Source organism: Canis lupus, chromosome 30 (genome assembly GCF_003254725.2).
Source record: "Canis lupus dingo isolate Sandy chromosome 30, ASM325472v2, whole genome shotgun sequence".
Taxonomy (NCBI): domain Eukaryota; kingdom Metazoa; phylum Chordata; class Mammalia; order Carnivora; family Canidae; genus Canis; species Canis lupus.
In genome coordinates, this window is record NC_064272.1 from 3,636,919 (window position 1) to 3,709,007 (window position 72,089).

Below are 72,089 nucleotides of genomic sequence, written 5' to 3' on the forward strand. Positions count from 1 at the left end.
ATGTGGGAGCCATGCAAGGGAGAGTATCAAGGGCTTGGCACTGGAGTCTGAAGGATGGGTATTAATAGAAACAGCTGGCATTTCCTGATGATCTCTTGTGTTACCAGACACACTCTGACTCCAAAGTCCACTTTCCTAACTGCTGAACAATAGGATGTGGTATGGAGGGACATAGAGGATGGATATTCTGACAGAGAAAACAGTATGAGCAAAGGCATAAAAGGGACAGGGGTCTGTCTTCTAAATCATTTGCAGATAGTAATTTAGGGCTGGTGCCCTCAGTGCATAGAGCCACTCTCTCAGAGTCCCTACAGTAAAGTCTAGTTAGTGCACTTACCGCCTGTAATGAATGCCAAGAGCAAATGTGCCCTAAAAAATAACAAGACACAGCTATGCTGCACTGTGTAATGTTTTGATTATGCATCACGTACTTATTAACAAAGGTTGCTCTCTATTCTTCGAACTGTGAAATTCTGGAATATATAATCATACAACATATAAAAATACAATAGAAATAGACTCGTAAGGAGAGTGGTCAGGACCCTTCTTAGCCTGGCCTCGAATTACCTCCCCAAACCTATATGCCTTAGCCAATAAAGTCCTACTGCACAACCCACCGCTACTGTGTGTCCTTGGGTCCCTTAGGACTGGCTCAGCCTAGAAAGACTTCTCTTGGCAGCTAGAGCTCTTAGAACCACATTGGGTTATGTGGAGGTTGAGTGGCATGCATGCTCATCTTCTAGAGGGTAAGATCTCATGTCTTTTGTGGGTGTTGACATTTCTATTACATTTATGAGATTGCTCATTGGCCCAGAACTGATTTGGGAAAATTGTGAGCTTACCACTTAACTGAGTCTCACATTCTCTCTCAGTCCCTCTCCAGGACCACCTCCTAGTTTATATTAAGGAACGAGACCTTTTATTTTACCCACGTCTGGAGCTGTTCCCGTTCTCCAGCATTCCACACCAGTTCCCCTGTCATGCTTGTTTTGCAGGGATCACCCTTCACTTTCTTGCCTTTCACTATGCAGCTCTCTTCTGTTCTGACTCTGGGAAATTCTGGGAAAGTACTTCCTCATATTGCTACTGTGTGGTCCATCATCCACTGCTTAGAAAAGCACTCTGGGCCATTCCACTCCTATGAATTTACCCAAGAGAAATGAAAACACATGTCCGGACAAATTCTTGTAGCAAATATTTATGGCAATATTATGAAGAAACTGCCAACTACTGCCTGATTAAGTAGCTTAATCATTTCCCATAATCCACCAGCCACGTAATGTGAGTTCCCTGCCAGCACTTAGCAGTGTCAGTATTTGTAATCTTAGCTCTTCTACTACGTGTGTAGTGGTATCTCATTATGACTTGAATTTACATTTCCCTAATGACTAATGATGTGGAGTATATTTTCATGTGCTTATTTATTGTCCATTTTTGGGTCAAGTTCTTTTTTTTTTTTTTTTTTTTTTTTTTGCCTAGTTTTAATTGAATTGTTTGTTTTATTATTGAGATGCTACTTTCAGCTTTTGGCAGTTATACATAAAACTGCCACAGATTTTTTTGTGTGAATGTAATTTTCAGTTTACTTGTGTAAATACCTAGAAGTACAATTGCTGGGTCATATGGTAAGTCTGTATTTAACTTTATAAGAAACTGCCAAATTGTCTTCCAAAGTGGTTGTACTATTTTGTATTTCTACTAGTAATGTAAATCAGTTCTTACCGGAATTTGAACTGAACTGCTTTGAATCTATATATTAATTTGGTAAGGACTGGCACACTAACAGTACTGAGTCTTCGAATCTATAAGAATGATATGTCCCTAGGTTTATGAATCATTGTTAATTTTTCTCAGCAATTTTTTTTTGTAGTTTTCAGGGTATATCTTCTGTAAAATTTATCCCTAAGTATTTTGCATTTTTCCTGATTTTATAAGTAGCATTTTTAAATAGAAATTTACAGTTGGTTATTGCAAGTGTAAATAAATAAAATTGATATTGACTAAGATGTTCTACATAGACCATTATGTTGTCTGCAAAGAAAGTTTTATTTCTTTCTTTCTATTCTCTTTTATTTCTTTCTTCTTTCCTTGTTGGCAAGGACCTTCAGTATAATGTGAATAAAAGTGCTGAGAGGAGGAATCCTTTCCTTGTTTTTCATTTCACAAGGTTTTTCACCAGTAAGTATGATGCTAGCTGTGGGTTTTCCAAACATGCTTTTTAACATATTGAGCAAGTCCTTGTCTATTATTCCTATTTTGCTGGATGTTCCCCCCCTACCCCAAGAATGTGTGGATCTTTGTCAAATGTTTTTCTTGCCTGTATTGAGATGATCATGTAATTTTTATTTTAGTCTGTTTGTATGATACATTCTATTTTGTTTTTCAAATGTTCAACCTACCTTGTATTACTGAATAGACTCCATGGGATCATGATGCATTATATTCTTAGATATGGCCAGATTCAATCTGCTAATATTCATGGGGAATGTTGGTATCCAGTTTTCTTTCTTATTTTTCCTTTTCTAATAGTTTTGTCTGGTTTTGGTATCATGTCAGCACTGGTCTCATAGAATGTGATGGGATATGTTCTCTTTTATTCATTGGGAGAGTTTGTTGTGTAGTTTGTACCATTTCTTTCTTAAATGTTTGGCAGATCCCATCAGTGAAGCCACCTGGGCTTGAAGTATTCTTTGTGGGGAGGTTTTTAACTATGAATTCAATTTACTTAAAGTTTATAGGATTACTCAGCTTTTTTTTTCTTTTTGAGTCAGCTTTGGAAATTCCTGTCCATCAACAAATTTGTCATTTTATCTAAGTCGTTAGCTTGTTGGTCAAAAAGAAAAAGTTGTTTTAAATATTTTCTTATTATCATTTTAGCGTCTGTAGAACTTGTAGTCATGATTCATGTAGCATTTCAGATATCAGTAATTACTTTTTCCTTTTGTTTTTTCCTGATTAGTTTTACTAGAAGTTCACCAATTTTACTGTTTTTCTTTTTCAAAGAACAGCTTATGCTTTCATTAATATTTTTTTCTTTCTGTTAATTTTATTAATGTCTGTTTGTATCCTTAATGTTTTCTTTCTTTGGCCTTCCTTGGATTTAATTTTTGCATGTCTGTGCCTAGTTTTCTAAAGTGGAAACAGATTTGATTTGACATCGTTATTTTTTTTTCTAGTATACATGTTTTATGCTATATGCTCTAATATACATAAGTTTGGCCACGTCCCACACATTTGATATTTGGTATTTTTGTTTTCATGTAGTTTAAAATAATTTATAATTTATTTTATAATTTTTTTCATTGATGTATAGGTTATACAGAAATGTACTGTACAATTTCAAAATATTTGGGGAATTTCCTGAATATCTTTCTATTATTTATTTCCTCTATAGTTACACTGAGGTCAGAGAATACACATTGACAATTTCAACCCTTTTATATTTATTGAAATGTTTTATACTTCAGAATATGGCCTATCTTGGTAAATATTCCATGTACATTTGGAAAAAAAAATGCTGTATTTTGAGTGCAGTGTTCTACAAATGTCCATAGGTCAAGTTGGCAAATAGTGTCATTCATATCTTTTCACTGATTTCCTGTCTACTTATTCTTTCAATTTTTAATAAGGGGATGTTGACATCTCCAACTATACCTGTGAGTTTGTCTATTTCTCTTTTAAGTTCTAAAAGTTTTTGCTTTCTATGTTTTGGAGTTCTGTATTTAGGGGCAGTTACTTTTAGAATCCTTATGTTTTACTGATGCATTGACCCTTTTATACTATTGTCCCTCTTTATCCTGGTAACATTCCTTACTCTGAAATCTATATTAATAAAGCTACTCCAACTCTCTTGATAGATTTAGTATGCTACATCTCTTCCAATTCTTTTACTTTGAACTCCTCTGTGGTTTCTGTTTCAAGTATGTTACTCGTAGGCGGCATTATAGTTTGGTCTTGCTTTTTTATTTTTATTCATTTAGCAGTCTGCTCTTTAACTGTAGTTTGTAGACTTTTTATATTTAATATAATCATCATTACTTTGTGGTTAAGTTTAAATGTGCTATCTTTTTTTACTTGTTTTCTCTGTCTCGCTTTTTTGGTTCCCTTTCCTCTTTTTTGCTCTGTTTTGTATTAATTGATTTTTATTATTTCATTTCTACTCCATTATTGGTTTTTAAGTTGTACCTCTTTTTTTAGTTGACTGCTTCTCATTTCACAGATTAGATAAACTATTACAATGATTAACCACTTGCCCAATATTGCATAATAGTTAAGCCAAAGCCCTTATAATTGTGTACAAGGCTTTCCATTTTCTCACCTTCATTATTTTTGACATCATCTTTATCTACCCTCTCTGTTACTCGCTTTGCCCAGCCACATTGACCTCTCTGCTGTTCCTCAGATATACAAGACATATTCCCAATACAAGGGTCGTTGGCATTGACTTTTCTCTTTGTACAAAAGTCTCTTTCCCTAGATATCTACTTGTCTGACTAACCTCTTGCAAGCCTATGCTCTAATATCACTATTCAAGGATGCCTATCCCACCTATTCTATTTTTAATTGTATCCTCCTTCCCAATCTTCACTGCCAATCCTACTTACTCTGCTTTGTTATTTTAAAAAAATAGCATATACAATTTTTAAATTTTTATTGTTTATATCTTTCCTCCAGTAGAATATAAGCTCCATGAAATCAGGAATTTTGCTTGTCTTGCTCAGTGATGTATCCCAATGCCTAGAATGGTGCCTGACACATTTGTTGAATGGATGAATGCACTGGCAAGTATAAAATGCAGTGAGTGAATTTACTGGTTACAATGAAATAGAGCTATGTAAAAATACAACAACAGTGCGCCTGACATGGAGTTATATACAAATTTTGCTCTTAAAATGCCATTCAATGTTGTTGAAGCTCTGTACAAAAATGTAATTTAAATAAAGTCAAGTTTTTTCATGTAGCAGGAGACCATATACAGAGGGAAATAATTGGGAGGCAGCGTAGGAGATTGTCTCCCTGATGTGATTCAAGGAGGGGTTTTGAACAAAAACCTATTGTAAGCATTTTTCCTTTCCTTTCTTTTCATCATCTGACAGAATCTAAAATTCCACCATTAGAGAGTTACACCTTTAAATTTTGTGGGTTTTTTGTTTTTGTTTGGGTTTTCTGGTTTTTGGGTTTTTTTGTTTTGTTTTGTTTTGTTTTGGTTTGGTTTGGTTTGGTTTGGTTTTTAGGCATTGCTATCAAAATGCAAATACTTCTGAAAGAGGAGGAATTATATTTAAATCTAGTATAAGTTTTCCCTTTGGCGAGGATTCATCGACATCATGTTTAAAGCAAGTGCATGTAAGAATGGCAACAAATACAGACTTCCCATACCTCAATTGATTGGCTTCATAATTCAGTCTGATGTAGCCATTGTATTCAGATTGTTTTGTGTGCATCCTCATGAGACGGAGATTCAGAGGGACTTATTCATGGACAGATTCTTTTATAATCTAAGCTTCACCATTTGTGTGCTTGTTTTTCTATTTACAATGCAACAAAACCTTTAAACCATGTCCCTGTTGATTTGTCTAAAGAGACACCAGAAGTGGTGCAGTCAAATATTAGCAATTGTAAAGTATCTAGAACATGTGCAAAGGTAGAGTGAAGTTTAGTGAATTCACAGGTGAGATTATGTAGATGTAGCTCATCCAAAACTCTGCTAATTTGAATGAGTCTCTTAGATTGAGTCCCTTAGATTTGTAAAATAAACTGAAAACTTTGACACTTCCCTTCCCCTCACCAGCTGCAAGGCCCTGATTTTAAATGATGATCAATTGACAATGTCTTCAATAACTCAGAATTCCTCAAAAGGATCTATCTGAAAACCAAGAAAGGGATGAATGCCGAGATGTAAGAATATTATTTTTTAATCAGATTATTCTTTCAGTGGAATATTCCATCATATTTAGTCACATCTCTCATCTCTTCCCATATTTTTCCAGAGCCTCTCTCAGCTTTAGTAGTCTTGGATCCTGCTTATATCTTAAGGATCTTTAGTTCTTTAGGAGTTCAATATTGAAATGTAAATGATTCTGAGAGAACTGTGCTTTGAGCCTTCCAAAGTGGATTGGATATCATCTTCAAAGCAATACAGGGCCTTTGGTACAAAAGACAGTATTATTCATTTTTTTTTTCTTTTTAGGGTAAGGCAGAAAAATCACTTAGTGTTTACTTTTTCTCTATCCCATATCCTGAATCTTCCTTTATTCTGTTTGACTCTTGCAGACAATGAAAGTCTGGTAATCTGGCCAATGTATGGGTTAGAATTCTTTTTAGATTCTGAGTTATTCAAGTTAATCACAGTCAATATTCTATTCATATCTCTAATGATTATCTAACTTTTCTTTGACCACAGAGATCCCTGTCAACTTATTGTTTGTCATGTGGATAATAATACTTAACATTGAGTATTTCCCATGAAGTAGGCAGACGATTCCACTGCATACTTTTCTGAAATTAAAGATTTTTAAAAATAGTTTTAGGTTACAGAAAGATTAAGAAGATAATATAGAAAGTCTTCATATACCCTGTGCCCACTTCCACCTATTACTAATTAATAATAGATGCATTATAATGATACATTTGGTACATGTACATTAATATGATATATTTGTCACAATTAATGAGCCAATATTGATACTTCATTAACTAAAATTAATCATTTTTAATTTCTTTATATTTTTACCTAAGGTTCATTTTTGGTACCAAGATCCTATCCTGGAATAACGTATTTCATTTAATTGTCATGTCTCTAGATTCTTCTTGGCTGTGAAAATTTCTTAGACTCTTATTGTTTTTAATCTTGACAGTTTTAAGGATTATGATCAGGCGTAGAGTCTTTTTCCTTTAGTATTTGATGTTTTTCTCATCCTTAGGTTGGGGTAATGGGTTTCAGGGAATAAGACAATAGAGGCGATATCATATATTAATTCAAGGATACATACTATCAAAGGGACATCACTGTCAATGTTAACCTTGACTATCTGGCTGAGGTGGTATGTGTCAGTTCTCTCCCAACTATAACGTTATAATCCCCTTTCCCTCTTCCATATTGTATTCTTTGGAGGGAAGTCACTATTTACAACCCTCATTTAAAAAATGGTGAGTTTTGTTCTGCCTCCTTGAGGATGAAATTTCTACATAAATTATTTAGAGTTTTTCTACGGGGGGGATCCCTGGGTGGCTCAGCAGTTTGGCGCCTGCCTTTGGACCAGGGCGTGATCCTGGAGTCCTGGGATCCAGTCCCGCTTGGACTCCCGGTGCATGGAGCCTGCTTCTCCCTCCTCCTGTGTCTCTGCCTCTCTCTCTCTCTATGTCTATCATAAATAAATAAATAAATCTTAAAAAAAAAAAGAAAGAATTCTTCTACGTAGGTGATTTGTCTGTTCTCTCCCAATTCATTTATTTATTCAATCACTTGTTATATTGGTATGGGTTTGTGGATATTTGCTTTATACCTTAGATTATGATCTAATGGTACTTTATTTATTTTCTTGCTTTAATTATTCCAGCTTTGGCAATTGGGAGCTTTTTTGGTTGGCTTGCATGTCCCTTTAACATGCCCTGATTATCATGGGTTTCTTTTTCTTTCTTTCTTTCTTTCTTTCTTTCTTTCTTTCTTTCTTTCTTTCTTTCTTTCTTTTTTCTGAGAACTTCCTTACTTTCTGGCCCTACAGGTGCTTCAGGCTCATCTTGTATATTTCTTGCCCCAGTTCTAGACTCAGCCACTTCTTCAGGATCCCCGTTTTTGTTGGAGAACTAGAAACCAAGATCTGGTTGCTAGGTGTGCTCATTGCTTACCTGGGTCTTGTTTTTGCCCCTCTTCAGCTGACAGAGCAAGGATATGTATGTATATACTAACTTCTGTATATATACCTATTTAAAATATTTTTACATGTTACCATCAGTATCTATATTAACCTAAAAATAAATTCATAATGGTGTTTCCAATTCTAATCCATTGCATAATGGATCATTCTAGCCTCAATCTGTAGACTATCTGTAGTGGTTGCAGAATTATTAACTCATGCCTCCATGGGAAGCAACTTAATCAACTAGCGTACAGTGCCTATATGCAGTTTCTGTTGTCTTTAGTCATGCAGACTCTACTTATTTCTATAGTTACATAGAAATAGTATAGTTATCTTCTATAGTAAAAAGTATGCATTTCCCCCCATCCCTGACTTCCTTTAGTGAGGTCATTCCATACATTTGACACATTCCATACATTTAACACAGTTAAATTGATGTTACATTCTAGATTCCGTCCTGGGACCTCCAAACTTCTAAATGATTTTTTTGTTAATTTTTATGTATTAAAGTTCATTTTTGTGCTACAAAATTCTATGAGTTTTTTACAAGTATGTCATGTCAAGTGTCTGCCATTACAATATCATTCAGAATAGTTTGACTGCCCTAAAAAAAAAAAAAATCCCATTTGTCTCACCAGCTAACCCACCTGCTCTGAAACCTTGGTGACCCTGGATTTGTTTATTATCTCCATAGTTTTGCATTTTACAGAATATCATCCAATTGAAATCATAAAGTATTTAAATTATTTAGACTGGCTTCTTTCAGTTAGCAATAGGCATTTAAATATTCCATGTCTTTTTTGTTGTTGTTTGGAAGCTCATTCTTTGTGTGTGTATGTGCAGAATAGGATTTTGTTGTATGGATAAGCCATAGTTTGTTTATCTGCTTACTTCTGAAGAACATTTTAGTTGCTTCCAGTTTGGGGTGATGATGAATAAAGCTTCTATAAGCATTTATATGCAAGTTTATTTGTGGACACAGTTAAGAAATTAGCTGGGTAGATACATAAGAGTATGATTATTGGATTATAAGGTAAGCCTAGGTTTAGCTTTTTTATTTTTTAAATTTTTTTTAATTTTAATTTTTATTTATGATAGTCACAGAGAGAGAGAGAGGCAGAAACATAGGCAGAGGGAGAAGCAGGCTCCATGCACCGGGAGCCCAATGTGGGATTCAATCCTGGGTCTCCAGGATCGCGCCCTGGGCCAAAGGCAGGCGCCAAACCGCTGTGCCACGCAGGGATCCTGTAGGTTTAGCTTTTTAGAGCCTGCCACACTGTCTTCCAGAATGTTTGTAGCTTTTGTATTCCCACTACATTGGTGATTTTCTTATTGAAAACTGGACATGCTGTACTGAGTAAACAGTTAACTGAAATAAATAGGACTTTAGCTTGAAGATTTATGTTAATCTGTTTAGTAGTTCATTGTGATTAATATTTACTATAGTCACAGGTGCCAGAGGCTTCAATTTCTCCAGTGTCCTAGTTTTTGTTTCTTGTCTTGATTTTAGGCTTCCCTAAATAATCCTCCTCAGAGTTTGCATTTTGTACCATTATATAGCAGCAGGGGTCCTGTGGATGTGGTGATTAGATATGGGAAGAGGGAAGTAGTCTATACCATGTGATTAAACTTAAGTCTTTTAGTGGGCCTGTGTCTCTAGGCTGTGTGACCTTCACAAGTATTTCTTCCTCTCCCCATTCCCTTCCCTGGCTACAGCGTTCTTTTTTTTTTTTTTTTAATAAATTTATTTTTTATTGGTGTTCAATTTGTCAACATACAGAATAACACCCAGTGCTCATCCCATCAAGTGCCCACCTCAGTGCCCACCACCCAGTCACCCCCACCCCCACCCACCTCCCCTTCCACCACCGCTAGTTCGTTTCCCAGAGTTAGGAGTCTTTCATGTTCTGTCTCCCTTTCTGATATTTCCCACTTATTTTTTCTCCTTTCCCCTTTATTTCCTTTCACTATTTTTTATATTCTCCATTCTTAATCTATTTCCTTGAAGCCTTTACCTTGTGAATGTTGTTTTTTTTTCCCCTTAAGTGACACAGGAAGCCTATTGGGAGCTGGTGTTGGAGGAATGTCCCAATCTAAGACTCTGGCAGTCTTCTTTCCTGGAGGGTAGCCCTTTGTTATGGAGAAGGCTCTGGGATCATGACACTAAGATTACTCTTCCCCAGTACCTGCTAAAGCCAGAACTATGAGCTAAGGGAAACTTCTCTGGTCTTCACCATGTGAACCTTGTGAGATTGCTGGAGGCAAAGCTCATGAGCGCGTGGGGGCCGTTCCTAAGACTACAGTCCCAGAAGTTTCTCACTCTCATGTTAACCTGCATTCATCCTTCCACAATTCATCAAAATTATCATTTAAGTCCCCTTACCAGTGTATGGCTCCAATTGCTTCTGCTGTAGACAAGCAGATTTTGACTGTTTCTCCTTAGATGTGCCCGCATTTCTAGACTGTGGGTACTGGTTTGCCTTGTGTCCTAGTTTTCTAACGGGTCTCAAAAAGTTGTTGACTCTCAGTTTGTCCAGCTTTTTCTTGTTAAAAGGACAGGAGTGACAACTTCTGGGCTCTTTTCATGTTGAAGCAGAACCTGGAAGTGTTCCATGCTGGGATCTTTACATGCATTAACGTGTTCAGTTTTCAAAAAAGCCAATTGACTAATTATTGTTATTACCTCCATTTTATATATGAGAAAAATTGATTAAACTATTGAATCTTAAATGTTGTGAATGAGGTAAAATCTAAGATCAAACACTTTGAAACGTTAAATGAAAAAAAAAAAGATAATTTCTTGAAGAAGACAGCCTGTATCTAGTTCTGCCAAAATATATTTGACCATCACTTTATAGCTAATGGCTTAAGAATCAGTGTTGAGTAATTAAAAAAATAAGGTCTTTTATTAGCAGAGAATATTTATAATACTAGGTTACTTTTCATTAATTTCTGCCTGGTATAAAACTCAGGTATGCTCTGTTTGCATTGTAGCTTCATTTTCATGCTATAATCTTTACACATGTCTTAAGATTGAATCATTGGAAAAATTAGGCTGTGATGATGTCCTTCTAGTAATCCAAAATAATAAAATACCTTGGAATAGATTCAACACGTACCCAAAATGCTGAATTCTATACTTGGTTGTATTTTAGTAATCTTCGGAATCATTCTTTATATAAGGCAATAGCAATTTTTCTATATATCAATATGTATTTTTCACTTTATCAGAGATAAAAGTACATATTCATAGAATAAAATAAAAATGGTTACATTTCTGTTCATTCTTATCTGTAAGTATACAGCAGTTGAAAGATGGATTGAATAGGTTAAGTGATGTTCTCACAGATTCACTATGATGTGTAAGATAAAAGAGAACCATTAAATTGTATATCTTATTTATGGGGAATCAGAGGTGGGCCCTATGGATTGTCAAATATTGGGTGAAATATAACGGAGTCTAGTAATGTGTTTTTGCTAATCATTCTATTGTTTGTCTGAGCCTCAGCAGTAAGGAAGTTTGCTCAGTAGTGGCTCAGTGGTTTATTTGTTTTCATGGCATTTGGGGTCCTGTTTTCATAATTAATGTTTCAATTATGCTAACGAGTGGTTCGTGCATTCTCTTTAGAGAAGGCCCTCAGTCACATGACACAGAGCCCTGGCAGCATGCCTCACTTAGGAACATTCATATGATATCAAAGTCACGGAAGCACCTGGAGGGAGACAGAAAAATACAGGTGTGCTCTTTTGCTCAAGTGAAGAAAATGAAGATACTTCAGTTTTCTGAAGTGACTTGTTGTACATTTAGATTCCTGAATAGGCGAGGATGTAGTCTTTGGATTAGGGACCCTATTTCTACAGTGGCTTTGGGCAAAGCCAGGAAGTTGTGTTCATGAGGTATATGTACAGAGAAAGTATAGTCATCAAGAAAGAGTTTCTGCTGCTGTTTAACTGCCTGTGTCCAGGGGCACTTTGAACTTCATGAAATAGGAAGCCCTATTAGAAAAAGGATAAATAGCTTCTCTAATTTAGAAACAAATAGCACTTTCAGAAGTACAAACATAGGAACCAGAACAAATAGTGTCGATTACAGTCCTGAAGAGGAGAAATGTTTAATATTCATTGTTGTAGGGATTCTTTTTTTTAAATTTTTATTTATTTATGATAGTCACACAGAGAGAGAGAGAGAGAGAGAGAGAGAGGCTGAGACATAGGCAGAGGGAGAAGCAGGCTCCATGTACCGGGAGCCCAATGTGGGATTCGATCCCAGGTCTCCAGGATCGCGCCTTGGGCCAAAGGCAAGTGCTAAGCCACTGCGCCACCCAGGGATCCCTGTTGTAGGGATTCTTAATCTGAGATTCATGCAGGGTATAGGGAAGAAAGGGAAAGTTTTCACAAACCTCAGATGTTACTGGCAAATTTGGTCATGTATGTTTATTTTGATGGGGAGAGCCCATTTTCATCAGAATCTCTAACATCTTCAGATCTATTAACCAAAAAGTATATGAAAGATTACTCAACAGTGACTTAGGTAAGTCTTCAAGTAGGCACTAAAAAATGTGTTTATATCTCTTAAATGGTAAGATGGGTGAAACATTACTTTGCAGGGATATTTGAACTACAACTTTATAGCCTCAAATAATTTTGAGTAAATTAGAGTTATTTGTAAAACAGAAACTCAGAATGATGCCTACTTCATTTATAATTATCTATTATAATTTAGTAGATGAGGAATATAATGTAATTACAAAACACTTAACAGACTGCCTGGCATATAGCAGGTGCTCAATAAATGTTATTTCCAAGGCAGGATTCAAGAGCTGTTATGATATTTATAATTTACTTTAAAATGCTTCTGCAAAAGATCAGGTGGCATGTATGATATATGTAGGTACTACTTGGTTTGAGTCACTGTCCTAATCTCAGAAATTCAATTTTCATAGATGACCAGATGATATCTTATCAGAAGAGTCACAATTTTTTATATAAATTTATTTTTTATTGGTGTTCAATTTGCCAACATATAGAATAACACCTAGTGCTCATCCTGTCAAGTGTCCCCCTCAGTGCCCCTGTCATCCCCACCCCCTGCCCTCCTCCCCTTCCACCACCCCTAGTTCATTTCCCAGAGTTAGGAGTAAGAGCCACAATTTAAAGTGTGTGTATTACAAGTGCTTCAGTTGTATTTATTTTTGACTAGCACCAGATGGTAGAATGAAAACTAAGAAATGAATTTTCATTGGTGGATTTGTGATCCATTAATTAGCATCATGTAAGTTTTCACTGGTGACATGAGTAATATTCTTGGGATGTGGAATGGATAGATTATTTTGGAGACAGTCTCCACACTTCCATAAATCTAAGAATCTAATAGGCCCTGTGTAGCCAGAGCCCTCAGGGTTGGAGCTGACAACTCTACCCTGTATCTTACTATTGGTGCTAATGTAGATTATGAGAGCCATGAAATCCTGCTTCTAGATTATTGATTCATCTAACTCTACTGAGTTTCTTGTGCAAGGGATGATAGGCACATTTAAGAGGACAGGGAGTTTGGTCTTCATTGAATTTACAGAAGAGTCTGTACAAAATGTTCTGTGTCTGCTTGCTGGTAAAAATCTATTTAGCAAATGTCAGTACATTTGGGAGACTGGTCAGAAACGTGTTTTTACTGAAGAGGCTGCAATTGTGTATGTGGCTATAATCATATACCAAAAAGGTCAAAAGAGATGTGGCCAAATTTGGCTTGGGCTAGTTTTTAATAAGTGTCATAGAGTAAAGCCTCCAGTCTGAACAAAGTAGATAAAAGTAGATAAACCCAAGTCCACGCATTAATGAAAGAGGGTAAAAACACTTCCACTGGGCAGATACGGCGAACAAGAAGGCCACAGCTAACTGAGACCAAAGGAGGTAAAAGGCAAACAGGAGTCAGGAGGACTGAGGAATTTTTTAAAAAATCCTGATTCTATATGATCCAGCAATCTCATGTCTAAACATTTATCCAAAAGACATGAAAGCATACATTCATACAAAGATTTGTATATACATGTTCACAGCAGCTTTATTCATAATAGTCCCAGAGTAGGAAAAAGTCCAGATAGCCATCTGTTGGTGAATGGGCAAACAAATCACGGAACATACACAAATGGAATACTACTCAGTAACAAAAAGAACCAACTGTGGTAACCTGATACATTATTTGCCCACATATTATCAAGTATTTGTATTTATTAACTTGTTGGCAGCATGGAGTAGGAGAATTATTGTAAGGAATGCAGACCACAAAGGAAGAGCAGGACTGGGATGAATGCAAGCCAGTGGAGAGTGAATGTCATGTTGTAAATGTCATCTCCTTTGTATTATATCAAAAGCTTCTGATTTTATTGCTAGAGATTCTTCCCTTTGGCAATCCTGTGCCTCTCCTTCCCATCCTTCAGAAAGGGAGGAATTCAGGAGGCAACACAGTTACAGTTAATTTTCACTAGGAGAACACAAGTTCAACTTACACCCAGTTCAACCAGAAATTTCACCAATTACTATCGCTAATGAACACTTCACCAATAACTTCTGCTCATTTCAACTGGGAATTAGTTGGATACATAATAATCATTTATAGACCCAAAATTAGAATTTAGTCAGAAGGTGGTTGAAACCAAAACTTTAAAAAATGCAAGCCAGTGGAGAGAATGGTTTTAATATGGGGTCCTGGCTGGCTCAGTCAGTAAAGTATGTGACTCTTGATCTCAGGGTCATGAGTTCTAGCCCCATGTTGGGTATGGAGCCTACTTAAAGAAACAAAAAAGTTTTAGTTTGGAGGCTTTTCTTAACACTCTCCAAGCAAGCCACAGAAAGAGTCTCCTCCAACAAAGAAAGGTGTCAATTTTGGACTTGTAAATGAGGTATTTCAGTTCCTCTGGATACTGCTCCCTCAAAATTTTGAAACTTAGCAATATTTATAATTTTTTCACTAGCTTCTTTCCCTTTTAAAAATAACACCTAGCTTCTTTCCCCTTTGAAAATAATTGATGCTAAGTTATTAAATGATAAAAGCTGCTGTTTCAGGTTTTAGCATAGGAATGGGATTTCCTTTGTGAACCCTAGTTTACTGTGCCTGAAGTCAGGAAAAAACAGAAGGGAAAAAGATCCTCTTTGGAGATCTGTTATGGAATCCCTAAATTTATATGAATGCTTTTTGTATATAAGAAGTCTATCGGGAGAAATTCTATACCTAAGACCAAGAGCATAGTCCCATGGCATTTGGAAGATGAAATGTATAAGCAAGCTAGTAACCAACCAGTGGAAAGGTTTTTAATTTAGAATTTAATCAGAGGGTGGTTGAAACCAAAACTTTTTAAAAAAGGAGTTTGTTTCTCTATGTACAGGTCTTTGGGTCTATAAATGATACAACAGCCCTCTGTTGACTACTGGGCAATTTTAAATCAATCTTCGTATAATGCGTTCACAGAAACTGCTAGAGTATTCAGTGTTTTGTGCTTCCACCCACCCTCCTAATGTGAGTGCCATGAGAAGAAATGGAGTAGGAGTTGGGGGAATTAACTTTAGCTGGAGTAATCCTGGGTGGCCTCCCTGAGAAGGTGTCTGAGCTCTGAATGTTGAGGAGACATTTTGGGGAAGAAAGAACAGTAAGCAGGAGAAACAGGAAGTTTAAAGTCCTCAGATGAAAACAGATTTGGAATGACTGAAAACTTCAAAAAGATAATCCATGTTACCAAGCGTAGAGAATGCAGTAGCAAATGGCAGAAAATGAAGTTGGAGCAATGGAGGCACTAGATCCTACTGATGCTTGCTTCCTTTGGTTCAGGGAAAGTTCCAGAAGGTGGAAGCCATCCCCAGATTCCTTCCAGATGACCTTCTGAATTCGGGGTATGAGTAGCAGTCATCTGGGTGGATCTTCACTTTCCATTCTGTATATTCATCTGGCACCTGCCTCAAAGCTGCAGAAGTAATGCAGTAAGAAATAGCAACTACCACCCATAAAACTGCACCATATATTTTTTTAAATTATTTATTTACTTGAGGGAGAGCAAGAGAGAGAACTAGCACAATCAGGAGAAGTGGCAGAGGGAGATGGAAGAGCAGGCTCCCCACTGAGGAGGGAGCCTGATGTGAGGCTTAATCCTGGGACCTTGGCATCATGACCTGAACCAAAGGTAGATGCTTGACTGACTGAGCCACCCAGGTGCCCCAAGACTGCACCATATTTTTCCTAATATTCCACAACTAAATATTTTGCTCAGAAACATGTAATGTTTCAAACATGATGAAAATAACCAAACGGATATCAAAATACTCATAGCCCAGATTTATTGGAAGTTAACAATCTGCAATTTTACTTCAAGCTTTCTTCATTTTTGCTTGTTTTTTAAATAAGGTATTACAGAATACAGTTAAACCTGACGTCTCATCCCTTTCCCCTGCCCTTCTCTCCTGAGGTAGTTACTCTTCTGAAATTGGTACCTTTCCAGATGTATTTTAACCATTTTCTATAAATATATTTTTACCCACAAACGATACATAGTATTTCTTCATGTATCTTTTTTATGACCCCTCTCTGAGGTATATTTTGATTCCTTTTGACAAGATGCCGCTGAATAGCTGTCAAAAAAAAAAAATCAGTCTAAAGAACTGGAGATCATGCCCTCATTTGTGGAGTTGAGTATACTCGGGAATGACACAGCCACCATGAAGTAGGTTCAGGTAAGAAGTATCTGCTTTGATAATTGGCAAGCAACGCAGGAAAGATCTTTCTAAAAAATATAGTTATAGGGTACTAGCACTGAAACATATTGACAAATAACAATGGACAGAGGTTCATTCATTTATTCATTCATTTTTCCAAGGTTTACTGAACTATGTGTCCCCCGAGAATACAAAAGTGATTGGGACAAAATCCTTGCCTACAAGGTGTGTAGGTATGGTCCTAGGTTGAACTAGAATGCTGTCCTCCTCTGGGAGTAAAGAAGTAAACATTTGAAAATATTTAAGTTTAATGAAGGCAGAGAATAAGTCCTCGGTGGTGGCTTCAATGATATATCTTGAACCGAGAATCACAATCCATTTTATGAAAATGGAGGCAAATGTTGGGAAAATCATGACATAAAATATGTTTCCCCTCACGTCCTCAATGGCATCATGGCACCGTTTTGATGTTTTCTACCTTCCTTTATATAATGCTAACTTTCAAAGATATCTGCACCATGCATTTTTAAGAATTGCATAAGTAGTATCATGCTTAATATATATTTTTGTAAGCTTGCTATTTTCCCCTCAAAGTTGTTTGAGCCATATTCTAAGTCAATTTAAGTGAATGAGATTAATGAATTTATTATTTTTTTTATTTTAAAGATTTTATTTATTTATTCATGAGAGACACAGAGAGAGAGAGGCAGAGACACAGGCAGAGGGAGAAGCAGGCTCCATGCAGGGAGCCTGACCTGGGACTCGATCCCGGGTCTCCAGGATCATGCCCTGGCCAAAGGCAGCGCTAAACCGTTGAGCCACCCGGGCTGCCCGAGATGAATGATTTTAAATCATGTATGTTGTTTCATATGAAGAATAAACCACAGTATACATATTCATTCTCATTCTGATGGGCAGTTTAAGCATTTGAAACAGTGCCACAATAAACACCCCTACACATTTTTCTGTCTAGCCATGTGAAAGAGTTTCTCTCTCAGATGTATACCTGAATATGGACTTGCTGGGTCATAAGATATGCCTGTGTTTGATTTTATTAGGTTTAGCAGAACCTTCTAGTTTCCAACCCCAAAACTCATTCTTCCTTGATTTTCAGTTGGACACATGGATGTCCATTTCCCACCTTCCCTTGTTAAGTATGACAGTTAACTAAAATCTGGCCAATAATACGTAGGTAGACATGTTTTACGGCAGCTTTCAGTATATTACTTTAAAAGATAGCTGGCATACGTCCTTTGCTCTTTCTTTTCCTTTGTACCTCTCCTCTTTACTGGCATCAGGAGTATAGATGTGATGCCTGGAGGTGTAGGAGCCATCTTGGACTATGAGCATAAGGGCTCCAGTGCGGCAATGTCAGAGCCAGAAAGAGCCTGGGGGTACCCTTCTGGAACCATTTTACTAATTTTATTCCTTGAGACTTTATTGGAAAACCCTGAATTTATGTCTTGCATAAGCCCCTGTTGTTTTAGGGTTTCTGTCACAGCTAACCAGGTATCACCCTAACTAATGCACTAATATTCTACATTAGTAGTCACTGGTTGTACCATTTAATATCCCCATAAGCCACGAATGACCTTGTATTTATAACACCTTATTTTATAATTGTTCAAGGCATCTTATAATGTAATTATAAGATTACATCATGTGAGAGAGAAAAATGAGTACGTTAGGATGTTTACTCCGCAGCAGCTCAGATGGGTAGAACCCAGCACGTTCAATGACTTAACCAAGGTCTTTGGTGAGGTGGGTATCAAGAATAAATATGATGTCTCACAGACAGATGCTGTGCTCCTGTGGGGCTGGCTTCCCGAAGGGAGAGTCCTTTGAAGGCGATCTAGTTGTGCTGACAAGCCTTATCTGTTCCACTCCCAGTTAATTCACATAACATTGTGATAAGAGTCTAGCATTAGCTGTCTTATTGCTACTCAAGAGCATATTGGGTCCCATGCTAGCATGTGCATTTGGGGCATTGGCTTGGACTGGGGAGAGTCAATCCAAATCAAGAAGCTAATTGGTTAACAGAAAAGGCAGGGGAAAGTATACATTCATCAAAGCATACTAGTCAATTCCCTGGTCTCTTGGCACCGTCTGCCAGTCAATTTTCAGACTAATATTGGCATGGAATCCAAAAAACTCACTGATCTCCCTGCACAGCTGGAGGGCATTGGGCTAAAAGAGCAGAATTTGAAAAGGAGGAAGAAACTGAGACCTACTTCTATTTTAAACATTCTTTCTTTTTTCTTTTTTTGCTAATGTGAGAATGACTTACAGAAAATGCAGTAGTGTCAGAACTATTGAGGCTGCTGGGCAGGGTGGGAGAGGCTGTGCTAGAGTTGCTCTTGGGGATAGGAGTAAGTTTCCTAGGAAATGTCCAAAAGTGCTTGTTAACTGGAACTTGAAATGGCCTGAAGATGTGTTGCTGGCTACTGTGCTCCTGGCAGGGTTTTGTAAGCACATCACATGCATTACAGAGAACTTTGGGGTTTGGTCAATGTCAAGTCTAAGGGATCGTGAGTTCCTATCTCCTGCCAAGAATTTGGCCACCATAACCTTCTTTGTCACCTCTGATGTCAGGGTGTAAGTTCAGCATATTTGTTATAGATAATATGAAAAGAAGAGGCTATGTGGAAAGATGAGAGATAGACAACTCTTGTATATTTTGGCTTCCTGCAAACTGAAACCTAAATCAGGTAATTCTAAATATATTCTCTTTAAAAATTTCCCCTCTGCCAAATGTTGTTTTCAGCTATTATGGGAAATTAAACTGCCAAATTCTAAATCCATTTCAACAGCACTGAAGATTACAGATAGAGAAGAATTACCTATACATCAAGCTCACTGCGCTATAGGATACAATCCAGTTCATATATGCCCAATAAATGCCAGTGAATTTTCTAAACCAGAAGTTAACTGCATGTGCTTGATGTGGGAAGGCAACATACATACTTAATAAAATTTAAAATACAGGCCTCAGGGCTCAACCAATTCAGTTCCTGCTACTGAATTTCTCCTTGCAAATAACATACTGCATTGGAAATGGAAAGTCTAAGGAACTGTAATTTCTACTGAAATTAGACAGAAGGCTCTTCTGCATTTAATCAACTGACATGAGACACTTGGCTCTGGTTGAAACGTAAGACTCTTTTCATCAGATTCTGCCTTCTACTGATGGGGAGGACATAGAGTGCCATGTGGACAGTGTTGTGAGCAGATCATTATGCAATGGGAAGAATATACTGGATAGGGATTCTGGACACCTAGTTTCTAGCTCCCGGATTGCCTCTGATGAGTTCTGAAATCTTGGATGATCTTATAGCCTTAGCTTCCATTATTATAAAATAGGAAAATGGAAGATACTCTTTCATATCTAGTCTAGCCTTAGTGGTCTACAGTTATCTCACAATTTACTCCACTGATTGGGATTGCTTCTGATAATAGTAAAATATAACAATGTGTGGTGAAAACTTGCAGTGCTAAACCATGGCAACCCTGCAAGCTAAGTGTTGAGATAGCAGAGCCACAATGTCGAAATGATCATATCACTGATACTTGAAGAGAGCTGCCCTCTAAAGCCGTTAAGCTTGCAAAGGATTCGGGAGAGTAAGAAATATAGAGATTCTGAGGTTTTTAATTGCCGTGTTGTCTGGTCCGTACACAACATGTCATTGTCTCAGACCCAGGTGACACACCCAGAAGGACCCATTTAAACCCATGCAAGCAAACCAATAGTTGTTCACAGGCAAGAGAACTCAGGTCCCCATCTATACCATTAAAAGTAGACACAAGGAGGAGATGTAACTGGAGATATTCACGACACACAGCAATTGCTCAACAAATGCTTGTTTTATGGAAGAATAATATGAAGTTCCCCATCCTGTGTGTTTGATAGGAAAGGGAGCTGTGGAGGAGGATGAACTCGTTGAGAGCATCTCTGTATCCTGATCACTGTAGCACATGGTAGTGCTCAAGAAGTGTTTGTTGAATTCAGATGAATTGAGTGAACACTTAGTATGGTGAAGCATATGGCTGACTTTAAAACTGACAATATAGAAATGAGTATCAGTCCCATTCCTTACTCATAGCCTCCACTTTAAAAATAGAAAAGATCTCAAACCTATACATGTGCAGGATTGTCATTCACACATTCATTCATTCAGTAAATATTTATTGAGTGCCTGCATTACTCAAAGCACTGTGTTAGGCATCGATGATCCAGGACTGAACAAGTCCTTATGAAGTTGACATTCTAGGGCATTGGGGTTGAATGAGGGCAAGAGCAGAGGGGTTGATAGACACTAATTATTAAATAACATCATGGTAAGCATCACCACGGAGAATTACAGAATGGTTTGAGAACATAGGATGGGGGTCCTAACCTGTGCCGGTAGCCATGGAAGGCATCTAGCTTTAATTCAAGTCACAGTTCCTGCTATGAGAATTCCCGAACTAAAAGACTTGCTGAATCGTTCAGCCCACATGTGGAATCTCATGACTGGAGCTCTGCTTACAGACACAGTGGTTGCCAACGTGAAAGAAGGCAGATGTTATTCCAGCATTTGCCTTGCTTTCGCTTTGCTTGAATTTCCATGCGGTAGCATTAGTCAAACACACTAAATATTGCAGGACTCTGGGAGAGGGAGAAAAGTGAGGAGGCAAATCTATCTTTCTTCATAACAACATTTGCATGTGGTTTTGACACTGTATAACCCAGAGTCCCTTCTTATGAAGGAGAGACTATTATTTCACAGATGAAGAAGCTGAGAATAGAGGGGTAGGCAACTTGCCCAAAGTTGCACAGTTAATAAATGCCAGAGGGAGAATTTGAACTCCATCAATCTGGCTATAAGTGAAGGCATTTAACCCCTACTTTACACTGTGTCGCCTCTCTCAAGACTGAATGTGATAACAGCAGAGTCCTCTTACTAGGAGATCAGGTTCTGAGGTTAGCATGTAGCTGAAAATCACTGTGAGCAAAATGAACCTGCAAGATTCTTTAAAAAGTCTCTTAATAAATCCAACGTGGAAATTTTTTTTTTTCTGCCAGCATGGAGCAGATTATTGCTCATTTGATTGAATACCTGATAAAGCATCTAATATGGTTTGGGACCCTGCTGCTAGAATAGCACACATTTTCAGACACTAATCACCTCCTACTTGGTATGATGGTCAGTTAAAGAGGCAGAGTGATGCTGAGGCTGACCAGGGGCCTGTGTCCTCTTCTGGAGAGGGCGGAAAGAATTGCTTGCACTCTGTGTAGTTTCTTTCTCCATTTACTTCATTTCCTTTTTCTAAGCCTACAGTATTGAATCCTAGCAGGCTAAGTGTACTTTGGATATAATACTACTGTACATTGATTTGTTCCATTTCTTAAGTAATAAGACTCCTTTTATAGATAATATCTATTTCTCTCTTTTACCAAAAATAGTCTAATAGAAATTTTAGGGAACTTGGGGAGTGAGAAAGGAAGATTCTTTGCAAGTCATACCCCTATGTTAATGTTTCTGAAAGGATGATTGGGTCACTGCATTTCTAAAGTAAGCTTCCAAAGTTGTTCTTATATATCCTAAAGTCTGCAAGTCATCCACGTGTCTCTCCCATCCTAATAGAGAGGATAACAGCAGGTCATCCTATCCCTTAGGTTAACAGTGGAGTCTGCCTTTCATTTTAGCATTTCCTGCAGAGCTATGCCCTGGTGCTGTATCTGTGACCTCCAGCGCTTATTTCCGGAGTGTCAGATCCAATGGATCTCAGTGGAGTAAGTAGATCACTCACCCAGTGCCAGAGAAAACTCTCCTAAGCTAAGTTCACACCCCATGTAGAGCAAAGAAATTGAGTAGCCAAATATCACTCCAAGCAAGATTCCCATCTGTTAACACTGACAGTATCAGTCAGGGTTCATGGCTGCAAGTATCAAAAGTGTCTCTGTCTATTTTGAGCCCAGAGGGAATTTTATGATTTTCTAAGAGCTCCAGGACTACCAAATCACTGGAGATCTGGAGGGCCATGCAGAAAAGCAGCAGAAATAGAGAAGCTCTGGAGAACCAGAGGCTGGTGTGTCTCGCTGTACCCCTTCACATCCACCTCCCCCAGAAGGGTGGGTGTCTGAACAGCTGAGGCTGAACCAGGTGCTACCTGAGGTGTGGGGCGTTGGCTCATACAGACAATTGGGGGCAGCTCCCAATACAACTGCACTCAAGGGAAGAGGCTGCTTGCCCAAAGGGAGGCTTCACTGGGGTTGGCGGCTGGGCAGCCCAAGGTAATAAAAGCAAATACTCACACGCCTGCTTGGGGGGCAGCCTCCTCCCTACAGGATCTCCCAGACATCTTCCTTGAATGGTGGCACCATCATCTATGCTCTTCTCATTTAAGAAATAGAAGTTTCTAGGGGAATACTGTTGTGATGAACATAGGGACCCTTTAATGCAAAATGTAATACATCCTTGAAGTTCTTTGATTTTTTCTGCCTATCAGCCAGGTGCTTTTATCTGCTATGGAAAATGATAAAGAAACCAATTAAGGAATTTGAAGCTGTCAGGTGTGTGGCATGGTTTAAAGAAAGTACATTGTTTTTTCATTTGTTTTCTCTCCTAAGGGACGGCTAGGTGCCTGATGTCACTTATCATTGGTTATTTATTTATTCATTTATTCATTTTGGTGGGGCTTGAGGTCCAGTTGTTGTTGAAGACTCCTTGCTGACTTGCAGCAGCTATTATGCAGAGTTGTACTTCCTGCTCCTTTTCCTGCTGGCTGTGCCTCAGCTCCAGGTTTCCTTGAGCATGATTAACCTGCCACTTCAGGCCGGTAACAGTCTCACTTAATTGTTAATTTGCAACTTTGGGAAAGCTATCTGGATCATTCTACTGGGAATTACTCAAACTGATGCTATCCCTTGGTGAAAAAGGGTATATTTACATTGCAGTTGTTCATTTCGTCTAAGTGTAGGAACTGAGCAGAGGGGGTAGATGGCAGGAGACAGGATGGAAATATGTCCTTACCTGTAGGTTAAGATACCGAGGGAGAAAACAATCAGAAATGTGCCAATATTTACTGAGATGTACAATAAAATATTCTTGGAATGTTGACTCAGATCCCTTCTGGAAGTAGTAGGGGTATAACATCAGAAATAAAACACCAACTAGGTATTTTAAAGGGGTTAAAAAAAAAAGACAATGAACTTACAGCGTTTGAAAGAAAAAAAAATAATACTGAAATGGCAAAGGAAACTGAGGCAGAAGGATAGTTTTTGATTTGGAGTATATGCCATTCTAGATGGCAGCTCTACTAACCCAGCTGTAGAACCAGCAAATGAAATCCATCGGGGATTCTCATGGTAGAGAACTGCAGCCATACCTGTTTATGAGGTACAACATGCCACCTTTTGAACTTTGCTACCACTTAGTCCCCAAAATTGAAGGTCTATTTGAAATGCTAAGCAACGTACCCTGTATATCAAGGATTACTGTCTTGCTCAAACTGTATGTGCCAAAAATATTGACACATGACCCACTGATGCAAACAATCCATTACTTACTTTCTGACTGACATGTAACCCTTTTGCTTAGCTAAAAATTTCCCTCCAAATCATCCTAACGATTATCCTCCTGACTACTTATGCATGAGAGGAAGAGTAGTCACAGTTCCATTTTTGTTTTTCCAAGTCAAATTCTTAGTAAATTTATTCTAGATTCAGAAAATAATTGCTATTTTCTTTCTATCTCTTCTCAAGGGGGTGGGGGTGGGGCGAAAGCTTTCAAGGGCTGCCATGCCTTCCTCTCATGGCATAGCTGGGAAATGTATAACTCAGGGCTGCTAATGCATGGAATAAATGGACAGTCTTGCTAACTCCTATTACCATCATTGTGTCTAGAGTCAATGTCAGTTCAAAACTAAAATTTCCTCCTTTGGATCCATAGCACTTTAAGTATCCCAACAGTATATGCATTTATATAATGCCCATCTGCATGATATCAAATCATCTTGACAAATGTCCCATATTTCCATCTTTTTTCTTTTCTTTTTTTTTTTTTTAAAGATTTTATTTATTCATGAGACACAGAGAGAGAGAGAGGCAGAGACACAGGCAGAGGGAGAAGCAGGCTCCATGCACGGAGCCCGATGTGGGACTCCATCCTGGGTCCCCAGGATCAGGCCCTGAGCTGAAGGTGGCACTCAACCGCTGAGCCACCTGGGCTGCCCCCATATTTCCATCGTGTGTGTGTGTGTGTGGCTGAGAAAACTGAGAGGTTACACAAGACAAACTTTTTATTGGGTTATATGCACATCCAAAACTTGCAGTCTTCACTGATAGTAAGGGTCATGTGACTTGGAGAAAACATGGGCAAAAATGAATCCATGTAGATCAGAATTATTAGTCAGCTCCATTTCCTTTTCTACGACACTATTTTACATTATTCATTTTAAATGCAAGAGACTGGAAAAAATTGACTTCTTTTTAATGAGGTTTGATTTATTCAACCTTGTGTTATTAGTGAAAATAGGATACCTTGTTAGCTGGAAAATACATCTAAAATGATGCACTGTTTTGAATAAATTATTAGGTTGATGAGTACATAATAATAATATTGATATTACTTTACATCTGCACAGAATGTTGGCAGTTTACAAAGCACATTCATATGCATCATTTTGCTCAATCCTCATAATTCTCTGGGCAGTATTGTTCATATTTTATAGATAGGATCCTAAAGCTCAGGGAGGTTCAATGACAAATAATAAGTGAAAATCTAGGGTTTCTCTTTGGGTTTCTGCCTCCAAATGTTTTTCAGATGTCACTTTTACCAAAAATAACCAAACAAAAAGATGGTCTTCATTGTCTCTTACGTGCACTTTTTTCAATGGCTTCTTATGTACTATCTCTGGAACAATTTTCCCTACTACTCTTGATCTTTCTACTCAGAAGCAAATCAAATCACGATTGCTTCCTAACAGAACTCTCTTGGAGCTCAACTTTGAGCTCATATTGTCATCCAGTGTCCTTCACAATGGGACCTAAGTATAGCATCATGGAGGTCTTCAGTTCATTGTCCCTTTCACATGGCCTATGTTCCAGCCACACCAACCTCATGATCCTGCAACATGCTATGCTATGCTGTAGCTTGTGTCTTTGTACTTGTTTTTTAATTTCTCCCTAGAATGCCTTTTCTTTATTCTTTACCTAGGAAATTTCCACCTATGACATGAGAACCAGCTGATACAGCCTTTAGTATGAAGCCTTTGCTTCCTTCTTAGGACGTACACACATTTTGTTATTGTTACTGCCAAATAAGGTTGAAATAATGTGAATGAGATTCCTAAAGGTATGGACAATGTCTTGCTGATCTTTAGTCCTCAGGACCTAGCATAGTGTCTGGCATTCAATAACTAGCTGAATTAATAAAGTATCAATTATCTCTTCAACTGCAGCAAAAATACCTGCATTTATTAGACACCAAAACTTTTTACAGCAATTTTATTTCTGGGTATATTTCCAAAATAATTGAAAACAGGTTCTCAAAGATATATTTGGACCCACCATATTCTTAGCAGTATTATTCACAATAGCCAAAATGTGGAAGCAACCCAAATAACAGCAACAGATGACTGGATAAACAAAATGTAGTATAGACCCACAAGGCAATATTCAGCCTTCAGAAGGAAGGATTTTCTGACATGCTACTACATGGATGATCCTTGAGGACAAATGTCAAATGAAATAACCCATAACAAAAAGACATATTACATGATTCCATTCACATGAAGTATCCGGAATAGTCAAATATACAGAAACAGAAATTAGAATGGTGGTTGCCAGGAACTGGGGGAAGAGAGAAATAGGGGGCTGTTTAATGGGTATAGAGTTTCAGTTTTACAAGAAAAAAAAAGTTTTGGAGATTAGCTGCACAACAGGGTAAGTATGTTTAATACAACAGAACTGTACACTTAAAAATGGTTAAGATAATGAATTTTAATTATTAAATTAATTTGTAGGTATTTACCACAATTAAATATTTTTTAATTAAAAATAACCTCTTTTGGGATGCCCGGATAGCTCAGTGGCTGAGCATCTGCCTTTGTCTCAGAGTGTGATCCTGGGGTCCTGGGATGGAGTCCCCCATCAGGCTCCATGTGGGGAGCCTGCTTCTCCCTCTGCCTATATCTCTGCCTCTCTCTGTGTTTCTCAAGGATAAATAAATAAAACCTTAAAAAAAAGGGGGGGGGGGCAGCCAGGGTGACTCAGCGGTTTAGCGCTGCCTTTGGCCCAGGGCCTGATCCTGGAGACCCAGAATCGAGTCCCACGTCGGGCTCCCTGTGTGGAGCCTGCTTCTCCCTCTGCCTGTGTCTCTGCCTCTCTCTCTCTCTCGCACTCTCTCTCTCTCTCTCTAATAAATAAATAAATTCTTAAGAAAAAACAACAAAAAACCTCTTTTAGTGACATGCCCTTCTTAGCTAAAGAAATGAACTAAAGAAATTATTTTTAATATTGCAGTATGTGTAGATTAAAAGGTAGGGTGGAACAAGGAATAAAAGACAAAATATTTCAACTCTCAAGAGCTGACTTTTTTGACAGAAAATCAGAGACAGAAATCAGACATATAAAAACAATAAATTCCCATAAAAATAGTTTAATCACTATTAGAGTTGCAAGGTTGAGTAAAGAGTTTGAACTGAAGTTGGATTAATCCCAGAGCTCTTCCTGGAGGAGGCAGATGTGTGGCTTGGTTCTGAAGAAGCAGGGGATGGGCAATATAGATATAGAAGGTGAAATGGATGAGCTATTTGTGAGGAAGATATACTTGCTTTATAGGAATTAATTTATTAAATTCTACAACAGTTATATCAAGAAAGTACTGTTTACAATCTCTCCTTTGACAATCTGAGGCACATAGAGGTGAGGTAGCTCACCTATAGAGAGTGCGTAGTAAAGGGCAGTGTAAGGTTTTAAACCCATGCCACTTGTCTCCAGCATCCATGCAATAAGCAATAAGCAATAAGCTGCATTTTGCTCTGCTTTCTGCTTGTTTCCTTTACAAAGTGGTTCTTAGTGTCTCATTTCTATACACCCTCCCTAAGGTCCTATGGTTTTTAACAGTTTCCAGAGTGCAACATGTTACCATAGGAAAGCTTGGAATCCAGCTGGATTTGAATATTCACCGAGGACTCGATGCAATAAAATAGTTTAGGAACCATATGAGAAATTCAGTTTAGAGAGACAATTTTTCTGAGATGGGTCAGTCCCTTTGACATGGGATTGAGGTTAGGGAATCTGCTCTCTGGGAGATGGTTCTACTGTCACAGTTTAGCACCTCAACTCTATACCTCCATGGACGTTCTTCACATATGATGCTCTTGTGGGGGAGCATTTCATGGAAGTGCCTATGCCTCTTGCACAGTACTTTCAAGTGTATCAGGCTGCAGATTGTCATCAGCATCATGGACTTTCAATAGAATTTACATCTTCTTCCATCCCTAGGATTGCAGCAGATGTGTTACATTATTTTCTTTTGAAAATAATAGGGATTGGGTATATATGAATGGGGTGAGAGGGGTGGTTAGGAAAAGCCAACTCTTCCATATTAGATCATATATATTAATATTTAACACTGAGAAAGACATTCTGGTTAGGATGCTGCTTACAGAAAAAGACACTGTTAACCTATAGTAAATTATCTGATGTAGAGTCAGATACTAGAAGAACAAGGTAGTTATTATTTTAATCTTTATTCTGATACAGACTGACAAATGGAGAAGTGCTTTATCATGTTCAGACTTCTTTTTTTTTCCTGTTTAACATTCAAAAAAGAATGTTTCCTGTTTAACATTCAGTAAGATTTTGTTAAGTATTTTTATTTTTTAAAAGGTTTTATTTATTTATTAGAGAGAGAGAGAGATGAGTGGGAGGGGGAGAGGGAGAAGGAGAGAGAATTTTAAGCAGACTCCACCCTAAGCACGATCCCATCATGGGGCTTGATCCAGGGATCATGACAAGCTGAAACTAAGAGTTGGATGCTTAACTGACTGTGCCAGCCAGGCACCCCAAGCTTTTATAAGAATCTTAAAATTATATTCAAATGATCAGGTCATAAATACTTGTTGATGAAGAGTGAAAAACAAGGGTACACATTTTTCCAGCTTTCGAAGTGAAAGGAATCTCTTATTATTGAGGCATTACTAGTTAGAAATCATTTAGCTATAGATGAGTATAGACATAGAAAAAAAAGAGAAAAGAAAACTATTTGAGTTTCTCAAAAGCCCTTTTGGACAGCAGACCACTGATAAAATATTTCATTTTATTAATTGTAAATGAATTAGAAATATGTGGGTTGTGTTCTCCCCCAACTCAGTAGGGGCTTAAAATGTAAGAAAAAAAAACTTCTGGCAAATCCTGTTTGGTATTTTGCTAACCCTGAACCATATTTGCTAAAGGTTCACTTTTGTGATTGAGTTTCAAATAGAATACAGAATTACAAAAAGAAAGCATTGAGTTTTTAAGCAGAACATGTTTTAAACTCAATGACAATTTAAGGCTCTTCTAGAAACAGGTGGATTCATGCCCAAAGTAATGAATAGCTTCGTTGTCTTTTGGTCTTATGTCTGAGTGTGCCAGAAAATTTCAAATTTTGCCTTGCAAAATGTAAAGACCTGCTATATGCTTCAGGAAACACACCTCTTAAATAGAATCCGAATTTCAGGGCTCTTGTGTGTCACTTGTATGTCTTCTTCACAGGATCAGCAAACAGCAAGTAGGCTGATGAGTCATGTGTGTGTGACTTGTAGACTCAGCCCTGCTCTATTAAGATTACTGTGGCTGCTCTAACTCAAATTCTCAATTCTATATTGAAACAGGAAAGTAGGAGGGAAAGAACAGGTAGGGGAGGATTGTAAGTGAGCACTGGCTATGAGCAAGCATGTTCCTTGCGTGATCTCACTTAATTACTCAAACAAGCCTGTGAGCTAGGAGTGACCTCCATTGCAAATGGCACATCAACTCAGAGAGATGAAACCTCCAAAGTCACACAGCTAGTAAGTAGAAGTATAGCGTCTGAACCTAGATCTATGAGCATAAAATAGTTTTTTTGCTTCTTCCTAAGACCTATGCTATCACTTACTTACCTTCTGCATACATATTTTAAAAAGGTTTCATTATCCCTGGCAAAATATCACTGATACTCTGCTTAGGAACAATCCTTTTTGACTTTTAGACCCTGCTAGAACATATGTCTTCGAACTGTTCTACATCAGAAATGTCTAAAAAAAACCTGTCTGTGTATGTGTGTATGTGTTTATCATTATAATGGGTTATTTTGGTTCTTCTTTCCTGATTATTGCCTAAATACAAAGAGGTGATATGAACGTGTTTGAACTTTACCGTTATGCTTTTATTATAAGTAAACACAGACTTTTGTTTTTAAAAGGAAATAATATATTCCAGAAAGGGGATTTCCCTCCCTCCCTCCCTCCCTCCCTCCCTCCCTTCCTTCCTTCCTTCCTTCCTTCCTTCCTTCCTTCCTTCCTTCCTTCCTTCTCTTTCTTTTCTTTTCTTTTCTTTTCTTTTCTTTTCTTTTCTTTTCTTTTCTTTTCTTTCTTTCTTTCTTTCTTTCTTTCTTTCTTTTCTTTTCTTTTCTTTTTCTTTCCCTTAAGCAGCATCTTTCTGGTCTACAGAGGCTTTTAAATTGGATACCAGAATGTAATGTAGAAACAGAGATAGTCAAAAAGTTGCTAAAATTACCACATGGTAAAGCAGACTTCGATTTTGTGTATATATTCCTATGGGAAACTGAGAACACATCCCAAGCCCCATTTCTTTTACTGGCACTTTTAAAATTAGGGAATTGCTTTAGAAAGCAAACCCAGGAGTCCCCACCATGCCCTCTCAAGTTCTTGCTTCAACGATCCCCTCATTCAGCCATCTCCCAGTGCTTACTCCAAAAACTCCAAGATATGACTCCTTCCAAATGTGAGAGGGGAGAAATGACACTAACCACCTTCTTAAATATTAATTATTTCTCAAGCCAATGAAACCAGGTTTTTCTCCCTCTAAGGGGCTTTGTCCACCTCTATACACAATAGAGAGTAGACACTGATTTCAGGAAATCCACAGCATGGAGCACTTCTCCTCATCCAGACTCTATAGCTTGGGCTGATGTGTCTGATGATCTTATCTGCCTGGGGAGAAGAATAGCAGGCATATGAGAATGCTACTCCCATTATGTAAAATTGTTGTTATAAAAGCACTAAGTTCCAGACAGTTTACATACATCTCTTGGTATGTTTCAAAGACAACATAGTATATGCATAATCAAATGCAGGGAAACCATTAGTAAAACATCCCCTTTATCTGATAACATTTTCTGTTGAACTACCGGCAACTCCTCTCTGTCAGGAAGACAGGAGGCTGGGAGCAAGGTATTTATGCTCTGCAGTTTCTCAAAGGATTACAAATAAAAGATGTGGTCCCCCACAGAATTCTCCTTAAATATTGAACATTCAGGGTTCAGGGGCATATGTGTGCTAAGTGAGAGGCCATAAAATTAAAGATGATATGGTGATACTGGGGGTATTATGTTGATATGTTAAATCAAGACTTTTGCCAAGACTTCTCCACCAAGGATAACCTCAACAGTATCTGACTTTCCAGAGTTTTAGATTTAGCTGTCCTCTTACATCATCTCCCGTGCTCTGCTACCTTTCATCTGCCTTTCAATAGTTCCCTCCCTCTGTCCTCTGCTGTGGCTTTTCTTAGGTGGTGGGGTATTTTATGTCAAAAGCTTCTCTGTTACTTCTATCTGAAAGTCTCTCTAGGAAAGCTCTGTCATACACAGTTAAGTGAACTACATTAGAAGAGTTTATTATGATGTGGCTTTTATATAAATTTAGACACCCTCTTGGTCTGTCATAGTTACTCACAGATCAAATGAAACAACCAATGAATCACACACTTATATTAGAGAACAAGGCTGTGTTTCAACCACATTGACTTTGTTTGGGGAATACATGAAATCAGGGACACTAGGAAGGATCTGGAATACAAGGAAAGATGGAATCGTCACCCATGTTTGGAAAAGGAGAGTCACTGGGAGAACTCAAGATTGCATCCAGATCGGTATAGTCACTACTCCAGGTAGGAGGAATTCTAACACAGGGAAATGCTGAGGAAGCCACACAGATGGAGTACAGTAACTCTTAGCAAGAACAGAAAGCCACTATTGCTCTTGAGCTGGATGGCTAAAGGGAGGAGACAGTATTATTTGATCCCAGGCTCTGGGGCCACATTCAGAAGCAGACACCACTTCAGTATTAAGCAGTGAACGTGCAGAAGCATATGTGTGCCAAGTGAGAGGCCATAACAATTAAAGATGGAGTTGGTGCATGGCAGTTAGTACCATGCTGTGTCTATGGATGGGTGTGGATGTAAGGGGTAGGGGCATATGGCTGTTAGAGAGCCAGGGACTCAGCCACAGCAAACAGCCTGGCACTAAGTATTCGAAGTATTTGTTGAACAGGCAAAAAAATTAACCACGAATGAATAGACATTTGATGGCCTTCAAGGACAGTGCCTAGTCACTCACCAAGCCTTTCATTGATAGTGGGCAGTTGTAGGTATGTACAATTTCAGGAAAGAATTTGGAATATGCCACAATTTGTTCTATCATTTTCCTTAAAATAAATGAGGGGTGGTTTTCAGAGAGGGGACCATTTTCCATGACGGGAGTGAGATGGATTGACCTTTAGGAGTTTTATCTGGGGCTTCCCAGATGTCCAACTGTCTTCCTCGTTGCTGTTTATTAAAAAACAACAACAACAACAACATGTTGGTTCTATTGTTTAAACTTGCAATTATTGTTAAATTTGCATGATACAAAAAGCTATCAAGGCTTATATCCTCCACTAAGCTCCCTTACAACCTCTGTTCTGAAGATGTCTGGCCAGTTCACATTTGCTTTCCAGCCATTGTACACTAGAGAGAACATATCTCACCGCCCACAGCTCCAGAATCCCATAGCACTTGCACAGAGCCCAGGGTATGTGTCTGCTTGTTTTTCTCATTTTTTTTTCTCAAAAGCAGAGAGTATTGAATTAGCACTGTCTTCTTTCACATGCAGTTGGGCTCAGTTATCATATATTAGTCTGGCAGAGAGATACACGTGATATAATTTAATACCAAGTTGGGGATCACACGTAGCCACTCACAGTCAAAGACTTCCTACTTAAATACTTTGAATGAGTGGAGATATTGATTTACAAATCAATATTAAAAAGTGATTATTCTGACTCCGGATAATCAACTTCCAAATCTGTGAGTAGGCCAGAGACCACTAGCCAGATTTTAGATTAAAGTGAAAAACACAAAAGAGAAAAAAAAAAAAAAAAAACAACTTGAAAGTTTGTATATTGTAGAAGATCATTAAGAAATGCCTTTCTAGGACAAATCTAACAATCAATGCCATCAATAACTTTCTATACAGTATTTAATGTCAACTATTGATTCCCAGAAAGCCTACCCTGGTCCAAATATGTTCCTTTAATTTATGAGCATTTCATTCAACATATCATTCCCCATGTCCCACAATAAGTGAGTGACCATTGAGTTCATAGTTTCCTAATTATTAAGAATGCAGAGGGCTCTCATAGATCACCCAACCCTGACTTCTTGTTTTGTAGAGGCAATGATATAAGACTTAGTTACTATGCCAAGGCTACATAGCTAATCAAGTGCTGCACCAGGAGTTGAACATTTGTCTGGGGCTCTTTCTTGTCTCCATATTACATAATGAATTTCTTTACATGCCAAAGTCACTACAACTTAGAATCATTGCCTATACTATTTTGCACCATTCCTAAAATACGATCCCCAAGCCCAGATTACTCCTGTGTTCGTGTGTTTTCTGCCTTGATTCCAGGGTGCAGAAGGCTCTTGGGAGATGTGGTAATTATATTTTTCAAAGATGGTCATATTTGTATTTCCTATTTTACGTACTCTTCTACATTATGACCTCACCATCCCCTCATTAAGAGTTTATTTCTCCAAACTCTTTGAATCTGAGTGACCCTTGAGATTGTTTTATTCAGTAGAACACAGAAGTGATGGTGTGTCAGTTCTGAGCATTACCCTTAAGTAGCCTGGCAGCATCTGCTTCCTGCTTTTTGGAGTGTTTGCTGTTGGAATGTTTACTCTCAAAACTCAGCCTCTATAACGTGAGAAACTGAAGCCATGTAACAAAGACATGTCTAGATGTTCCAGCCCAGTTAAGCTTCTGGATGACAGCTAGTATCAACAGTGCATCTCCTAGAAAGGGCAGCCCAGTTGAGTTTCAGCTCACTCCAGTCCGGGGGGACAGCAGCCTATAAGTATGCAAGAGACCCAAAGTGAAAACTGCCCCGATGAGCCCAGTCAACTCACAGACTTTAGGAAATATTAACCAATTTCTGTCTCCATTCCATTAAGTTTTAAGGTGGTTTGTTATACAGCAATAGGTAACTAAAAGAGCAGGCATAGAAGTCAGCAGTCCTGGCTGCCCACGGATTCGTGACATCAGACCTCAGGTGCACTCTCACCTCTGTCAGGCAAACCCTTTTCAAGCCTCACAGACTCCCGCACATACTGCTCACCTTGACAGATCCAGCTCTCCCACTCTTCTTGTTAGTGAAATCTGTCAGGTTTGAAACTGATGTCTTGGGTATGTGGATTTTCAATAGAAATTCTAGGAAACTTCGAAGTTTCTTAACATAGAAAAAGAATACCCTCTTTTTCCATGTGGGTATTTCCCTTAAATAACAAGGGTCAACAGAGGTCATAGAACCCACAAGTGAGTTGGATATCATGTTGACCTTTCCAGAAAGCACAGAGATAAATTTAATCCAACATAGTAACTATTTTAGCCTGGGGGGACAGTAGATTTGCTTCTTTCTTCTACAAGGTTTTGGTGTTTATATTTTTTACCTCACAGTCTCACTAAGTACATGTCTTAATTTTAAGCCACCTCTGAGTCTTTCTGAAAACGCACAGGGTCTAAATTACAAACAAAAAATACTAAGTCCCTTCCCCTGGTCTCTGATGGTTAAGCTTCCTCTAAAATCTACGATAGACGCTTAGTTTTTCTCATTTAGAATAGAGCTTCCCAAAGTACAGAACTTGTGCCAATGGCAGAACATGAGAAGTTTTAAGGTAGACCAGACATTCCTCAGTTTTTTATTTTAAGTTATGTCTTTATTTTAATACATATTAGAAAAGATCAAACTAGTATATTACCACATTAGAACAAGGCTAAGTGGAAAAGTGAACCGATTTCAATAAAAATGTTAATTTAAAAATATTTTGTTGATATGGCAAAACCGGTAAAGGTGGTAAATAAATGATTGGGAAACACTAATTCAGAATTTCTGAAAAACCTTTAGGGTTCTAGGCTTCCCTTCTTTTACCAATGATTTGTCATGGGGCAGTTATACCTTTCTGGCTTATTGATTTCTTGTCTCTTCTTTGAGTCAGCGAGCTATTGCTTGCCATGGTTAGAACTCACATATCCAACGTTTTCTCTATATTTCATTCTATCAGCAAGCTTAATTCATATTTTTTTTCTCCCATTTACTGGGAGCTCACCAAGGCCAGCTCAACAACATCCCCAGGATCTGAAGAGCTGCTTTCTAGAGGTGCTCTTGCCTTTGAGAAGTTTCCCAAAGCTAGATAGCTCAGGGTTGGATTTTCAGATCATGCTGAGCCCCATACCTGAGACAAAGACATCACTGGCTTGTCCCATCCTCCTGCCTCCACTGCTATAGCCTCATCCACAGATTTTCCAGAGACTAAGTGATCATATGTATTGGCCCTCTGGTCCCATCGCCAGTTAGTTAGTAACCCACCACCATTTTTCTCTGTCTTTCCATCTTCATCTAACCCTGACACCTTCACCTTGCCCGTTTTATGTTAGCGTTGGAAAGAGTGTATTAACACTTCCTGCAAAGTTACAATTCGCGTGGCTCATATAAATAAATTGCAGTTGAAGATGATTCCAGAGACATCTTTAAAAAGATAGATTATTATGTCCTTTTATCAATGGGGAAATGAACTGTTTCTATTTTCGAACTTCAAGTAGTGCTTAGGAATATATGCCTCTTCAATCTTAACATCAAATAAACTATCCCCTGTAAGCCAGATCAAGATCCACGGGCACAGGCCCTGGTCTTCGATGCCTCACAGACTTCCTCATTTAAGACCTTTGAATTTACCGCCTGCTCTGGAGATAAGGTTCTCATCAATTCCCATTTATTAGTAGGTGCTTAAAAGGAGGCACTTTCTGACATGCAATAAAAAGCAAACCTAATGAGCAAATGGCAGTGAACTTGAGGGGCACTTTAGGAGAAGGTCTATCAGTATTCATAACTCTGACACACTATAAAAGATACTTTAGTGCAACGAAAATGTGTCAGAAAAGATATTGAGTTAACCGAAGGGAGAATTTTCTGGTAAAACACATAAGAGCACCCATTTCAAGTGATCTGCACTATTAATATATTTTCACCTTTACTGACAACTCATTTACCAAGTGTCAGATGAATGGTATTGGAGACAGCACTGATATTAACTCCCAAATGAGGTTCTATAACAATGAAAGGTACATAAGTATTCCTCCCTAGCATCTTCTCTATAATTAATGCCCTTGGCCTTGCCTAGGCAGCTGATGCCACTCAAAAATTAGAAAAATTATCTTTGGGAATAATTCTCATCATGCTATAAATGGCACATTATAGTTTATTTTTCACACAACTCATCTTTCACATGATACAGATGAAAGTTAATGGTTGTCTTCAGATTCTTAGGGCAAATTAATCTCAATATTTCAAAGCACTATAGGTGACATCACATTAAGATTCTTTAGTTTATGTGGTCTTTTTCCTTAAAAGAGTTTTTCTTAAAGCCAATTCAGCGCAAACAAAACTCCAAACCCAAAGAACGAAGTCAAAGCAAAATCTATGCATCTTGTACTATGGAGGAGGAAATGCATAATCACATTTAAAACAGTATAATGATAAGCCTGATCAATAAATGTAACTATTCCCTAACTCGTATGGGCATGCTATTTATATAAAATAATGGGAAAGATTTCTCTTTTTTATCCTCTTTTTTAATAATGGAATTCCAATTAACTTTTCTTTTTACACTTGAATTATAGCATCTATATTTTTATATTATTCTTTAGAACCATACATATATGGGTGCTGTACATTATGAAAGTTAGTGATCATATTCACAAATAATATTCACCAATAATGGAATACAGTGCTTGGAAGCAACATGAATAACAGACCTAATAAGAGCATACTGTGAATTTTACTGCCACAGCATCAGATTCAATTATTAATAGTTTTCTGTATGATTTCCACAGGTGGCAACATGGATTATGGAAGAGCAGAATGTTTCTGGAACTATTATCTTTTTTCATCTCTGTATCATTTAAATGAAAATACAGCTAATGAAGGTAATTTGATTAAATACCAAACTTTTTCATGTGACATATAGAGGGGAAAAAAGCAAATGGGGGAAAAAAGGCAAATAATTCTCTGGCATTGGCCAGGATTCAAGACCACCTTACATTCCATTTAATGCAGAAACACAAAGGACTCTGACTTGGCCTGCATTATATTTCTACATTCACTATAAATTTGCTGTGAAAGCCATGAGGCCACTTTATCCAGAAAATTGCAGGAACAGACATCAGAATCTCACTGGATAACTTCAAGTCAGACTAACTTAGTCTATTTGCTTTCCAGCTAGCTTAGGTAGTAAAGACATGTTTTACATGATCATGAATCTTTGACTTTCATCTGTAAGCTGTATTACTAAATGCTCCAATAAAAGCACACGAATCCATCAGAGTATGCAAGAAAGCATTAACCCATTGCTTCTAATATGCTTTGGAATCTTACCTTATTCATTTATTCCTTCATCCATTCACTCATTCGTCATTCAACAATCATTTATTGAGCACCTAACATGGATGTGGTCCTCTGCTAAGGCCTTGGATTCCAAAGATGATAGAGATAACAAAGACGTGGTTATAACCCTTGCACACTTTGTAATCTGTAGGGGAATCTGAGTGCTGAGAAGATACTCTTGATACAAAATGGTAAATACGTTAGGGCTTACCCAGGGTGCTCAGTTGTGTGTGCAGATATGGGGAGGGAGGTAGTAAGGTAAGAGGGGAATTTGCAGGAAAATATTTTTTGAGAAGAAGTCTAAATAGAATTTTCAAGGGTGAAAAAAAAAAAAAGAATTTTCAAGGGTGAGTAGAAATACCATCTTTTAGCAGGTGTTCAGAAGACAAGTACCAACCAGCAGAAGACTACGAACAGGTACTTAGGGAAGTAGGAGAAAAAGCAGAGTAGAGAATGAAGGAAGCAAAAAACAAATATTGAGTGTATTTTGATCTCTTTAAAATTTGATCTCTTAAAAAATATTGAGGGCTTGGTGTATTTTCTTAATTGGTCATTGTTGTAACAGATTTGAGCTCATGGGTGAAATGATGAGTGTAGTTATGGATTTATGTTTGAGGCAGCAGTGGGCCGTATGTTTGGATACCAAATATCTAGTTGAAGTTATATATCTGAGAAATACAGATTTCATTCTTGTTTTTGTTTATCCATTTGTATATCAGGCAAATAATTGCTCTAGAGGTTACAGCAATAGAAATAGGTCACACAACTCCAAATCCCTGCCCTCATGTAATTTATATTCTAGTAGGAATAGGGTGAAATGGGGAAACAGATAACTATTGAATATATTAAAATGACATTAAAGATATATTTTAATAGGTAATAGGGGTGATGACATTGCAATTTTGAATAGTTGGCCAGAAAAGGCCTCAGTGAGATGAGGCCTTCATTTGTATAAAGGAGGCAGAGTCGTGAGTTATGTGGATGTCAAGGGAAGAATATTAACAGGAGGAGGGAGTAGTGAGTGCAAAGGCCCCAACCCTGAAACTTGTGTGCAGGTTTAAGACAAAGTGAGAGCAGCGAGGCTAGAGCAGAGTCAGGAAGAGATTAGTAGGAAGTGGTGAAGAGCAGACCAGACTGTATAGAAATTGTAAGCCATGGCGATTTGGCTTTTACTTTGAGATGAAAATCTATTATAGAATTTTGAACAGGACCAGGAAATGATTGGACTCTCATGCTAACAAGATCACTCTACCTGTTGTGTTTAAAATAGATTGAATGAAACAAGCGCTGGAAGTAGAAAAAATCAACTGGGAGGCCATTGGGATAATCCTGGAGAGAGATGATAGTGGTTGGAAAGGACAGTAGAGGGGGAAGAGGAAATAAGTGGTTAGACTCGGGATGTATTTTGAAAAAGGACCGATAGTGTATGCTAATGGATTAGCTGTGGAGTGAGGGCAGTAGAAGAGGTTAGGTTGACTCTGAGGTTCTGGCATGAGCAAATGGAAACAGAGAGTTGCCATTACCTAAGATGGTGTGGGGGGAGTGAAGAAGGTAAGGACCTGGTTTGGGATGTTAGATTGAGATGAGCATTAGACACTTGAATGGAGATGTTTAATAGTTGGTGTATGAGTCTGGAGCTCAGATAAGAGGGCCAGACTAAAAATCTAAATTTACAGCCGCCATGTTCAGATGATATTTAAAGCCTTGTTACAGGATGAGATCACCAAAGGTAATGTAGATATAAAAGAAACAAAGTTGACTGAGTGAGTCCTGGGGCACTTGACAGTTGAGAGGTCTGGAAGGTGAGAAGCAACCTGGCAAGGAAACTGAGAAGAAACCACTGCTGAGGCAGGAGGAAACCCAGGAGAGTATAGCATCCCCAAAGCAGCCTGAAGTAATAGTCCATCGAAAGAGGAAGTGATACTTCATCAAATGCTGCCAATGGGTCAAGTGAGATGAGGACTGATCATGGACTTGTGGATTGATCTGCATGAAGTCCTTTGGGACTCATCAGTATACATGTGACACTAGAAGACTAGTTTGAAAATTAACTAGTTTTAAAAGTTGATGGAATCAGAAATCAGATTACTGAGAGTTAAGAATGAAAAGGAAGTGAGAAATTAGAGACACCAAGTAAGACCAGTCTTTCCAGAAACTTGATTATAAGGAAAAAAAAAAAAGGTATAAATCCTTAGACTAGTAGGACACCAACATATCAAGAAGAAAATACATTCTTTTTCTAAGACATGTAGGCCAGACTTTATTTCTCCAGGCTGACAGACCTGGGAAGCTACAGGACAAAGAAAGGTTGAAGAGTGAGAGAGGAGAGTGCGATGGGCAGAAGGTTCTGTGCGATTGTGGAACAGATTCCCTCCTCACCTCTGCTTCTGCAGTTGCCAGAATTTTGTCATGCCAGCAAATTCTTCTAGTCTGATGCAGGCAGCCACTGTCAGGTCACCACAGTTCACAAGACTGTCAATAAATGTGATAAAATGGCATTTACACACACACACACACACACGTGTGTGTGTGTGTGTATGTGTATATATATATATATATATATATATATATATATATATATATTTATGAAAAAATAAATACACTGCCTGATGGGTATGTGTGCATATATGTATACCGATGTATATATTATCAATAGTATATGTTTATATATGAAATATAAAAATACATTTCTTTCCTTCCTTCCTTCTTTCCATCTTTCCTTCCTGCTTTCCTTTTTATTTTGAACGTTATTACTCTTGAGGGAAGGGTATAAGAAAATTCACATTAATTGCCTTCGCTAGGAAAGAGATCTGCTAAACATATCCATAAAAGAATATTTGGCTGAGCCTGGGACCCACTAAAATTCTATGGTTCTCAAATGAAAGCTAAACTGAATTGTTTATAATCCAGTTTATATATCTAGTAAAGTGAAATACCAACAAGGATAACACAAACACTTCTGTGATGGATGTCTTCAAAGACAGCAAACATATCTCTGATAATATTGCAGTAAACCCAGAGTTTTATGATAAGAAATAGATTACATTTCCTTTATCATATAGAATAAACAATGGAATATGAGAATAAGCTGGGGTTTCTTTATTCAGAGAAGATAATTGAAATATAGAGTGCAGTGTATGAATCTTTTCCACATGCATAGAAGCCCATCACAAGGGGCTGGTGTGGGCATAATGGAGGTAGTTCGAGTTCTGTTTCTGGATATTTTATCTGCTTCAAACACACTTTGTTCACCAAATCTAAAAAGAACAACAATAGCGTGGAAACAACCACCAAAAAACCCTTCTCGGGTCTTAGATGAAAGCTTTTCTTTCCTCAGATCATACTTTCCATGTCCCAAAGTGCTGGCATAAAATTGAAAATTAAACAAACTACAGCATTGTCAGAAATAATCACACAGCAGACCAGCCCTTCCGCTCCTGTTCCTCTTCTCCACAAAGAAGCTACAGTGCTGCAACTGAGCAGCCCCTTAAATCTTTATTGTATTTTGCCTCTGGGGCTTACTCATCACTGCAGGTCTAAAAGTGTCTATTACGGTCAGAAATAACTTTAAAAAAATATTGCACCACTGAGCCAACGAGTAGTTCAAATGACTCCAAAATTGTAAACTCGTAAAATGTAAGGTAGAGTAAGCACTCCAGCATTTGGAATAAACTGACTCCTTCACTATGTCATCCTCAGTGTTCTAGTTTTATGGAGACTAGAAATACTCAGTCAAAGCAAGAGTACCCATAAAGTCGCCAAAGGTGCTGGAGAATTTTCTTTCCTTCCTAGCCATCAAGACAAATAACAAAGCATGGACTCTGTAGTTGAAAGCTGTTCTTAAACTGCTTGCTCCACAGTGATTTCCACATGTCTGAGTGGAGAATGGCTGGGTGAAAGACGTTTTGGAGGAATTAGAGACCAGGGTTATTTTAGATCTAAGTACACGCAGGAAGCTTTCTGACATAATAAGACCATTAGCGGAACGTCGCTTCTCAATTCCTCTTGGCAGCTGTGAAAAAAAATTTTTTTTCATGATTTTATATTTTCATATTACTTATGTTTGGGGCCATTTGGTGGTTCTTCTCTTTTTAGGCTAGTATCTAAATGATACTTTAATGATACTTTTTGCTTTAATTATGAGTTTACAGAGGATGAGAGTAGACGGTGTTGTCCACAGGTGAAATCTTTATTAAAATAGTTTATACACACTTCAAGAGCAGTGCAACTCTTCAAGTTGGCTAGTCAAAATATTTGGAGGTTATAATCAATCTAAATAAGTAAAATGAGTATGATATTGAGAACTTGGCATAAGAAGACAAAGGTGATCCTTTTAAAATTTTTAAATGAATTTTTCATTAATCACAAGAGAAATTTTGACATGCACTGACATTCCTTCTTTCTTTTTAAAGATTGTATTTATTTATTTATTTATTTATTTATTTATTTATTTATTTATGAGAGCACTAGAGAGAGAGAGAGAGAGAGCACGAAAGAGCAAGCACCAGTGGGGGGCAGAGGGAGAGGAACAAGCAGGGAGCTGGATGTTGTGCTGAGCCCGGGATCCTGGGATCATGACTTGGGGCTTGGTTTCAGGACCCCAGGATCATGACCTGAGCCAAAGGCAGATGCTTAACTGACTGAGCCACCCAGGTGTCCCTGTTTATTTTCTTTTAACATGGTTTTGGCTTAGCTATCCTAAGTGCTGCATATATTTGGACAAGGCTGAAAATTATTATGTGTATGTGTGTGTGTAAAAATTCATACATATATATGTTTATATATATGCACACACATATATACACGTACTTTAATCCAGAGAAAGCAATAGGAAGACCAGGTCTTGGGCGGCATTTCTTGGAACACTTGGCCTTTAGCCCACACGAGTTTAACTTACTAGGGAGTATAAATTATTTTTCACCAGGGAAACTCTCTGGTAAACCTGGAAGCACACCTCAAGTCAAATCTATATGATCACAATTAGGCTGCCAGATAGTTGGCATTTGTGCAGGAAGATAGGATTGTACAACACTGGGAGAGAGCAGATAACAGTTGGCAGGCACTGCGCTATTACACAATTCAGAAACAATGAAATCTATGTCTCCAGAGTTTAATGGCAAGGCCACGACACTCTGTACGTTGCTAGATCCCAAAGCACTGTATGAAGCCAGTTGCATCTAGCCCTAGGATTCCTCATGCTTTTCTCTTTCTTATAGGCCCAAGACTGTGGCCTTCATGCAATGAAAGTTCTGTGGAAGCTTTTAACTGCATCTTGTGGAAAAGTATACCTTTGACTCTGCAATCATGTTTATCTAAGGGCTCACAGAAGCAATGCAAGGGCAGTCTTCGACATCTGTAAATCTTCATTAACTGCTATTTATTCAATGCACATCAGTGTCAGGCACTGTGTCAGGAATTTTAGAAAGCCTTAGCTCTTCTAATTGCCATATGGTATTATTCACTGCTTATTGTGTGTCAGGTACTGTGCAATTAATAGAAAAAAGGGACATACACATAGAGATAAGACAACATTTAAAATATTCAAGAATAGAATTATCAAAAAAGACAAATGGGGCAGTTCCTAGAGAGTCATGGTTAAGAATTAGGGTGAAATAATAAAATGATGATGGTGATCATGATGGTAATCTTATTTTTGCCTCAAGTCTTTAAATAGTGAAGTTATTTGACTCAAAGTCTTTAAAAAAGTCATTGTAAGTTGCCAAATTTCTAGGTGTTATCAATAATAACTCTAAACACATAGGATGATGGGGCACCAGGATGACTCAGTTGGTTGAGTGTCTGCCTTTGGCTCAGGTAGTGATCCCAGGGTCCTGGGATTGAGTTCTGCATCCGGCAGGTTCCTGCAGGGAGACTGCTTCTCCCTCTGCCTGTGTCTCTCTCTGCCTCTCTCATTGTGTCTTTCATGAATAAATAAATAAGATCTTAAAAAAAAATAAAAACAGGATGAGATAGTGCTTGAATAAGAGGCAAAAACCACAGTTGCCTTACCTCAATTTATTTTGGTGGCACAATATTTTCTTAACTCCTTATTCACTGGGACACCATTAGATCGGAAACCAGTTTAACAGTCACACTCTTGCCTTCCTCACCACGTGTGTTGCTAATGAGGTCACAGCTGATCTTGTAGTAGCTGTTAGCAAGAGACTCATAAATGCCAATTTTAATCAGAATCTTTATTTTATTGACACATTCCACAGTACACACATGGCTCAAAATACTTTTTCACAATTTAGAAATCATACGTGCTAGAGTAGTACTATAAGGAGAAGCACATGCTTCCACTTTGGAAGACTGCTTTCAGGTATTAGTTTTACTTATCAAATATGAAGTGCATTTTACAAACAATGGACATATAGCATTAGCATGTCATACTTTTCCTACACAGATCCCAATATCTGCTTAAAGAAATCAATTTTACCCAAGAGTGTTTCTTTTCAAATATGTCACTATATCTATGTTGACTTAAAAGTTGTAATGTTTTATATACACTGTGTGGGCAGAAAGGCCTCCCAAGATGTCTGTGTCCTAATACCCCAAATCTACATGGCAAAGGGGACTTCATGGGGGTGATTAAGTTAAAGCCCTTGCCATGGGGAGACTATTCTGGATTATCAGCATGGGTTCGTTCTAATCACAAGGGCCCTTATAAATGGGAGGTGAGGGAGTTAGAGTCAGAGGAGGTATATATAACCATCGAGACAGAGGTTGGAGTGATGTGGCCACAAACCAAGGAATGCAGTCAGTTTCTTGAAGCCACACAAGTCAAGAGATGGTTTCTCCACTGGAGCTCCACAGGAACACTGCTCTTCTCACACCTTGATTTTAGCCCCTATAAGACCCGTTTCAAACTTTTGAACACCTGTACTGTAAGATAATAAATTTGTGCTGTTTTAGGTCACTAAGTCTGTGGTAACTCAGTAAGCATCAGTTGGAAACTAATACACACAAGACACACCTTATTGGGTTTACCTTGACTCCTCTATTTTATGACTCACTTTAGCTTCCATCTTCCTCTTCTTTCTCATCTTCACTCAATACCTTTGATGATTTGTAAAAAAAAAAAAAAAAAAAAAAAAAAGTGTCCTGTATTTATGATCCTGGTGTTCAAAGTGGAAGTGGTGATTACTGCATATATCTAAAATAAATATTTCATCTGAAAGCATAGTAAAGTATATTTTCAAAATATTTGCAACCATTATTTTAATGAGGAAGAAGCTCTTACTTAGAAAAATTAAAGTACTCTCACATAATTGAAAGCTTTTGTGTCAAAATGTGCAAGCATTTAAAATGTTTCTGCTCTGAGGGGAGAAAAACCTTATTACTTTGTGGTGTATTTTTATTGACACAGCTAGAGAGTAATGCCATATAGAAAAAAAATGTGCTTTGGTTTGCTGTTCTAGTTGGAAATCTCTTAGCTGACACTATCTCTATAAAACAGTAGAAATTAATGGGAACAAATTATAACCTTAAAGTACTGTAATATTTTGAAGTGTCCTTTGGATTAAAGTTTAAATTTTCTGATGATGTCAAATGTATCTTTTCCAGGCTTGAATTTTTGGAAATTGGAAACCAGAAAGTAAAATTAATCACAATGTTCCTTTCCTTCATCATACCAGATCAAATAGATTATAATGGAATAAATTTTTAAACCTTTTTTATATTTGAAGAATTAAAGCTTAATTTTCAGTTTTGGAAGTATATATCTGATCTAATATTCAGGTAAGCACGGTGGTACAGTAGAAAGAGCCATGAGGTAGGAATCAGAAGACTTGGGTTTAAGCCCCAAATTAGCACATGAACTTGGAAAGCCATTTAATATCTGGTAACATCAGTCCTCTTCTATCATTATTATCCCTAGCTACCTTGCAGGAAATAAGTGAGATATAGTAAGTTTTTTTTTAACAATTTTTTAAACATTTTATTTACTTATTCATGAGAGAGAGAGAGAGAGAGAGAGAGGCAGAGACACAGGCAGAGGGAGAAGCAGGCTCCATGCCGGGAGCCCGACGTGGGACTCAATCCCGGGTCTCCAGGATCGCGCCCTGGGCCAAAGGCAGGCGCCAAACCGCTGAGCCACCCAGGGATCCCCGATATAGTTAAGTTTTTTAAAAAATGCATTGCAGGGACGCCCGGGTGGCTCAGTGGTTGAGCATCTGCCTTTGGCTCAGGTCCTGACCCCAGGGTCCTGGGATCGAGGCCCACATCGGGCTCCCCACAGGGATCCTGCTTCTTCCTTTGTCTTTGTCTCTGCCTCTCTCTGTGTGTCTCTCATGAACAAATAAATAAAATCTTTAAAAAATGCATTGCAGACTGTAAATTACTGTTCAAATGAAAGAGATGACTCAAGAAGGATTCTGAAATATCCCATAGAATTGTAATACCTAGAACTAGAACTAAAATGTCCCCAAAAGTAATTCTTTCAATTTCTTTGTAATTATATAAATGTGTGTGTGTGTGTGTGTGTGTGCGCGCGTGCGCATGTATGTATCCCAGGCTGCTCATCACTTGCTAACAAATTTCAAAAGATGTACAGATCTTCACAGTAACTGTAGATACTGAATTTTATATACATTATATAAGCCTATTTTTTTCAAAATTAAGTAATATTTACTTGATTATAGGCATCTAGAAATAAAAAATGAGCAAAATTGTCCTAAGACTCTAAAGATGTTGTTATGCTTTGAGTTAAGGTTCAGGTTGATCTTTTTAATATTGCAGCAAACTCACACGTCATTAATCATTTTGAAGTGGCCCCAGGTCATAGTAAATGGATGGCCTAATAATCAGACGAGATGTTTGCTATTTCCAAATTATTGTCAATAAGTAGAGTAAGGAGGTGACAATTCAATAACTAATGATTATTAACTTAAATTTTTATTTTTCTAATGCTAATCAAGAACATAAGAAGTAGGAAGGTGAACCAGAGCATAACACATATAATTATAGACAAGCATGAAGACAGTAATAATCATGATAAAAGATGTGTTTATTAAAAACAACTCATATCTATCATTATGTATGAGTTGCTCTGTAGCTAGAGATATTGTTTCTGGTTGTCTTAACTGTGAGTATGTAACAAAAAAAAAGTGGGACTCAAAATATTTTCATTCTGAGGGAGCAAGAAGATGGTGGATGTAGGGTTCATGAAAAGCAGAATGAGGATGGGTGGGGATTGAGCATAACAGACTGTGGTAGGAGTGATGCACATGTGGGAATAGAAAAGAAAATGAAATACAGAAAAAACAACTCACATGAAAATGGGAGGGAAAAGACAAGAGGTTGAGAGGAAAGAAGATGGGGCTACATAGTCAGTGCAACCCACTGTAGCAATGAAAGAGATTTTTGAGGTCAAGGTTCTTAAAAGTAACCAGATATGGAGAATATCTAGAAATAATGTCCTTTGACACCAACCAATAAGCCAAGATACAAAATGAACTGGATAAAATTACAGTATAGTAGTCAGCATGAAGCATAGTCCACATTCTTAGGAGTCTGGTCTTCTGGTATTAGAGGTGCTGTAGGAAAAGCTGGGGAAATATAGCGAAAGACAGTTCAGTGAAAAACAAATATCAGCATTAGCCCCAGAAGCCATCTGATAATCAAAGTAAAAGGAAGGATTCTCATGAAATGGAGAGTCCAGGAATCCCAGTTAGGCTTGCCTAAGCATGAGGCAAAGAAGAGGGAGATAAGAGCGAATCACAAGAGAGGGAAATAAGGATGAGAAGCAACCACTTTGATGTTCTTAAGCTTCTGTTAGGAGAGTGAGGTAAAGTGGAATCTGTGTATTTACTGAAAACAAAACCTATGGTTTCAAATTCCAGTTTGGGTCTTGGAGAAGTGGATATGGCTAGATGAGAAAAGCACTGGCTTTTCAGTACAGAAACCTATATTCAAATCCCAGCCTAATCATAAACTACAGGTAAGTAAGGTCTTTTATAACACAAATTGTTGAAAGCCTAAAATTATATTGTTTTTTTTTTCATCTATTAAAAGAAGGTATCAATAGCCCCTACCGCAAAATTATCATGAGAACTAAATGAGCAAATCCAGGAAGAAGTCATAGTGTTTATGTTGATGGTAATGTTAGCTACACCACCATTAATAGTAATATAGAACCTTAAGAAAATCCCTGGACCTCTATCCATTGTACTTGCCCAATCTGTAAAATGGGAGTTATGGTAACAAATGTATGGTCTGGAGGGAGTCCTAAATAAGATCATTTATACAAAGGGTCTGGCACACAGTAGGCTCACAGTAAGTAGTAGGTACTATTATTTTAAAATATACTGGTTTCAAAATAAACCAAGTTTCATTTTGTTCAGATGACGAGAATGTATTTAGGGAGACCTGGGGTGGCTCCGTCTGTTAAACATCCAAGTCTTGATTTTCACTCAGGTCATGGTCTCAGGACTGTGGGATCAAGCCCTGAGTCTGACTCTGCACTGGGCTTGGAGTCTGCTTAAGGTTCTCTCCCTTTCCCTCTCTCCCTTACTCCCTTCCCGCTCCCCCTGCTCACTTCTAAACCGTCTCTCTTAAAAAAAAATGTATTTAGAATGCTTGATTTATTTTTAAGTATAAAATACTTCAAGTATATACAAGTGTATATACTTGACATATTTTATATTAAGAGGAAGGAGCCCCATCAGTTGATAGTGATATTTATGTTTTTCTTGGGAAAAGCACTGAGGATAAATAGCTTTGAAAGTCATTAGACCATCGAAATTCTGTCAAATAACCTGCTTCCACTTTTCAAAATTCCATCCACTTCTTTTTAACTATTACTGTGTCTTCTGCTAATAAAAAGACATAGTAGTTACCTCTTGGAAAGAGGGACTTCTTGTTATACCAAGAGTTTCAAAATTTGGCCTCTAAAACAAAAGAAGGAAGAGACGAGTAAATTTACTTTTGAAAAAAACTGCCCGATTCTCAGTAGTCCTAGTTTCCTTCACATTGCCATTGTTCTTTCTTGTGCAAGACAGCTTCTAGTGCCATGCTGGGTGCATAGAAGCCATGAAGTAAATAGCTATTCGGTTGGGTGCTTAGAAGCATAAGACTGAGTTTTCCTCATAATATTTGCTGTTTAGTTGTATCCAAAGCCTCATATCAGCCATGTTTTTGTAAACAGAGATTTAGAGTAGGTGCTTAACTGAAAACTACATTATTATAATTGATTCCAAATTCTTAAAAAATGCACGCACACATCTAAAACAGCTATAATTAGAGCAAAATGCAACCCCGTCTTCTTTATTGGGGATCCATATTGCTGTCATTATAAATGTCACTTTTCAGCACCACGTCTCTTACCAAACAGAACTCATTTTGAAATGCCAGTTTTTGTGAAAAACTTTATCCATTTGTCCAAATGGTATTTGGACAAGAGAAGAGGTTTTTTTCCTTTGGGTTCATTTTCAGGTTGTTAGCCTAACCTAAAATAGAGCTTCTTTAAAAGTCTGCCCAAACGTTTACTTAAAACAGAGAAGGGACAGCTGAGTGTTGAGTGGTAGTGTTACATTGAGTGAAGACATGACTGTAAATAACTCTGCAGTTTGGAAATGAATGATGCTTTTGACAGAGACGATTATGTCCTATTGACAACGTTGATGTCAAACGTGGAGTGAAAATACGAGATTGACTATCAGCAGTTCCCACCAGTGATCACTTGAAATAGCTTCTCTGAGATAAAGAAACAGTAACAAATGCATTCCTTCCCGTTCCCTCTACTCACACTCTTTCCTTCCCTCAGACCTAGCTTAGGCCAGTTCCACTTTGGGGGAAAGAGGCCCAGTGTTCACACTTCATCAAAGGAGGATCAAATACTCTTGGCTGTTTCTTTTTAAGTTAATCACTTCCAGGGCATCCTTAGTTACTTTCCCTGCTCCCCCAAAAGGGAAGCCGTGATATCTAAGAAAAAAAGTCAAGCCCTGAACTTCTATAGAAGTAATTACCTCTTCCAAGTTAGACCTGACATATCTAAAATAAGGTCTTTGTAATGAAAACCTCACTTGGGGTTCTTCACAGCCTTCAAAGTCATTGTTCACATAGCAGCTAAATACTGGCTTACATTTCTGGGTGGAGAATATTCTGAATGTTGAGCTTTCCAGCTTGGAAAAATGTCATATACTGGAGAGTCTTGATGAGTAAATAATTTTTTCCATATCTATCTCTCCATTCCGTTCACTTGCTGCACTATGGAGGCTCTTTGTATTTTTACTGAAGAGAAATTATGCTCTTTTAATGTACACTAAAAATGCTTGCATTCTTTAATATTCACATTTAAACATGTAAAATAATTTTCAGATTTATGAAAACTGGGAGTTAGCAGACCATATTTACATTCTATGGTCAAATAACATTATGCATGTAAGATCTCTGAGCCAATGAATCTGGACTTGGTCAGAAGAACTTAGGGAGGAATTTCTGATGGCATAGAATGTCTGTAAGGAAAATGTTTGGCCCCTCATTCTCAGAAGTTACAATGGGATATTTATGTTGGCATGGAGGAGTGTTACACATCCTTGTGTTAATCCTGTCATTGTAGCCTCTCCAACAGCCGCGAGGCAATGATACAGGTCATCCTTGGAAGGCACACTTCTTACAATAGGTATGACCTTTCTGGTCAGGGTGGGGAGATGGATGGGTGACTTTTTTGGTTTGTTTTGAAAAACAAATGGTGTGAGCTTTTTGTAAAAGGATGCATGATTTTCACATGGTAAAGAAAGTGTTCAGTATTTGATGCTAGAACCAGATTCTTTAAAGCGAGTACTCCTCTGTAAAATATATGGCAGTTTTTGAAGGCTTAAAACTTAGTAAGGGATTTATGAGTTCACTGTCAGAGTCATTGACATAAATAGAGATAGTCTCTTCATAGAGTGAAAAATAAAGCCCATCAAAGAGGAGAAACCTAAGAACACATTTTACTTATATAAGACAAAATAATTAATTAGCTAAATGACAATAGTTAATACTTTATTTAATTAAAAAGAATGCCCTGAAATGTAATTTAGTAATTCACATTTGCAATCAGGTTCTATAAATATGAACGTGTATTTTTTTTTAAACAACAACATCTTAATCTCTTCATGATAGAAGACTGATGGGGTGGAGAAGACAGCTTTTGATGTACAAGATTATCTAAAGGCTATCTTCTTATAGGACAAGTGTATTTATTTTCATTTCTAAAGGAGTACATTAACTAGATTTTGTATTAGTCACTAGTAAACTAGCAAGTATTTTTGCCCTCGACCTATCTCATTATATAGAAATATGGGAGACCATTTATTCCTGTGGACTTGTTCACCTCTGCTGCCTGGGTCTCAACTCCCTTCCCTATGAGATGATAGAACCTAAAACTAGCTCAGGGCACCTGGGTAGCTCAGAGGTTGACCATCTGCCTTTGGCTCAGGTCATGATCCAGTGCTTCTGGGATCGAATCCCACATCAGGCTCCCTGTGAGAAGCCTATTCTCCCTCTATGTGTCTGCCTCTCTGTGTCTCTCATGAATAAATAAAATCTTAAAAAAAAAAGAACTAAACTAACTCATCTCTATGGGTCTTCTGGGCTCTTAAATGACATCAGTTTATGATCCTTATGAGGGAATTCCAGATATATTCTCATATGAATGGTTTTCTGTTCTAAGTGGAATTTTTCATGATTTTATTCTTTTACCTAATTTCTTGTTTTGGGAGAACTAATAAAGCTCCCCTCTTTACCAACTATTGCCTCTGTGGAATCTGTCTCCATTGTGTTTAGAGGGTTTTGTTCATGTTCACAAAGTATGAGAACATTTTACACGCACCTCCAATGTTGGCATTTTCTTTCAACATCTTCATTGCACTCTGGTAGGTCAGAGTGATGAGAGAATTTGTATTTATTCAGGTTTAGAAAGTGAGTGTATTAAAAGGCCTTGGCCAGTATTTCCCTCTCCCCTGTCCTCCATTCTTTCAACAATATTAAAGAACACCCACAAGGGATCCTAGCTGTACTGGAATATACATTACTTAGTGGCAGATAGTTTTTGTCCTTATGCTTACCATACAGTGGGAATACAAATACATTTATAATTACACTAAGACTGAAAGGGAGAAGATACAGAAAAAAGTAAGCAACCTGGTAGAAATGGTTTATATTATGGAAATACTTGTTTTAGAAGATGGCCTTAAGTGGACTGACTCTTGGTGAAAGAGTAGAGGTTGGCCAGACCAGCGGTTCAGAGGAACGTGTTGTTCTTGGAGGCAACAGCACATTGCCTTCAGGACTCTGAAGCAGAAAATGGTTGGTGTCTTCATGTTGGCTAGTGTAGAACTACGGGAGATGAGACTAGAATAAATCATATGGGAATTTTGTGTTTAAGAGTAGGGTGACCATATAATTTATCATCCAAAATGGGATACTTTGAAGAATGAAAGTGGATCCACACTGATAATTAAGCTAGGACAACAGTCAGAGAAGAGGACGCGTCCCCAGAAAACCAGTATAAAGTGTTACCTACCTCAAGAGAGTATAAAGATAATTATATCCTTTAGGCAGAGGAGTACTACAATTTGTTATCTGTTTTTGAATGATCATCCCTGTTACTGTGTGTGACGTGGATTGGAGGAGGACAGAGATAGAAGCAGATTCTTGCACTTGTCTAGATGAGGAATGAGATGATAAAGAGTGGACAAATTTTAGATAAAGATTGGTAATACAATTGGTAGGATTTGGTGATGGATTGGACGTAGGAAGGGAGAAGACGGGAGTTGTCAAATGACTCAGGTTTCTACTGCATGTAACTGAATGAATGGAAGTGAATATTATTAAGCTATGATAAAATTAAAGAAGCAGATTTAAGGCAGGAATGGGAAAAGATGAAGAGATTATTTGGGGAATCCTGAAAATGAGATGCCTGATGAGTCTCTAAAGGGAGAAGTCACATAGAAAGCTATACTTGGAATAGCAGTCTATGTGGTAGATAAAAATCTATGGGTTGTAAACATTTTGGGTGCTACATACAGCAGAAGAATGTCTGAGATTATTGAGAAAGGGTAATAAAGTGATAAGACAAGACAGCCCAGAACTGAGTCCTGAGGACCACAAAAATTAAATAATAATTTAAGGTAAAGAAGGAAGGAGCTGCTAAGTCTTTTAGACAATCAAGGGGAAGCATGCTGTATATTTCTTAGGAGTCCTCAGAGGAATTAATATCTTTACCTGTCTTGCCTACCATGCTGACCCTATAGCACACTTCTATCCCTTTATCTTCCTTGCCTATCTTACTCTACCAAGTCCCTAATACCTCCCCCCTTGGATCACCTTTCAAATCAACTATTTGCACACAAGTCTACACCTTGGGCTCTGTTTTAGGTCCAAGAAGGAAGAACCAAAGGACTAGAAATATGACCAGGAGAGTATATTATTGCAGAAGTAAAGAGACAATGTCAGGAGAGAAGGGGTGAGAAAGGATTTTGAAAGCTGCTGAAAGGCTGAGTAATACACGAACTGGTTTGATGGTAGAAATCGGTGGTGATCTGTTGGAGCTGGGATGGCGGTGTAAGCAAGATTGCCTTGGGGAAAGTGTGGCTGAACTTTGGTTTGAGGGGAAGCTGAGCAATCAGACACTAATTGGGGATGTGGCATGAAGGACATTTTGTCTTGATTCTCATTTTTTTCTTTTAGAACATGAGAGTTATTAGAGAGTATGTGAATGTTGATGGAAATGATCCATTAGAGAGAAGTGGAAGAAACAGGAAAGGGGACAGTTACCTGAGACACAGAACAGATAGAATTCTGAAAGAAAGGTTGGCTCTTCCTTCATAATAAGGGGGCAGATGAGTGGAGGACTGCAGATGTGGATTTGGTGATGAGACGGTAACGTGGAATGTAGTTTCTAGGTTCTCAGGGAACTTTGAAGCAGGTGATGTGCTGAGAACAAAAGAGGCTGGGGCAGTAGCAGGGACATAGACAAGGTGTGGAATAGTCGCTGTGGTGGTGAGGGGGAGAGTGCTCTAGTCTCTCAGTGTTGAATGAGCATTTGCGGCTGGTGACCAGTAAAGAATCATGATCACAGCTTCTCTGCTGTAAGATTTTTGTCCAGCAGTGTTTAGCTCTGTTGGATACCGTCCCAGAGAAAACGCGTTGCTGGATTCATCAGTGGGGTTTGCTAACTGGTTGTGAGGAAAGGAGAAAGAGCCCAGGGAATTGAGGGTATTTGCAAAAGAGTCATCACAAAGAAGAGCTCTGGAACAAGGGCTATTGAAGGAGGAAAGTGAATTCCTGAGGGGGTTGGTCGATAGATAGAAAGGAAGCAATAAGGATAAAGGATTGCAGTTCTCTGCGAGGTCAAAGGATCATCGCAGTGGGAATGCTCTAGAAGAATAAAGGTGTGATAAGAAAAGAGGATCTCTGAAGGAATGATTGTGTTTGTGGTATGGTTTTTGGTGACGAACTCTGTTAGGTATTTAATTCTTTAAATTCCTACAAATTCTGTTCTATACTGTGATAGGGCCACATAGGGATAAAGTACATTTTCTTTTGTCTTAGAAAAAAATCACCTTTACCTTTTCCCTATTTGTCAAAGCCACTTTTGAACTGGGCTTAGATCATCACATTATCTGCTCCTGGAAGGCATCGTGAATCTGGTGTAGTTTTCTACGATTCTGGGAGCCTTAGCTGTTCTCCTGCTTTATCCTGAGATTTCAGGAACAGACTACGTTGAGGAAATCCTGGTCCTGAAAACAAATGTCATTATTTCCTCAAAGGAGTTTATGATGTTCAACTCCAGCAAAGGAGTTTATGATGTTCAACTCCAGCATAAGATGCCACCTGTCATCTTATGTTCTAAATATGCCAAACTATTGACATGTATGTAACTATGTTATTTATCTTTTCTTTTCTACATGCATTTGCCAGAAATGGCCTCCCTCCCTGGTCTCATACTCCTCTTTCGGAGATAGTTCAACGTGGTGTTCTGTGTGATATCCAATTTGACTACCCCCGAGCTGCTTCTCAGTCTTGTTAGCTATTCATCCTCTGTGCTGAAATGAAATTTTATACTTTATTTTTTGTCTTAGTTTATTACAATAATTTACTTATGTGACTGTCTCTTTACTTGACTGTGAGGGTTTTATTTTGTTTTGTTTTGTTTTGTTTTGTTTTTGAGGCAGGGAACATGTTTATTCATCTCTGTTTTCTGAATGCCTTGCCTAATTCCTGGCATATTTTAGGTGTTAAGCAAATATTTGTTAAAAAAAATTAAGAAATGAACTGATGAATTCCATTTACCTTTTTATAAAGCATGCAGCCATCACTAACAACCATCATGATATGAAATGGCACACAGTTATAAGCTTGTTTGCTGACTCTTACATTGTTGACACTCAGAAGAAAAGTGTCACCAAACACATTTTCATAATGAAGCAGATCTATAATCTGGCATTTACAACTCCTGTGCTGCTGTGGGTAGAGTGTGGTTTAGGAGGTGGAGAGAAAGGGGAGACGGTGCAGTTCTTCCCAATTTATGAGAGGGCTGAGGAGCAGAGATGAAAATGCAGAATGGCAATCAGATTAAAAGAGCTGATGAGATCCTAAATACATCCCTCAGGCCACAGGAGAGCCCGAGGGAGCAATCTTGGGAGGACTAGAGACCATTGAGGGGAGGCAAAAACTGGGCTTCCCACCACTAAAATAACAAGAGATAAAATGAAACCCACTTATCTGATTTTAGAATTCTATCTGGGCATAGAAACCTTCAAATTATTTATTTATACATAGTGATATCAAGCTCTATCTACTTCCACTCCAAAGGGAACTCTTAAATAATCAAATAAAATGTTGAGGTTTCCTGCCCGAGTTACAAAGAGGAGGAAGAAGAAAAAAAAGACAAATAGATTTTTGAGATACTCTTTTTCTAATAGTATATTTTAAGTGAATATCAAGAATTATTCATTGTTTTCTCTTATTCAACATAAAAAGGCTCACATTTTACCAAGTCCTTTTCTGTGCATCAAAAATCTATGTATTTTTAGCTTTAAATAAGCCTAAATACAAATATTTATTTCCTTTTCTCTTTATGTTGTAGACAGACATTTGTTAAATGAGAAAATTCTCCAAATAGGTCAATTTTCACTCAAAGATGGGGTTTAGGTGTTTATATATTCTAATTTACCATAAAAACTCATTTTAAATTATTTCAACCACTTACGTTTAGCATACATCTTACATACATAAATAACATGCTTTTAATGATGCCCATCTTGCAGTCACACCAGCTTTATTTTGACTTTAAAAATATATTTCCTTTTTAACAGAGTAGCTTAAAGTATTAAATCTGTTACCAGTTTCAGGAGAATGATAGGTTAAATGATAGATATTTTTCCATGTGGGGAAACTGAGGGAGACAATTTGGTTTATCAGAGGCCCTTGACAAAACTTGGGAGGTATATGAGTAAATGTGGGTTTACAAGACACAAAGGGAAATCAATGATACAAATAGATTCGGATGCCTGGGGGCCAGTCAAGTAGTTTTATTTATGAGTCTGTCTTTGCTTCTTCTTTTTTAGAGAGTCTAGGTCTCGAGATGAGGGAGAGGGGGCATCTGTGTGGCTTCAGGATATCTAAGAGTGATATCAGATGTAAACAAGGGACAAGGGAGAAAATAATAAATGGGAAAGACAAAAAGAAGCAAAGTCAGGATGATAGAGAGGAAGCAAAGAAAGGAGGACGGTGCCAGGGAGAGATCTACACATGGTTGGGATTTTAGGGTTCCACTGATCACTTCCAAGCCCCAGTCCAGTTCCTACTCAAATGGGCCCATTTTAGACAAAAGGCAAATAAAATGTCTCCTGATGACAGTCAAATAAACAGGCTCATAAATCTGCTCTATTTGGAGTGTCAAAAAAATATGAAAGTAATGGCAACGTCTACCTATATAGGCAGAGGCCAAGGGTTACAAGTTAGGGAAGATGAGAGCCGACATGAACAATCACCAGATATTCCAGGCTGAGAGGCAGAAAGCAAACCTCGGAGTTGGGTTTATGCATTGGAAGAAAAGGAAAAGTGAAAGTTGAAGACAAAAATAAAAACACTCCTTGAATAGTCTCTCCCGGATTCCCATATTTCTAAGCGGAATAGAGGTCAACCTAAATGTCCAGATGGTTGATTTTCTACATTTCTTTGGAAATTACTATCTTTTTTGGATTGCCATGCATCACATTATACTGTTTTCAGTTTTTCCTACTGCTTGTTTTCTACCAATCACCAGGGCACTTGTCTGCATTCAATGAAGAATGAACCACCCCTGGATGTTTTTCCACATCAGTTCCATTCACCATCCTAGAGGTTTTCCACATTCATGTGGAAGACACATCAGCACCTTTGCTTAACTTCTTCAACTTCCTCCTCTTCAGTCACCAGTTCATGGCTTCGATCTGCCGACTGCAAGATTGGCATCATTAAAAGCAAACAGTTAAGCCCTGGATGTGAAACACTTTCTGCTCCAATGCTCCCACCCCTCTGCCAGCCGCCCCCATACCCCTGAGACCTCTCCAGAACTCTCCACAGTCCAGATCCCTGGTCCTGGGTGGAGGAATGCCAGTCCTCTGCTCCAGCCGGAGGGGTGACTGTGCCTGACCTCTGCATTGCTGTCATGAAGTGTTTGCGCGGCAGTCCTGTCCATGGCCATTCACACAATTTTATCAATATCTAAGACTCCTCCACTTTTGAAATTATATGCTCCTGATTTATACTCTAATCCTTCAATTCTGTCTTTCCTTTTCCTTATTCCTTTGCTCCTCTTTAGCTGTTTTGAGCTCCCCACTCTTTTGAGTCCTCGGGTTGCTCTCAGACATCAGCTTTCCTCTGTCTTCACTTTTTTCCCTATTAAATCTCCCTCTATTTACCTTAACTCCATTTTCTCCAACATCATCCTTTTTTATTTCCTTGTGTTTCTACCACATCTGCTCTGCAAAATTTAAATGAAACCCACAATCCATCTTCTCTGATCTTACAACCACCCAAGTTTTGGAAGAAGAGAAAAACCAAGTAAGTGTACAGAACATCATGCCTCAGCGTGGCCGAGGGGGATCTGCAGTCCCTGGTCAACCCCCTTGCCCCTCATTACTTATTCCAAATTCTTACTTCTCTCCTCCCGTGCCTAACCTGCCTCTCAGTGGAGCCACTTGCCTTTTACCAGAGATCTCCCCCTAACTTTGGAGAAAAACTTGTATTCTCTGACAGGAATGCGTTTACCTTTACATTCTGCACCTCTAGTTTCTAAAACTTTGACCATGTCTTTTTACCTTTCCTTTCAGAGCTGAGGGAGGAAGCTTCCGCTCCTTGGTCCAAGGCCAGAACCCGCTTAGGATTTTTTTTTTTTGCGGGGGGGTCTATTTCATCCTTTCCATTACTTCTCAATGTCTCCTCCAACAACGATTCTGACTTTCTTCCTCTGCAGTGGCTCATTTCTCTAAGCTTGAAAGTTTGCTCATGCTCATCTCTTTTAATAAATGAAAACCCAACTCTTTTCCACCTTATGACTCTTCTTGCTACCACATAGTTTGTCCTTTCATGCAATCATTTTGGTTATTTGCCCAGCTTCCATTCACTCTGCAACCTTATAAGTCATTGAAACCATTCTAATTAAGGTCACCGGTGCGTTTCCATTTGTCAAATACACTGGATATTTTTCTGGCTTTTTCTGACCATCTGAAGCGTAGGACACAGTATCTTCTGGCTTTACTTTCTTTCTGTGTGACCACTCCTCAGCTTCATCCAGTTCATCTATTAACTAAAGCATTTATACGCCCCTGAACTCTATTAGTCCTTGTCTCTTCAAATCTTTCTGGGTGATCTTACCTGTAACAGAGTTTTAATAATCATCTGGATGATATTTCCATCTGTCTATGAAATATCTCAGGCTAGCTAATGACGATGGCATTTAAAATAATAGTAGTTACTAATATTACTGGCATTTATTAATCACCTTCAGGCACTGTACTGAGGTCTTTTCTTATATTAACTGATTTACTTATCAAAATCTCTGAATTTTTCCCCCACTTTTACATCTGAGAGGTAGACTAATTTGCCACATCACACAGAAGTGGCACAAGTAGGCTTTATTTTTTTTTTCACAAGTAGGCTTTAAATCCATCTTATCTAACCCCAAAGCCCATACTTTTAACCATTTTACCTGCTATATGCAAAATTTAACTCATATTCCACAAATTATTTATCTTCCTATATAAGCTGTTTCAACAAACCGAATCATCATTAGCAGAACCCAAAATAGAAAACTTGAAGTCACGCTAACGTATTTCCTTTTACAAGTAGTAAGCCACTATATTCCTTTATACTTCTTCCTTATATTTTCATCTAATAGTACTCAGTTCAGCGTCTCATTATTTCTCTCCTGTCTCAGTCAGAAAGCTTCCCAATTGGATTATGCACATCCTTCTAGGCTTAGTCTTCCAATTTATTCTCAAGGAACTATTATCTTCTTATGTTGTATATCTGATCATATCACTGTTCTGGTAAGTCCCTCATGACTCCCCATATCCTGCAGCCATGTTTCTCAAAGTGAGTTTTATGTATCTCCTTCCATCAGAATCACCTGGAGAGCTTGTTAGCTGAGGCTCAGGAACCACATCAGGATTTCTGAATTAGAACTGATGGTGGCAGGACCTAGACTCTGTATTTTTAAAGATTTGTTAATTTATTTTGGAGAGGCAGGTGGGAGGGAGTGGCACAGAAGGAGAGGGAGAGAGAATTTTAAGCAAACTCTACACTGAGCATGGAGCCTCATATGGAGCTCCATCCCATGACCCGGAAATCATGACCCAAGCAGGAATGAATAGTCGCCACCCAGGCACCCCTGGACTCTATTTTTAACAAGCTCCCTGTATGATACTTTGTCACGCTAAAATTTCAGAGCCTCTGGCCTCCAAATCAGGGGCAAACACTTTAGAATTGCCAACAAATACCATCTGATGCTGTCTTCTCTTCTTTCTCCATGCTCTTTCCACTACTCCAACTACTCTCCGTGCTCCAGTACACCAGACTTGTTACATGGTCCCTCTCATGCCAAACTTTTCTAAGTGTTGGTGACTTCATATGTGTTTTGTCTTCTACCTGAAGGCCCTTTTCTTTGTATGTCCAGCAATTCATGTGACTGTGTGTGTTGTATACCTTGAGTCCTCATGAGACTGAAGTTTCTCCCAGGATACCACAAGCTGTATCATCATGGGGACTGTATGTCCTGACCTCTCCATTTTAAAAATGCCATTCCAAGTTCAGCATGTGTGGAAAACCAAGGTATGGCTGAGAATAATGGCATTAACGTGTGCTTGGTATGTCCTTAGTATGTAGGTACTTGGGTCTTTTAGCAATTTTCTTTGACTCATGACTGGTGGTTTGGTTTGTGATTGAGCTTTTTAAAGGGAAATTTCCTGTTTGCTGGCCTATCTACAAATGACTGGACCAGTGGAAGTGAAATTCAAAAAAAAAAAAAAAAAAAAAAAAAAAAAAAAAGCTCTTTTGGTCACCAATCAAAATCTCTAACTAGAAAAGTCTTAGGAGAAATCTACTTGAAATCTCTATAGGGTCTGTTTATATAGATGTTTCGTGCCCCTCCGAATAATGAATAATCCAGGGGATGGAGGGATGTAGATAACCATGTCTATGCACTTGATGTTGAACTAAGCTTTGCTCATCACAATTTGCCTGTCAGTGTGTGATCCTCTCTTTACAGATGAGAAGATTGTGGTCAGAGATGCCAAGAGGCTTGGAAGAGTCACCTAGCAAACAGGGAGACAAATCTGGAATTGGAATGCAGGTATGTTTATGTCCAGAAGGATCTTGTTGTCTTATATTGGAGTACCTGTGTGCTGAGATTTTGCCTTAATGAGTAAAAGCTTAGACTTTTTTTTTTTTTTTGATGAGTAGAAATGTTTTGCGAGGTTTTTCTGATAAAAGACCATTTTACTCACATAAATTAGTTTGTTTCTCCAAGTTTTAGAAAATGACACGAAGGATAATATATTTTTTAAAGTTTTCCTAGTGGATCTTTAGGCCTTCAACCAGTACGGAGAAGAGTTCTATACTGCCCACTACTTAGGGAGGGAGCCATTTGATACTAATATTGTTTTGCCAGATTGGTCACCCAACCAGTGGTAACATGGGAAAAACAACACAAAGGGCTAAAAGCAAGAATTTCCCTACACCCTTTCTTGCCCTTTCCCTTTTCAGCACCCTCTCCCTTCCCAAACCTCATCTCCAGGAAACTGGGACAGCTGGTTATCCATCTCATTTTCCTCACAGTTGCATGCTGACTCTGTCACCAAGCTGTGCATTTGCTAGAACAGTTGATTTTCTTTACAAGACTGATGAGGAAGAGAGAGCAAAAGTCCTATTCATTGTTTCTCTTAAAGTTCATCATGGTGTGAGTGTGTCTGTGAGTGTGTCCCCCATAAGTGAGGGGAAGCTATTAGGAGAGAGCCAGATCTCTTTAATGAGCCTAGAGGTAATGCAAAATTCATGTGTTTTCACCTGCAGCTGGGTAAAGCCTGGTTTCACAAACAAAAAGGGGGAAGGCAAGAAGGGTTGGTTATTTATGATTTTGCTAAAGCAGGTACCCTGGCTGCTACTGGGCATCCTGACCCACTTGTTCATTTTTTAGGAAGAAGTGAATACTTTCAATGGGAGAAACTCAAGCATCAGATTTGCTCCTTGGAGCATTAATAAAAGGGCTCAGTTAGCTTCATCTCATTATTTTACTATGAGTATTGACTTTGGCCTAGAGTCATGTATAGATAAAATGGTGCAAGGGCTTGTCCTAAGTGATTACTCAGAATTACAAATCATTTCACGTGTAACTGAATACTGCAGTCTAGCTGGCACCCTGCCCCTTGCTTCTCCCCCTCCCCTTTCTCTAATAGGAGCGCAAATCCAGCTTTGTCTGAAGAGGCAATTAATCTTATTCACTGAAAGCTGAATTTTAATTCACCAGCATGTGGAGGGCATATCTGCCTATCACACAGAATTAGTTTAACAGAGAATTTAGAGGAAAAAAATATTGGAGGTCTTGGCATTCTTGAGCAGTCAAAATATCTTGTAGGTACATTCCTTCGTTAGCCATCTACAGGCTATGGACAAGCTTCTCTTTGTACTAATAACTCTATTAGTCTAACCTGAGTTTGTTGTGTGTCCAAAAGTGGCCGATTACATTTTAGTTTATGTAAAACAAAACAAATCAAAAAACCCCCTGCAAGATAGGTGTGTTTTGGGGGAAAATGCACATAGGCAAGAAAGATAAATTCTGGTTTCCTAGAGATTCTCAAAGGCTATTACTTTTAAGGGCATGGTTTAGAGATGATCAGAAAAATAAAGGGACACATAAAAATCCTAGAAAGCCTACATTCATCCAAATCAAATCGTATGTAGGAGTAAGTGGTAGGGTACAAAGTGGCAGGACTGCTGGCGCTGCAGGGGAGAGGCTCATGTGAGATCTGTTTGGCAGATACTGGGTGTTTCTGGTGCTTCTGAGCTATATTTTCATAATTTTTCCACGGAGCAAGATTTCAGTGTTTGGTCCGAGGTTTGTTTTACATGTAGATAAAGCGCATGCATGTGTGTGTGTGTGTGTGTGTGTGTGTGTGTGTGTTTAAACTTCCTGAAGCAGTTTCTTAATTCAAGTTTCTTAATTTGGACCAGAATATGACTTAACACATGCCCACACTTAGTTAGATATCAAGTTGCCATAAGGTCAGAAAACACATGGGCTCTGGTTTGTACTTCTGTTTAACACAGCAGTCCTCAAAGGCTGCCCCGTGCTACAGGCAGGTCTCAAAACACGTACCTGTCTTCTCCCCAGTGAAAGGGGTGATTTCATAAAGTACAGTGATCTCATATGACCACCAATAATTAGTGTAGCAGAAATCTTAAGGGAATTAAAAAGGTGCTATTGGCTTTTCTGTAGCTTTCTCTACATGCATGGTTGTCTCCTACCCCTGGAATTAACCTTCATGATTCCTTCCATGGCTTCTTCTAGGAATGCCTGATTGAATACTTACTAATGGGAAACCATGGAACTTTTTTCAAAACTCGTCCTAATGCTTCAAAAGGGTTTTTTGTTTGTTCTACTGTCAGTGGGTCTGAAGTGGGAGTGGGCCAAGGGCAGAGAAGCTATGGGATTAAGTATGCCTATGAACACCAAATGTCACAGGGTAATAGTCAAAGCACAGGGCTGGAAAGTTACAAACTGTGTTGCCTCATCAGACCATTCCCAGGGCTGAGCCTGGTGATTATTTTTAAAGGAAACAATTTGAAAATTCAAGGTTTTTACATTATTACCAGAAAATATTGCTTTATGTAGTGTCAGCGCTATAAAGATGGATTTTTGGAATCCCTCGTGTAAACTTTGCATTATCTATATAATGTTTAGAGTTTACGCAGATTTGGAATTTGGATATGTGAATGCCCAGAAGCACATATTTGCAAATAAACACTTGCAAATGTTCCAAGACTTAAATGATGTGTTGAATGCACAGTGGTGTTAGTGTTCATCCATTATTTATTTACTTAATTTTTTGTAAGCTCTGCTACTATACAAGGTGCTTCAGCTTATTTTGAGAGAAGAGGGTCATCGTTTGCATTTCCTCTGTGACTTATAGTGACATTTTCAATGCTACAACTGTTTGACCCTTAACAAGGAGTGGTGGGGTAGGGGAGACAATATGAAGAGGCCTCCCTTTCAATGTTTCTTGTTGCTCTTCAAAGTATATGAAAATGTTCTCTTTCCATCCCTTGCAGTCATGACATTAAACCCACACACTTTTAGAGAGCTTCTGGATAATCTTCAACTTGCCCCATCTCCACTTGGCAAGGCTCATCAGTAGTGTCCTTTCCAGTATGAAGGGGAAGAAGCCCTCCATTAGCACCTCTTTGGTTGGAGGGCTTATTTCTCCTGTCTTTTTCAAAAGATATGAGTTCCACTCAGAATTCTTATGAGATCCCAAATAGATATATTTCCATGCAGAATTATTCCTTCCAAGCCTCTCATCCTCTGTCTGGATTGTCCTGAACATTCCCCAAATATGTCTATTGGCACTCTGTTGAAGCAATATTGAGATTTTAATGAATAAAAAATAAGTTAGCTGTATTCAAGGCTAACAAAGTTCCATATACAACCTTATGAAGCAGGTTCTATTGTACCTATTTACAGGTGGTAAACAGCAGCCCTATTAGTTGTGTGTCATATATTTTGTGCAAAATAGAGGGAATACGATTTGAACAAAGACCTTTGGACTCCAGATCCCATTCTTTAAACTACTTGACTATCTTGCTGCCTTATAAGCTACCAGAAAATAAATTTCAGTGTTTTCACAAAGTGACCAAAATGGAAGCGGAGAGAACTAAAGTCAGTAGAGAATTTTTTTCCATGTCTTAAAATGGCTAGATCCTATCTCTGTAGCAGTTGAGTGAAGATTTTCAGATTTCCTTGACCTTCTTGACAAGAATCCCTAAGAGTCTAAGGACCTCCAATAAGGATTAGCCTTCTCTAGAACATAAAAATGGATTCTGGGGTTTATGGGTGTATAGTGGGAGTGTTTGTTAAGTTCATTTTGAGGAATGTTAGAGTGTTTTGAACTGCAATTCATCAGAAAACAAATATCCCAAATAGTGTGGGGCTTTAAAAAATTGTCATGTATATGCTAAGTCTGAAGGTAGGGGACCTCAGGGTTAATCCAGCAGCTCAACCACATCACTAGATCCAGATTTTTTTTAAAGATTTTATTTATTTATTCATGACAGAGAGAGAGGCAGAGACATAGGCAGAGGGAGAAGCAGGCTCCCTGCACGGAGCCCAATGCGGGACTCGATCCAGGGACCCCAGGAACACGCCCTGAGCCACCAAGGCATCCCTAGATACAGATTCTATTCTTACTCTGCCATGCTTGGCTTTACAGCTATTACTCCTATGGGGCTCAAGATGGCCACTCCGCCCCACGCATCACATCTCCATCTGTCTCTGGTGTTGGTACACCAGAGACAGAAAATGCAGCTGCCTGTATCTTGTGTACTTTTGTTAAAGAAATCTTTCCTGGAAGTTCTTCTAGGGTATTTTCCCTCATATACCATATATTGCCATTTGCAACTTGGTTGCATATCTACCCTAGGACCGATAACTGGTAAAGGGAATGGAACACTTCCCTCTGATTAACTTAGATACATTTGTAATGATTTATGAGAGTCCTCTTGTCTGGGTGGCAACAGAACAAATCAAATTTCTGCCATCAGAGTATCCATAGGGGAAATAAGCTCCATTGTGTGTCCCAAACACCAACCCAGTGCTGCAAAGGGGGAAGAAATGAAGCACACAGGAGTCAGAAGAAGCTCCTTCCTCTTCTAGTGTCCCTCCAATACCCTCTACTAACAAAGATTAACCTCGTGCCAGCTGGCAAGGGAGAAATGTTCCAGTATCACAAGCAGCCAATGAAGGGTGGCTTTGGAGCTGAGAGGCAATAAATTGGCAACTGGCACAGTTGGTTTGCCTGTCAAATCCTAGCCCTTTAATAAGGGCCTTCTGAGATGCTGATAACATGAACACCCAAGGAGGCATTATGGAAAGAAAGCTGAACATACAAAATATTTAGCTGGAGAACTTATTTCAGAAGTTATATTGTGGGTTCTGAGAGCAATAGCTATTTTTCCAACTCCTAGAAATAGATTAGACAGCCCTAGGTCTTTTACTTATACGTAGATATATATAATAGATGCATAAAATTTATATGTATATGCGCATATATTTGTATTCTAGGTCTATAATTTTTTAAAAGAAGATGAGAAAATGAGGATGGAGAAATTATTTTCTGTAGGAAAGTGGGTAACTTTATAACAAAGTCCAGACAAGTGCCCCAAATCTTAACGATTGAAAAACAGGATGGAGAAAGGAAAAGACAGAAGGAATTTCAATGTGTTCTGAATATTTAATTTGACAGCTTAAGAACATAACTCCTGTTCCCCCTATAGTGCATTTGTGGAGAGAGGACAAGTGGGCAGTATGCTAAGGTTGATCATCTCTTCCTTCCTTCATCATCATATCAAATGCCTCCATGGGCTATGGCTGTGGAGGGTGCTGGAGTGAGGAATAGTGGACGTGAGGAAAGACTAGGAGGGAACAGAAGGTGAATAAGACTCTATATGAACTTCTGGGCCTTAGTCCTGGACATATCCGAGTCCTCGGCTCTGTCAAGATCAGTGAGCTGATTGATTAATATATATATTTTTCTGGAGATCCAGCTGGAAGTAGTAGAGGGGAGGGGTTCATGTCCTCTGTTATTTTTCCATGTTGTTTGTGACAATTCCCATAACTGGTGCTCCTAGGGAGGGGCTTCCCAGTGGAAAAGACCCCTGATCTTTATTTCCTGCCTTTTCTTAAAAAAGTCTTCAAGCCATAAAAGGACTGTAGAGACAGCTTCCATTTTAGGTGAATCTGATAGTCGTCAGTACTCCAGTTCCTTAAGGCCGATGGAAACCCCACCTTCTACCACAAGAAGACAACTCCTGCAAGATCATCTAAGCACAACCATATTTCTATTTGAAAGAAGGCTTAACTTTAAGAATATTTGTAAATTAAAAAAAAAAAAAAACTTCTGACTTACAGTGAGCTCTAATAAGGCTATTGTTTATCCCATCCATTCCTGAACCATGTTTAAATAAAAAGTACTCAAGTTTAGATATTCAAATGAACTTCAATAAAATGTACCATAGGCCCTGAAGACAACTTCACAGGAGAAGCTCTAGGGTTTTTAACAATATCTGTGTTGTTGGAGTAAGTAAAGCCTCCTAAAGTGACTATTTTGAATACTCCCCTATACAATTACTCAAGAAGTGTTTGACTTAATTTACACTTCAGGGGGACACCTCCTGTAAAACAGATTCCCTTTCCCTCTATATCAGTACCTGGTTAATGATCCAGCTGACAGTGGTTCGAATAAAACTTGTCGAATGCCCAGCATTTAAAGAAATGAAATATCGAGAAATGGGAACTCTACTGTGTGATCATTTGTAGTATCCAAAAATCGGAAGGGGAGTGGGTGAAGAATAAAAGGATGAGTGGAGGAGATTAAGAATTAAGCATAAGTAGAAAAAAGAAAAAAATATTTTTCTGAAATCCCAATGGATTATAATGAAAGTCACAAGGATACCTCCAGAAAAAGAACTCTAGATATCTGTATGAAGAGCTAACACATGTAGAGATAACACCTTTGAGAATCGTTGGCAACAATTTTAAACGATGTTATACTTATTGTGAAATTGCATTGCTTCTACTTATTTCATGGAATATATGCCTTTGGGGAGTCTGGTTAACATAGTTTGGTTGATTATTATGTTGTTGTAACATCCTGTGGTGAAAGCAGTCTGGCAAACTAGCCACATTACAGGATGGATCCTAAGGAGATTTACCAACAGAAAGCAAGCTTGCTCTCAACTCTGTACTTGGTGGCCCAGTTGAGAACATGACTGGAAACACTTCAAGAACTTATACTGTGAGAATCTGTTGAAGTACACTGAACAGTCAACTATAGGATGCTTAGTACTTGTTATTATCAATTTATAAATATGTATGGAACTCTGATTGCCATTTTAGGGATGCTGGATATAAAGGTTCATAGGTATGAATCCTTCTTCCAAGGAGCTTAAGTTTGGCATACCAAATAAACATTAGGCTTCTGTAAGAGCAGGTAAAACACAAAAGTTATGCTTCTATGATTATTAAAATGTCACTTGGTATTGGAAATTATTTTTCTATTAACCTAATAATTTAGTATGGCATACCATTTACTAATAGGACTTGCTAATTCAACCCTGTAGAATTTCTTGATTTCCTTGGCATTGGTTTGGAATATTCTGACCTGAGATTGGCAGCAGTAAGTTGAGAGTAAGTATGGGGTAAGGGAGTACAAAAGCAGTACTTTTTAGTAATTTTATTTGACCATTTTTTTTTTTTGAGGCTCACACATTATCAGTAGTGGATCAGATGTTAGTCATCCTAGTCCGGAAATCATGGAGAATTGGTGATAGATACCTTGAAGGACTCTGGGAAGAAGGTGTGTGGCCCAAGTGAGCTGAGTTAGATCACTTACAAGGATTCTCACTAACAAAGACACCGTTGCTTCTCTTCAGGAGGCTCAGGTTCTAAATGCATCAGAGCTTTGATTCCTAGAAGCAGTGGGAAAAGGCAAACAACTTTTAAAAAGAATTAAGATGGCCAGGAGCACCTCGGTGGCTCACTCAGTTGGTTAAACATCGGACTCTTGGTTTCAGCTCAGGTCATGATCTCAGGTTACTTTTTTTTCTTAATTTTAATTTTTTTAGCCCTCTTTTATATTAAAAATGGAGACTGCTTGGAATTCTCCTTGTCTCCCTCTATTCCTCTCTCCTTCCCCCAAATCCCCCACCAGCCATGCGCTCTCTCTCTCTCTCAAATAAATACATAAAATCTTTAAAGATGGCCTAAACAGCTCCTTGAGATGGGAAATGTATATTTACAAGTCGCTTGCTGATGTGTTTTTAAACACATTTTAGGGATCTGCTATTTATGCTAGATTTTTCTATTAATAAATCTGTATTTCATGTTTCTGAACACTGACATTTTTTTTTCATTGTCACTTGGAATTACATGGACCATTAATTCTGTATCCAAAAAATCAGATAGTGATAATCTAAATTAAATAAATGTAGAGGAGGAAATCTAAATTAATGAATTTCAGATAACACAGGAAAACACAAATGTTTTAACCAGAGAATTTTTTAAAAAATGATTAGAAGATGCAAAACACCCCAAATTTCTGTATTCCCCCTTATATCTGTCTTTCTCCATCTCCTTAGAACAAGGTTGAATGTGATTTCACCCTGAGTACATTTTTTCTTCCTTTTGCAGGGCTGAAGACAAAAACACAGGTTAATACAGTACATATATTTAAAAACTATAACTTTGGTTATTTTTATGGTTCTATTTCTTTTTTTAAAAGATTTTTTTTTAAAAAAGATTTTATTGATTTATTCATGAGAGACAAGGGGCGGGGGAGGGAGAGGCAGAGACACAGGCAGAGGGAGAAGCAGGCCCCATGCAGGGAGCCTGAAGTGGGACTTGATCCTGGGACTCCAGGATCATGCCCTGAGCCGAAGGCAGATGCTAAATTGCTGAGCCACCCAGGGATCCCCTATGGTTCTATTTCTTCAGAAGATTGCATTTTGTGGCAATTCCTTAAGAAAATGAACTGAAGTCCTTAGGAATATTGACTGAGGCTAAGTCTCTATTAGAAAATCAAAGTTTCTTTTATTCATATCTATGGAATTCGGACATAGCATATCCTTGCTGATGGTACATAGTAACTATCGTGTAAGTGTATATTGAATTTTATGACATAATAAAAACAACCAAAAAAGCTCAATTTAAAGAAATAGTTTTCTATGTGATAAAAGACGCAGAAGCTTTGGTCTAGTGGCTGTTGCTCAATTATGTAGATGAGTCCAAATTTGTTCTGCAGCCCAGACTCTAGACAATTTAAAAACATGTTTATTTTCTTTTTTATTTGACCTTCTGAGTCAATTAGCCCCACCTGGCTGAGTTGTAGCTCAGTGAAAGAGAATTCAGAAGATTTTCTTTGTTAGTTTCGTTTGAAGTAAACACCCTGAACCTTTTGTAAATGTAATGATTTTCTCTTAAAACTCACTAATACCATAACTATACTAATAAAAGCATAATGTATATTATTAGGCCTGAACTCTTGACCATGGGTATCTGTACATTTTGGTCTGTGCACAAGTGTCATAAATGACCATTTTATAGATAGATAATGTTCTTAATCCATAATTCTTTATTGCTGATGGTTATTGCATTAGATGATGACCCATAGCTATTAAGAGCCAGTTTTTAATATCACAACCATTTAGGAAGGTTAATGGACTCAGTTTTGAGACTTAACCTTTGGATGCTGTGGGTTAAAGGGTTATATTTGTGCACTAAAATGCCAGAAAATATCTACTTATTTTCATTTCTCAGTGTACAGTAACTGCTATTTACCAATCAGAAGGAAAGAAACTGAGTGTGACATATAAGATAACAAGTTTCTAGAGCAGTGAGATTCTTTTAAAATATACATTTCATATTTGGCTTCTATTATTTTTCATTTAGACACAAGAATTGAAATGTGAACAGATGTAACCTAAATCAGTTGAGGAATATTTATTATGGCTGTTCAGAAAAAATAGATGGAGATTATAATTCATAGTTTTCTTGGCTAGTTTGGAAAGTTCACACGCATTGTAATGGGGAACTGGTGGTTTAGGGAAGTCACGAATTCCTTATGGATGATACCTGTCTGCAGCCCAGAATTTTCAGAGGAATAAAACAGTGTCTATGTGGATTCAGTTCCATTTCAAAAATCTAATTAGCATTCCATGGTGACCATTTATCATGTATTTTTGCCACCCATTATCCATTATTCTTCTTAATGTCACCCTTATTCCCTTTTATTCCGTTAATTCATTGTGACTTGGCTGTGTCGGAGGAAGAGTTCAGGCACTTCCCTTCTATTATGGAAGTCAGAAGCTGAGTGTGTGAACAGACACCGTAATGGCCCTCAATGAATCACACCTTGTATTCGTGTAGTTGTGTCTCCACTCCATGTGGACTCTGGGCTTGACTGTGCGATCGGTTTTGGTCCACAGGGCCTAAGCAAACAGAATGCAAGCGGACTGGAAAAGGGCTCACCCATTAGGCTACCCTCTTGCTCACTGCGTTTGGAACCCATACACAATACGAAAAAGTGTAGGCTACGAGTGACGAAGAAGGACCCTGAACTAGTGGCTTCTTGCAAAATTAACCCTCAGACGGGGGGGGGAGGCCATCCAGGACCTGATCTGACCCTCCCCACTCCTAGCTACTTAAAGTCTCACCGCTTCTCCGAGCTTCTTGACTGGTTTTCCAAGGAATTGCCTTTTGCAAATTCAGCCAAAATCAATCACTGATGCAACCAAGAAACCTAACTAACATAGATACTTAAATTGGGACCTTGAAACGCGAAGAGATTACTTGAGAATAACTGAAAACCACGTGAACTGTACTTATACAGATTCACTCAGAAGTTGAATGATGAGTGAAGTATATGTATATTCATGAGTTTGGGTCAGCAAACATTCCTTACCAGGGAGCAAATATTCCTTACCAGGGACCTTTTGTAAGTCCAACAGTTGCATTAGCTTTGCATCTCTGGGTGAGAATCGGAATTTCCATTTCTCCTTTACTAAGCGTGTATGTTGCCTGGATCTCAGGGTGGAAGTGCCTCAGAGAATAGCTACAATAATTCAAGACTTCATGTCCTATGTGGCCTTCTCCGCCCTCCCTGCCCCGACCTCATAGATATGATTGATAAGTGACATTGTATTAGTTCAGGGTGTTCACCTCACCCTTCTTATTCCTGTGCTGTGTTCCTCCCCCGTTGCCCCGTGATCCCCCCCCCCCTCCTGTGTCCCACCCTACGGTGGCACTCTGCTCCTGCGGAGGGCACGGTCCTCAGTCCCTCCCGATGTTGCTTTACCATTTGCTATGGGCTGTTCTTTCCCATCCGCCCTGGGCTCATCATCGGCTTTACACTATTGGAAATTTCCTATAAAGGCCGCCTACGATCCGTGAATGACCCTGAAAGATAGGGCATACCCGTGGGTGTTTTCATCCATAGCTTGTTCACACAAGCTGAGCTACACAATTATTGATAAATGTTTGTTTTCACTGCTTTGACAAAGGCCGTTCCTCCTCATCTTATTGCTTTAGCTCTTCAGTTCCAAGCTGGGGTGGGTGGGTGACTAACTTGTGGCCTGTGTGGCTGGATGCATTTGTAGGGAGAAGAAGCTGGCTCTTAAAGCTGGCTGTCGTCAGAACGGAGGTGCTACTGCCCTGCTCACTGCGTTATAGATAATGCTCAATGAACATTAACTGACTTAAAATTAATTTGTAATTAAGTAATTCTCCAAGACTGGACAATTGGTCCTCATTTTAGAACAAAGAAACCTAGAGTTGCTGACATTATGCAACTGTCTTCACAGTAAAAGGGAAAGAAAGTTATTCCCTTTTGATAATCAGATAGGCATTCAGTCACAGAAGATGAAGGGTCGTAAGAAGGCCTAGAAGAGGGATATGAAATCTATGATCCAAGAGAAAAAGAGACCTGGGAGGTTAAGTAACATTTCCCTTTTTTTCCCCAGCACCACTCCACCAAAGGTATCACAATCTAGTCAAAGACTGTAAATTTGGTATTTCACACATTAGAAGGTGCATTCAACTGACAATGCTAAAAAAATCCATTTTTACAACTTAACAGTTTCTGTCAACATTTAAAAAATGTTTTCTGTATCCATTTCTTGGGAGACTCATAAAGCTGGCTTTCCTGAGTATTCTTGGTTTCTGTTGTTTGTTCATTCTTTAACTATTTTTTCCCTTCCATTTCAAGGAAAAGCTGTTGGGCATTTTTGCACCTTCTTTGGCTTCAGCTGTGATGCTAGGTGATTCCGATATAATTAGGTGAGATTTTT

The 72,089-nt window shown here is 38.3% G+C and overlaps 2 long non-coding RNA genes across 2 annotated transcripts in view; one reads left to right on the forward strand and one right to left on the reverse strand.

Moving 5' to 3' along the window:
• The first annotated feature begins 36,949 nt into the window (after nucleotides 1–36,949).
• On the forward strand, nucleotides 36,950–60,328 carry LOC112675469 (uncharacterized). The gene is made up of 4 exons (XR_004810639.2): nucleotides 36,950–37,045; nucleotides 45,069–45,242; nucleotides 47,345–47,442; nucleotides 60,244–60,328. It is a non-coding gene; the product is annotated as an uncharacterized LOC112675469 (long non-coding RNA).
• Nucleotides 60,329–63,064: 2,736 nt separating this feature from the next.
• The window catches only part of LOC112675467 (uncharacterized), an 11,765-nt gene continuing 2,740 nt past the window's right edge, over nucleotides 63,065–72,089 (reverse strand). Inside the window, exons 2-3 of the long non-coding RNA XR_003145895.3 lie at nucleotides 67,582–67,715; nucleotides 63,065–63,601 (exon numbers count right to left, since the gene is read on the reverse strand). This is a non-coding gene — a long non-coding RNA (uncharacterized LOC112675467). The remainder of the gene's footprint in view (nucleotides 63,602–67,581; nucleotides 67,716–72,089) is intronic.